This window comes from Bubalus kerabau, chromosome 17, assembly GCF_029407905.1.
Source record: "Bubalus kerabau isolate K-KA32 ecotype Philippines breed swamp buffalo chromosome 17, PCC_UOA_SB_1v2, whole genome shotgun sequence".
Taxonomy (NCBI): domain Eukaryota; kingdom Metazoa; phylum Chordata; class Mammalia; order Artiodactyla; family Bovidae; genus Bubalus; species Bubalus kerabau.
Window position 1 is genome coordinate 57,809,451 of NC_073640.1, and position 55,859 is coordinate 57,865,309.

At 53.0% G+C, this 55,859-nt stretch overlaps 2 protein-coding genes across 5 annotated transcripts; both read right to left on the bottom strand.

Annotated features, from left to right (window-relative positions):
* Positions 1-9,375: 9,375 nt before the first annotated feature.
* Positions 9,376-38,678, bottom strand: SLC8A2 (solute carrier family 8 member A2). Of its 3 annotated transcripts, XM_055551556.1 has the most exons (9): positions 38,001-38,678; positions 32,988-33,652; positions 26,073-26,495; positions 19,643-19,746; positions 19,480-19,497; positions 17,952-18,076; positions 17,547-17,646; positions 12,899-13,177; positions 9,376-10,501 (listed from the first exon to the last, which is right to left on the bottom strand). In XM_055551556.1, exons 1-9 carry the CDS (start codon positions 38,676-38,678, stop codon positions 10,125-10,127), a joined length of 2,769 nt encoding a protein of 922 aa, XP_055407531.1. In that variant the 3' UTR covers positions 9,376-10,124. The 3 variants fall into 3 exon arrangements, with proteins under 3 accessions (XP_055407531.1, XP_055407532.1, XP_055407533.1); XM_055551557.1 differs by lacking the exon at positions 19,480-19,497; XM_055551558.1 differs by lacking the exons at positions 26,073-26,495; positions 32,988-33,652; positions 38,001-38,678 and adding an exon at positions 20,958-21,162.
* Positions 38,679-46,170: 7,492 nt separating this feature from the next.
* KPTN (kaptin, actin binding protein) lies at positions 46,171-54,765 on the bottom strand. Of its 2 annotated transcripts, XM_055551546.1 has the most exons (12): positions 54,455-54,765; positions 53,995-54,077; positions 53,806-53,890; positions 53,660-53,714; positions 52,046-52,121; positions 51,837-51,910; positions 51,507-51,616; positions 51,229-51,306; positions 50,037-50,112; positions 48,952-49,087; positions 48,369-48,551; positions 46,171-46,573 (listed from the first exon to the last, which is right to left on the bottom strand). In XM_055551546.1, the coding sequence occupies exons 1-12, from the start codon at positions 54,678-54,680 to the stop codon at positions 46,445-46,447; spliced, it is 1,311 nt and encodes a 436-aa protein (XP_055407521.1). In that variant the 5' UTR covers positions 54,681-54,765; the 3' UTR covers positions 46,171-46,444. The 2 variants fall into 2 exon arrangements, with proteins under 2 accessions (XP_055407521.1, XP_055407522.1); XM_055551547.1 differs by lacking the exon at positions 48,369-48,551.
* Between the last annotated feature and the right edge of the window lie 1,094 nt (positions 54,766-55,859).

A 55,859-nucleotide genomic window follows, 5' to 3' on the forward strand; every position in this document is an offset into this window, starting at 1 on the left:
TCTCCCTCTGTCTGTATCTCTCCATTTCTCCCTTTCCCCGCCTTGCCCTGCTCAGGTCCTGTCTCTCCACCTCTCAGTCTCTGGTTTTCTCCTGTGCATCTCCAACTGGCGGTCTCTCTTTGGCTTTGTGCGCTGGGTGAGAGGCCGGAGGATTACTTTCAACCTGGGGCTGTCTCTGCCGGAATCCCTCAGCCTCTCCCCCACCTTCCTCAGCGCTGCGTGTTAGGGCTCTGGTTTCCCTCTCCTCCTTCTCTGTCTCCTCCCGTCTTTCTCTGTTGCCCTCCCCACACCCGATGATGTTTTGTTCTGGGCCCCCTCCCTCCCCTGCACCCTCCCCCCTGCCTCTTGTGTGTTCTCCTTCTCCTCCACCCTGTGGTCCCTCCTCTTCTGACCCCAGCTGCCCCCTTTCAATCCATCATCCTTGACATTTCCTTCCCTCCACCTTAGGGAGAGAAAATTGCAAGGAGAGGGCAAGGGGGGAGGAGCTAGTGGGCAGGCGCCCTGGGAGACCCTGGAGGCCTTCTCTCCCCCGCCCCCCTCCCCAGTCTTGTCTGAAAGTCCTCCTGAGAGTCTGACTTTAGTCCTCAGGGGGATGGGAGGACACAGAGGAGATGCTGGGAGCAAGCCCATCCCTGTTGCTGGGATTGCGGAAGCTGAGTGCTGAGAAGGGAGCTGGGGGTGTGGGGCCGGGGGTGGGGGGGGTGGGCGGGAGACCTGGGCACAATTGCACCCCCTCATTCCTTGGTGCCTAAGGAACTTCCCTGGTGGCTCAGATGGTAAAATATCTGCCTGCAGTGCGGGAAACACGGGTTCCATCCCTGGGTTGGGAAGATCCCCTGGAGAAGGGAATGGCAACCCACTCCAGTTTTCCTGCCTGGAGATTCCCATGGATAGAGGAACCTGGCAGGCAACAGTCCATAGGATTGCAGAGTTGGACACAACTGAGTAACTAATATGCATTTTCCTTGGGGAAGAGGGAAGTCCCATTCACACCCCTCTGACCCAACAGCAGCCGCCAACGCTGGCACCTGTAACTCCACACTGAATGAAGCAGCCCCCCCTTTAATCAGCCGGGAGTTAATAAAGACCCCAACTTCTTCACTCCAGGTTGGGCTCCCAAAGAGGGTTCTAGAGTCCTCAGTGGACCTCACTGCCCATAGGAAGTGGGTGACCTGTTCATCAACACACCCCTTAATGCTTTCCTCCCCTGTCTCTCCTCCAGTATTTCCTGGAATCACCTTACAAACAAGCCTGGGACAGTGGCCAGCCAGGGACATGGTGGATGAGCAGAAAGTGGGGTAAAAGGAGAAGGGAATCCTACCCCCTCGGCTATGATGGTTAATTGTATATGTTCATTCGACTAAGCTATCGTGCCCAGAGTTAAGGAGATTACCCTCCATAATGTGGGTGGGCCTCACCCAATCCGCTGAATGCCTTAAAGAAAAACAGACTGAGGTTCCCCAAGCAAAGGGGAATTCTGCTTCCAGACTGTCTTCAGATTTGAGCTGCAACCTCGGTGCCTCCCTGAGTTCCACTGATTTGGGACTTTTCAGCCTCTACAATCACATAAGCCAATTATTTAAAATAAATCTTTCATTATCTATTTATCCATGCATCCTATTGGTTCAGTTTCTCATGCTACCACGTGGATGGACCTTGAAAACGTTACTCATGCTGAGTGAAAGAAGTCAGTCACAAAAGACCATGTATTGGACTTCCCTGGTGGTTCAGTGGTTGGGAGTCTGCCTGCTAATGCAGGGAACGCAGGTTCGATCCCCAGTGCGGGAAGATCCCATGTGCGTTGGAGCAGCTAAGACAACTACTGAAGCCTGTGCTCTGCAGCAGGAGAAGTCACCGCCAGGAGAAGACTGTGCACCCCAACCAGAGGGTAGCCACCGCTTGCAGCAACGAAGACCCAGCACAGGCAAAAATACATACATGAATAAAATTCAAACATTAAAACAAAACCCCACATATAGCAGGATGCCATTTACATGAAATATCCAGAATAGGCAAATCCATGGCGATAGGAAGAAGATTAGTGGCTGCCTGAGGCAGGGGTGGAGGGGTGAATGGGGAGTGGCTGGGTGTGATGAGACGGGCCTGGAACTAGACAGTCATGGCTGCTCCACAACGTGCCCTGGAAAACGGCTAAAACAGTACATTTTATGTGAAGTGTTCTTGTTGTCATTTAGTCACCGAGTTGTATCCAACTCTTTGTAAACCCATGGACGAGAGCCCACCAGGCTCCTCTGTTGATGGGATTTTCCAGGCAAGAATACTGGAGTGGGTTGCCATTTCCTTCTCCAGGGGATCTTCCCAACCCAGGTCTCCTGCATTGCTGGCAGATTCTTTACCACCTGAGCCACCAGGGAAGCCTCAATTATAAGCGTGTGAGGTGTATTTTATCATAACTTTAAAAAAGAGTTCAAGACATAGAGATCTATAGAGACTCACGACAAGTGAGTGGTGAATTCACTCCAGACACGGTGTAGTAGCTGCTCTAACAAACCAGCCCAGCATCAATGGCTTAGAACAGCACAACTTTATTCTCTCACAGTTCCAGAAGATGAAAGTCCAAAATCAGTCCCCATGGCCAAAATCAAGCAGGGCTGCAACCCCTCCGGAGGTTCTAGGGGACAATCAGTTCCCTGCCTATTCCGGCTTCTGGGGGCTGCAGCATTCCCTGGCTTGTGGCCGCATTGCTCCAGTCTTCAAGACCAGCATCTTCAAATCTCTGCCCCATCTTCACACGGCCTCCTCCTCTGCGTGTGGCATTATCTCCTGTTTGCCTCCCCCCTTCTGAGGATCCACGCTGATCCAGGCTGATCCCAGATCATCTTCCCATCTCAAGATCCTTAACGTAATCACACCTGCAAAATCCTGTTTTGTCACATGAGTGAACACATTCACAGTCTCCAGAAATTAGGATGTGGATATCTTCTGGGCGGGGGGTCTATCATTCAGCCTACCATGGATGGTCTCCAACAACTCCTCCCCTTCTTCCAGGCACCCTCTCCACCCACTGAGAGGTGGTGTCTATTACCCTGCCCCTTGAATCCTGTGACTTGCTTTGACCCAGGGGATATGGCAGACATGGGCTTACAGCTTTCAAAGCAGCTCTCTTGGAATCCAGACACCAAGCCATAAAGAGTTCACTTAGCCAAGGGGGCTTCAGGGAGAGCTGAAGTGGCCCAGCCCACAGACAGCACCCACTGCCAGCCACAGATGAAGGCACCTTGCAACCCCAGCCAAGCTCCAAGATGGACGCAGCCACATGGTGACCTCAGCCACCACCACCAGCAACACACAGAATTGTGAGGATTGTTGCTTTAAGCCACCAAGTTTCAGGGTGGTTTGTTGCTCGGTCATAGATAACTGTTACACACAGAGAGACACAGACACAGGGGAGGTGGGGGGCGGCGGGAGGCTGACACTTGGAAAGAGAGAGAGAAAGAGGGAAGGCATGAAGACACAATTGAGAAAGCAAAGCGGGGAAATGAAGGAAATGGAGGAGACAGCATCAAAGAGAGACAGAGACCTCTGGAAAGAGACGGACAGGGTGGTGGGGAGGGAGACAGCAGTGTACAGGCAAGATACAGAAGAAAGGGAAACAGAAATTGTCAAGAAAGACACGGGCTCCTGTCAACAGCCCCAGCTCAGCTTTCAGCTGACAGTCAGCATCAACTGTCAGCCACGTGAAGAAGTTATCTTAGGAGTTAGTGACTTGCCTTCAGATAACTGGAGTCTCATCTGACAGCTGATCACAATCGTGAGAGACCCCAAGTCCACCCGGAGAGCCTAAGTGAACTGGGGCCAACCACAAGAGATAATAACTTGTCATTTTTAAGTCGCTAAGTTTGGGGTGGTTGTTAGGTAACCACACGTACCCAGAATGAGATGCTTGGAGTGTCACAGAAAGGTGGGTGAAGAAATTGAAGGATTAGGGGGAGGTTTTAGGCTGAAGATTTATTTGGATGAAATAGATTAAGGACTCGGGGAACTGTTAAGACAGATGAAGCAGAGGAAATGCGCATTTCAGAGTCTGGGAACGTTAGAGGATCAGGACTGGATCCAGATGAAGACCTTAATCTCAGAGCAGGTGATGCACAGACTTAGACAACAAACCGATGGGTGCCAGTTGGGGGGAAGGATCAGGGGAAGGGATAGGTAGAGAGTTTGGGATGGACATGTACACATGGCTAGATTTACAATGCCTAACCAACAAGGACCTACTGTATAGCATGTGGAACTCAGCTCAATGTTGTGTGGCAGCCTGGATGGGAGGGGAGTTTGGGGGAGAATGGATACATGTATATGTATGGCTGACTTCCTTCGCTGTTCCCCTGAAGCTGTCACCGCGTTGTTAATCGGCCATACTCCAATACAAAATGAAGGGTTTTGTTTTTTGTTTTTTAAAAGCAGGCGACACAAAGAATCTGGGGCTCTTTGGCATTAATTTCAGTGGTGATTTCATACCTATAGTCTGATTGCTTTTCAGAGCATCAACTCTGAGTTTCCGCAAAGCTTTCTGCAGAAGAGACTGTTCATTGCTCCTCAACATCCAATCTCTCATCTTTCTTTAAAAATCCTCTATGACTTTTAGCATGATGACTCAGAACTAAAACTATATTTTCCCTAGCTCCTCTTCCAGCTCAATGAAGCCAGATGGTTCCGATCTGGACACTAAGATGTAGAAGGAAACGATATGTGGAACTCCTGGGTCCAAGCCTTACAGAGGATGGTGGATCCGGGACCTCTCCTCCCCTCTCCCTCCTTCTGGTTGCATGATGACGTCATGGAGGTGCGCCATCTTGGACCAAATAGATGAGGGTCATAGTCCAGCTATGTCAGAGTGACTAGCAGAGCAGCTACTTTGCGTGCTTCCGTGGCAGCTCAGACAGTAAAGAATCTGCCTGCAATGCAGGAGACCTGGGTTCAATCCCTGGGTCAGGAAGATTCCCTGAAAAAGGGAATGGCAACCCACTCCAGTATTCTTGCCTGGGAAATCCCATGGACAGAAGAGCTACAGTCCCTGGGGTTGCAAAGTGTCGGACAGGACTGAGCGGCTAACACTTTCACTTTCCTGAAATAGAGCTGCCGTACCAGCTGTAACTGTTACACAAGAGAGAAATAAATTCTAATCTTATTTAAACCACTACTATTTTGGATCCCTGCTAGTCACATCTAGACTCATACCTAATTGCTATTAATAAAAATATGAATAGGAAGCTCTTATGGGGCTCCCCTGGTGGCTCAAAGAATCTGCCTGCAATGCGGCAGACCTAGGTTTGATCCCTGGGTCGGGAAGATCCTCTGGAGAAGGAAATGGTAACCCATTCCAGTATTCTTGCCTGGAGGATCCCATGGACAGAGGAACATGGTGGGCTATAGTCCATGGGGTCGCAGAGTCGGACATGACTGAGCGACTAACATTTTACACTTATGAGGGCTTACATAGAGCACCTCTCCAGGTTCCAGAAACCAGCCCGGTAGGATAGAAGTGGGAACATCTTATCTTCTAGCCCCAGACTGCCCACCATCCCTTGTCTGTTTCCCTATACCATGCACAGCCTTGTTAATAGCTCCTTTTTAACACTTGCCTAAGTCACCCAGTTCGGTGACATGGGCGTCCTGTGGTGTCTTACTACAGAGTCCTTGCCCTCACAAGTCCCAGCGAGACTACCACCTCTGGCATCCTGTTGGGCATCTGTCCCTCTGACCACAGTGTCAGCCCGGGAAGAACAGGGCCCAGCGACATTTTGGTCTCTGCAGTGTCTCATGCACAGTGCCAGACACAGGCAGGCACCCAATGGACAAGTGAATGAAAGAATCCCAGGGTCTGCAGGGAGAGGAAGGCATACTCCCCCTTGTCTATTTCTTGTCCCCTGGGCTTGATGATTGAACAACTGGGACTCAGGTGACAAAGCAGTTCACGGGAAGTCTTGCATTTCTCTGTCCTTTTGACGCTAGTTGTTCCTGGATGGGGTGCGTATGTGTAAATGAGCAAGTAAACTGGAAAGTATAACTATTCCCATCTACTAAGCTCTTACTTTGTTGTTCACTCACTAAGTCGTATCCGACTCTCTGGGACCCCATGAACTGCAGCACACCAGGCTTCCCTGTCCTTCACTATCTCCCAGAGTTTGCTCAAACTTAATGTCCATTGAGTCAGTGATGCCATCCAACCATCTCATCTTCTGTAGCCCCCTTACTCTCTTGCCTAAGCTCTTACTGTTGTTAGGTATTAGTCTAAAAAAATATATATGTATATTTAATACAATAATCATACAATTTAACACTATAATCATGTGAAACAGGGACTTCTTATTATTAGTTCCTATTATTATTAGGACTATTAGTTTCTATTATTATTGAAAGTGAAACTGTTAAAGTCACTCAGTTGTCTCCAACTCTGTGACCCCATGAGTTGTAGCCCACCAGGCTCCTCTGTCCATGGGAGCAGGCAAGAATACCAGAGTGGTTGGCCATTCCCTTCTTCAGATCTTCCTGACCCAGGGGTTGAATCCAAGTCTCCCCCATTGCATGCAGATTCTTTACCATCTGAGCCACCAGGGAAGCCCCCAGATGGTAAAGCATCTGCCTGCAATGTGGGAGACCCAGGTTCGATCCCCTGGGTCGGGAAGATCCCCTGGAGAAGGAAATGGCAACCCACGCCAGTACTCATGCCTGGAAAATCCCATGGACTGAGGAGCCTGGTAGGCTACAGTCCATGGGGTTGCAAAGAGTCAGACATGACCGAGCGACTTCACTTCACTTCACTTCATCCCCATTTTCCAGGTGAAGGAACTGAAGCACTGAGACAGTAAATCATTATGCTATGTCATTTCCTATGACAAATAATTCAAATTGCTCCCAAGCTGTCCCTTGGAAGACCTTGTATCCAGGTGAGGAACATGGTGTTGCTGGTGGGGTGAACCGGCATCTGTGATGCTTTTTTTGTGTCCAATCCCAAGCCCTGGAAACGCCCCTGTTTGAAGCAGAGACCTCACTCCTTTTCCTGTCCCCAGGCTCACACCTTTCCCTGCCTCTGTCCCCGTTGTCCTGGTTCATGTCTCGTAGAATTGGAGGTGTCTTGCTCCCGTTCTGCGCCCTGGATGTCATCTCTGCCCTTCCTCGCTGTGGGACTTTGGGCAAGTTGCTTCCTCTCTCTGAGCCTGTTTCCTCAGTAGAAGGAATTGACTCTGACGACTGATGGCAGACCGCATAAGGCTGAGCCCAGCACAGTGCAAGCATCATGGCCCTCCTTAACGCCCGCCGCTGTTGGCACTGTTCTCGCCAGCTTCAGATCCCTTGCCTTCAGTGCCCTCTTGCCCCACACCTCCTCCCACCTTGCAGGAAAAGCCCTCTCAGGCCCATAACTCCCTGTAGAAACTCTCTCTCAAGATTCTCCAAACTCTGATCTACATGCTCTGACTCAGTTTCCCCACCTTCTACCCACTCCTCACTCTTCTTCAGTCTGCTTCTGCTCCCATATTCTCCCCTCAACTGCTTACATCAAGATCTAAACCCAAGGGGAGCCTCTAAGCTCTCATTTTCCTCCACTTCTTCACGGCCTTGGGTCCTGCTGACCATGCCCTCATTCTAGAAACTTCTCTTGGCTTCAGTTGCCCCACTCTCCTGGTTTCCCACCAACTTCTCTGGCTTCTTCTCCTCGACAGGTCTCCCAGCTTCCATGTGGCCCTTAGATGTTAGGGGTCCTCAAGGCTCTGCTTTCTTCTCCTGCTACCCAGGCCCCAGGGCAGCCCCACCCCCTCCTGTGGCTTGGTGACACCTCCTTGCCAACAAATCCCAAATCTCTCTCAAGTGCAGCTCCCTGGGCTGAGCTCAAGGTGTCTCCCGGATGTCTCTTCACCCTCTAGATGGCTCACAGGCATCTCACGTTCGTCATGAATTCACCTGAATCCTCTAAGCCTGTCCTTGGTACTTATCCCCACTTGGCTCTCCAAGCCCTCACTCTCTGGGCTGGAAATTCTTCACACTGTCCAGTCCCTCCCTCCCAGATCCACTCCCCACGTGTCCACACTCCATTCTTGCCTGTAGGATTCAACCACTTGCAAGACGACCAGTCATTAACTCACAAGGCTGGACACTTTTAAACAGGCTGTGCCCTTTATCGGGACACACACACACACACACACAAATCCTCTGAGAAAGTTACCTGATTTCTTTAGGAAACCCCCATCAACCCCAGCTCTCTTCCTCAGGCAACGCAGGATCCTCCTCTTTTGTGTTCCCAGGATACCCTATGACGTAGAAGAGTTTGTGGTGGAGGGAGTGGGAGCGTGGCTAGGGAAAGTTCCTGGGTGGCATGGGGCCATGGCCAGGGAAGCGCTTGGGTGATGGGTGGGGGCGTGGCCAGGGAAACTCCTGTGTGGAGGGGGCGTGGCCAGGGAACCTCTTGGGTGAAGGATGGGGGCGTGGCTAGTAAAGCTCCCGGTAATAAGTGGGGGCGTGGCGAAGGGAAGCTCTGGGCGGACCTTCAGAGTGGTTGGTGCAAGCAGGCTTGTCCTGCAGAGGATGCTGGGAACATGGAAAAACCCAGGTTACTTGGTGTATTTTCCAGTTGCCCAAATCTTAAAGACTTCATTAGCTCTCTCGTCGTGAATTCCAACTTCCCACGGGGAGGCCGTTTTTCCAGGCATAATTTCAGTTTTATGGCAACTTTTACAGAAATCACAGAGACAGCGACTAGTGCTGATGAGCTGGGAGTAGAGAAGGGAGTACGCAACAGGTCTGGGATGTTGGGGGTGATGCACAACAGAAGGATAGGACGCTAAAAACCGGTGGGAAGCAGGTGTTATGGGGGTTGCAGGGGGGGTCCCAAGAAGTAGGCAGCACTCCTCACACCCCAAGTATGTCCTTTGGGCAGGAAACATCAACAGTAAGAAAATGTACATGGCCAGCCAACAGATAGGTGGCCTCCAAAGTTAAAAACACCCGCCCAGACCCCCGGACCCCCGTCCCACCCTCCCACCCACCCCTGCTCCCCTTCAGGCAGAGATGTGGCAGCATTTGCTGGCTTGTAGCATTGGTCCTCTGGGACCCTCGGTCTCCTCTTCGAGGGTCCTGCCCGAATTGGCTGGCACTGAGGGCAAATTGAGCCTTCTAGATTGTCGGGGGAGATTGGCTATATACTCCCGTGGATCCCCGGCCTCCTTCCCAAAGCCGCTTCTCACAGCTGGGGGTGTCTGCTGCCCTCTCAAAAGAAAAGTCTTTCACCCCCCCCTTTTCCCCAAGTCATGCACCCTCCCGCATCCCCCCTCCCCCAAACACACTATATACACACACACACAGGCCCCCTCCCCTCCAAGGCATGGCTGGGCTCTCAGAGGTAGTGGAGGCAAGTAGGGGCTCTGGAATGTGAGAAGTTACAGGTCCAAAGTGTGCCTCCTCCAGCTCTGAAACCCCAAACGTCTCCCCTTCCCTCCCTTCTCCAAGCCTCGAGAATTAGCGTCCTCCCAAGGGCCTGAGTGGAGAAATCGGAGGTGGGGGAGGAGGGCGGTGTGTCCCCTCCCCCATGCACGCACCCACCTGTCCCCCTATCCCCCAGGCCGACGGAGCCCCCGAGGGTTGGGGGGAGGCCTGAGATCCGTGACATCCTAGGATGGATCGGCCTCCTTCAAGGGCCCCTCAGGGAGGGCTAAGTTCTGAGGTCCTGGGGCACAGGTTCCTGGAAGGAGGCGGGGGTGTTCCTCTTGAGGACCGGGGACTTATGGGATAGAGCAAGGCTGGCAGTCTCAAGGGAGAGATCGAGAGGGTCACAGATGGGGTAGGGTTATGGCGGGGTGGGGGGCGCCTCGAGGTGGAAATTTCTCCAGGAACATAGCCAGTAACGAACAGGGATGGGGGCAGGAGCTGCAGGTAACTGCAGGAGCTGTTCTTTGCAGGAGGACCTGGGGAGGCTCCGGAGGGAAAGAGTGAAGGCTGTTAGTGGGGACGGAGGACGGGGTGGGGGCGGTGGGGAGGGGGCGATCACGTCCCTGGGGGAAGGGCGGCCGAGTCCCTGGAGAGGAGGTTGCATCTCCGGAGGACAGGGAGATGCAGTCCAGAACTGATGCAGCGGTCTCTCGAGGCTGGAGGCGGAGTCCCTGCGGAGGGCCCTAGAAGCCCCGGATGTGGCAGTAAGCCTCGAGGCTGGCGAAGAGGATGTAAAGGAACCAGAGGCCCAGGAAGAGCGCGGTGGTGGCGAGCTTGGGGCCGCGCGGGCCGCCCAGCTCGCCGCCGATGTGCGGCCGGCGGCGGTAGAGCAGCACGGCGATGCCCACGAAGGCGAAGACGGTGAAGAGCGTGACGGAGAAGGCCAGCGTGCCGGTGCGCACCTCGAAGGGGCGGCCCTGCACCGCCCAGTACACGGCGGCCACTGACCAGGCCACGCCCAGGCCCAGGAACACGTTCACGGCGTTGGAGCCCGTCACGTTGCCGATGGACGCGTCGGCGCACTGGTCCTGCAGCGCCGCCACCTTGCTGGCGAACGTGTCTGCGGGGCGGGGACATCGAGGGTCAGAGGGGGCTCAGCGGGTGACACCCTCCCCCCATCGCAAGCATCCGTCAGTCACCTGGTTCCCAGATAGACCCACCAGCACCCCGCTGACCCCGAGGATCCAGCGTGGTCAGAGCTCCAGCAGAGCGCCCCATGGATTCAATATGTCAACTGAATCCTCGCCCCCAAAGCCACCAATGGGATGTCCCATAGAACTAAAGTGGTGGGAAATGGTAGAAACCAGACGATTTCCCTCTTCTGGGGCTCTGGGCTCTTGATCCCTCCCACCCAGGGGGCAAAGTGAAAGTGTTAGTCACTCAGTCGTGTGGGACTGCCTCTTTGTGACCCCCATGGACTGTAGCCCACTAGGCTCCTCTTGCCCATGGGACTCTCCAGGTAAGAAAACTGGAGTAGGTTGCCATTTCCTTCTCCAGGGGATCTTCTCCACCCAGGGATCGAACGTGGGTCTCCCGCATTGAGGTCAGATTCTTTACCATCTGAGCCACCAGGGAAGCCCAAAGTCAGTTGCTAGACCTGTGCCTGCTGGCTATAGGCCCGGCTGCCTGCTTTGTTATGGAAGGTGTCTACATCCAATGGAATACACTACCTGCTCTCTGGAACTCATCACCTGTCTCTAGGGGATCCACTGCCTGCTTTCTAAGGGACTGGTCTGCAATATCTGCATGCAATGTCTGGATCCACTGCCCATTGTCTGGAACTCAGCGCTTCTATGGGCCCCGCTATGTGATTTCTGTCAAGTCCTCACCTTAGTCTATGAAACCCTCTCCCATCACCTGTCTCTCCAATGCCCTGCCACATTCTTTGTATGGAATCTATCATCTGGTTTTTACCATTTCCCACCGCCTGTATGGGACATCTCATTATTTGCCTCAGTTGACGCATTGAATCAATGGGGTCCCCTGCCTAGTTTCTGTTATTCCCCACCATAGTCTATATTGCTATGGGCTCTGCTGCTTGCTTTATATGGGACTTGCTGCCTGCTTTCTGTGGGATTTGTTGCCTGCCTTCTGTAGAACTCAGTCTACTTTGTGTGGGACACACTACTATATTGTTGTGGAAACCACTCTGTTCTGTGGGGCCCGCTGCCTACTTTCTCTGGGACTCGCTGCCTGCTTTCGATGGGAATCACTACCTGTTTCCCATGAACCTCCTCCTGCCTGTTTCCACAGGCCCGGTCACCCCATTACCACCTGCCTGGACAAATGTCAGGCCCCACCCACCCGGCACCACTTGCCCATCAGTTCCCTGCTTGGCTTCTGTCGAGCCTACAGCTTCGCTGCTCTGGCCTCCACCCATTTCTAGATAGCTTGCTAAGTTCGCAGGTCTCTTGAGTGGAGGGCAGGCCTCAGAACCGTTCACCGTGGTGGCTTTCTGCAGGCCCCACCACCTGCTTTCTGGGCCTACAGCGCCACCACCTGGCTGGTGAATGCATTTGATGATGAGGAAAAGAAAGCTGTGAGGCTCCGAGCTTAGTCTTCTCTCTCCTGTAGGAATTTGTCCGTGCGGCCTGGTTTCTCAGGGACCCTCCCTCAGACTTGGGGGAAAGAAGAGATTCCTGGCCATGGTGATTCAGTAGAATATATGCTGTCGTCTCTGAGTCTTCTTTCTATGGCATTTCCTCCCATATCTGGTTTCTGCTGGGCCCCTTATCTTAATTGAAGCTTTGATGGCTTTAACTGGCCTGGTTAAAGCCTGGTGGCCTGGTTCTGATCATGCCCAGGAACAGAGGTCCATGGACTCTCCCATCTGGTTCCTTGGCAGGGGGAGGGGAGGTGAATATTAATATCTTGTTTCTATGGAACTATGGAACTCATTGCATGGTTTCTACGAAGTCCCCACCTTCTTTCTATGCCCCTCCCCTTCCAACACTGTCTCTTCAATGTCCTGCCACTTTCTTCTGATAAAATCCATCATCTGGTTTCTACCATTTCCTACCACCTTACTTCTATGGGACATTCCACCTGGTTGCTTTCAGGGAGAATTCAAGTTACATGGCTCAGTGGTTTAAAAAAAATCCACCTGCCAGTGCATGAGATGTGGATCCAATGGGCCAGGAAGATCCCTTGGAGAAGGTAATGGCAACACACTCCAGTGTTCTTGCTTGGGAAATCCCATAGAGGAGCCTGGCAGGCTACAGTCCATGGGGTCACAAAAAGTCAGACTCAACTTAGTGACTAAATAACAACAGATTGAATCCATGGGCTCCCCCCACCTAGATTCTATTATACCCACCTTCCTATTTCTAAGGGACCCACCAGACTTGGTTCTGTGTGATTCTACCACCTTATTTCTGCAGGACCTTTCTCCTAGGCTCCTCCACCTGCCTGGCTTCTCTGAGACCCTCCCCCAACAAGTGGTCTCCCGAGAGGTTACCGGGGATGGAGGTGCCCAGGGCCACAAAGACAACAGCGTTGACAGAGTCCTTGAGGCCAACGGTGCAGCCGAAGTGGGAAGCGAGGTCCCCAATGAGGGCGGTGAGCAGCCCGATGACCAAGATGCAGACGCCGAAGCAGGCCCAGCCGTGGCAGTACTCGGTGGGGGGCACGCAGGCAAACAGAACCTTCCAGAACACCGTCAGGAAGTGCATGACGTAGTCAAAGCATGAAGGCAGCCGCTCCTCCCGGGACCCGTCTTCCTCCTCCTCCTCGTCCCCTGTGGGCATACGACCCAGCTGGGGCACACTCTCGTGCCTCCTTCCTCGCCTACAGAGCCCCCCTTCTGCTCAACTCCCAGACAGTCTCACTCCCAGACAAATTACTTTCCCAGAATCCCTTGAAGCTAGGAGACTGTCTGGGCCCAGGTAAAAATATTCACTTTCCCAGAATCATCTGAAGCTAGAGGCCGTGTGCCCAGCTAAAAATATCCAGTTTCCCAGGATCCCTTCTGCTAGGGGTGGCCAGATCCCTAGCTAAATATACGGCTTTTCCCAGAAGGTTTTATGGTCACTGGCAATCATGTCTGCACCTGGAAATATTCACTTCCTCTGATTCATCACAGCTGATGGTAGCCACATGCTCAGCTAAAGGTGCTCACTTTCCCAGAATCCTCTGCACCTAGAGCGAACCCTGTACCCAGCTAACATTAGTCAGTTCCCCAGAATCCCTTGAGGCTATCAACAGTGCTGTCCTCGGATATAAATATTCACGTTCCCAGAATTCCGTGCAGCCAGCGGCAGTCATGTCCTCAGCTAAACACTTGCTTCCCAGAATCCCTTGCAGCAAGGGCCATGTGACCCAGTCTGGCCAAGAGACATAAACAGAGGGTTCTGGAAAGCTCTCGCTTTCCCGATAGGGGCACTGTTATCATGGGCGTGTTTTCTGAGTTTTGTAAAAGGTGCCTCATCCTTAGAGTTGTTTGTGTCACCTATGGTGACCGAATTTAACCCGCTTTTGACCTGTGATTTGTGTAATGGGAAAGTGCAGATGAAATGTTTTCCTATGCTCACCCGAAACAGATAAGCGGAAAGCAATGAATGAGAAGCAATGAACCCACTTGAGTGTGCCAAGAATTACATCTGGAGGGGTACTGATAAGAAACACTGTAACCCCTGACCAGCAGCTCAGAGCAAGGGGATAAAAGACCAGCCACCAGGTTATGAAGCCACTTTCCATGGTCTCACCCACTGGCTCCTTGGAATGTCAAGGAGCAGAGGACAGCTGGTGGCCATGGAGGCAGAGAGAGACTGGTAGATTTGGATCATATATCCTTTTCCTACTTTTCTGGATCACAGAGCCACGTGGCTTAAATAAAATAAGTAAAATGGAATTGGAAGTTAAAACTGGAAACGCAAATGCAACAGGCACTCTGCTCCTTTCTATTTTCCTTGCCTTTTTTTTTTCCTGCCTGGAATATGGACTTGTTACCTGGAGGTACAGCAGCCATCTTGCAACCATGAGGGCAACAGCTGAGAATGGGAGAGAGAAAGAAAGAAGGAGCCTGGGCCTTTAACGAACATTACTAGGCTGCTGCTAACTTTTTATTGCCTCCTACAGATTTTTGTTGTTGTTGTTCCATGTGAGAGATAAACTAGTGTACTTAAGCCACTTATGGTTACGTTTTCTCTTGTCTGTCACTGAATGAATCCCTAACTCACCACATGGCTCAGGCTGGAGCAGGAAGGACACACTCTTAGGAAGGAGGGGGCTGCTATCATTGCATCTTTGGGGGCTTCCCTCTTCCCTGCTCCAAGTCCTGCCTTAGCTCCCCATTGCTCTCAGACCCAGGCCCACACTCCCACACTTCCAGTACCCACAGGCTCTGGTCTCTGCTTACTTCTCCAGCACCTCTCATCTAGAGGGAGCTTTATGAGTATGCTGTGGTTCTGGATCTGACGTTTTGGTATCAAATGCTGGATTCGCTGTGTGATCTTGAATCAGTGTCCTAACCTCCCTGAGCCTCCAAATAGCTATTTGAGAAATGGAAGCAATAATTGGACCTGCCTCAAGAAGGCTGTGATGATTGCATGAGTCAGGCCCTGTGATGTCTCCATGGGACCTGGCACATCTCCCCTGTGATTGTTATTGTCCTGGCCATTGCTGTTGAGGCCTTTTCCAGTGCCTGGGGGGATTCAAAGATGCTCAAAACCAAGTCCAGCCTGCAAAGAACATTCCACCGAGAATGGGAGGTAAAGGAAATACAAAAGCTCCTCTAAGCACAAGGTGGGACATGATTCATCTCCCAAGGAAGCGAGAACCAGAATGCTTTGTGTTCACATGAGGAACCAAAAGCCATTTGCGGAACAAAGTACAAAATGATCAAGCCCAAACCTGGATACTCTGGGGACACTCATTAAATGAGTTCCCACAGGAAATGGACTTCAAAGCTGCCTGACACTCAACCCATCTTCATCATTATCATCATCATAGTGATTATTGTTACTGTTATTATTATCGCTACTTCCTCTAATCACCTGCTTTCTATAGACCTGTGGCCTCCATGACCACCATCTCATGTCCACAGTTTCAGTTTTATGAGCCTTCTTATGTTCACTACGTCCCTAGAGACAGTGTTCTGGCTTCCCACTGTTCTTGAAGCTCAAATTGCTTGCCACATCCTCTGAAACCTTGCCTGACCCATCTCCTGCCAGTTTTATTTTATTTTATTTACTTATTTATTTGATCGTGTAGCATATGGGATCTTAGTTCCCCAACCAGGGATGGAACCCGTGCCCCCTGCATTGGGAGCCTGGAGTCTTAACCCCTGGACCACCAGGGAAGTCTCTCCTGCCAGTTTTGACAGCCTCAGCTCATACCCGCTCCCACCCTCTCCCACTTCCTTCCATAGGCTCTCTCTCTCCAGAAGCTTCCCTCATTTAAAACATTCCATGGCTCCCCATTGCATCTAAAATGACACCCAAGCCCCCTCATGTGGCCTCTAAGGCCTTTGGGGTCTGGACCCTGCTCACCTCCAACCTAATCCCAGTCCTCTTCTTCATGCCTGAAACCAGTCACCGTCCCCAAATGTGCCATAATCTCCCACATTTCCATACGCAACACTTCCCTCCACCTGGCACTCTCTTCCTGGCCAACTCCTATTCCTATTTGAAAACTCAGATCAGAAGTCTCCTCCTCCAGGAAGCCCTCCTTGACCTTCAAGCTGGGTCAGACACTTGGTCTGGGCTCCCCCAACCTAGGCCTGCCCACTCTGGCTCGTCATTCTCTTGTGACAGGTCTGTCTCTCCCATTGGACAGTGAGCTCTGTGAGAACAGGACCCAAGCTGCCAAGAGCATTTCTTTGTCTCCAGCAATGTCCCTACATCCGACAGGGGCCAGAGAATCCCTTCCCAGGTGGTGCTAGTAAAAAAACTTGCCTGCTGATGCAGGATACCTAAGAGACACAGGTTCAATCCCTGAGTCAGGAAGATCCCCTGGAGAAGGAAATGGCAACCCACTCCAGTATTCTTGCCTGGAAAACCCCATGGACAGAGGAGCCTGGTGGGCTACAGTCCATGGGGTTGCAAAGAGTTGGACACAACTTAGCAACTGAACAGAAACAACAAAAACAAGTGTACTATTTAGGTACTCAAAGCTGATTGATTCTAATGCAAATAAATGTATAATACAATAAACTCATGGATGATACATATACATAAAAGAAATAGATGCTGAAAGAAGAATGTGGCTTCAGGGGGGATGCCCCTTCCCTGCTATTAGGCTTCCAATCTGGTGTCTCTGGGACCACTATCTGGTACTTTTCCATCCCTGATCCCTGGCTTATTCTGATCCCACCAACCAGTTTCTTTCTGACCACAGTTCCTTGTGTGTGTTTATTTTCCACCAGGGTTGGCCTCCTTGGAGAAAACCTGATGCTGTGCAAGGGACAGAAGTCCTGAGTTCCACCCTGGCCCTTTCTGGATTCCCTGTGGGACTTCAGGCCAGTCCCTCCTATGTCTCTGGGCCTCAGTTTCCCCAATCTCTTTCACAAAGGGTTTCCAAGATAGCCTGTGAATCCATGTCATCATACATCTGGCCACAGGGAGGCAGTGTGGGCCTTTGGAGGCCTAAGAGGTGAGACCCACTGGGGTGGGAGAGTTGGGTGCCCTGGTGACCGTCTCCATGGTAACAGAGGAGCCCAGGCCCAGTAGGGGAGGCCACACCATTTAACCTGTTTCCACCCTCCAATTGCCTGAATGCCAGGAGAAAGCCCAGGCTGGGACTCCTCCTTCCCACAGCGCTCCACCTCTGATCCTGTCTGTGCAAACTTTCTGTCTCTCTCTCTGGCCTTCTGCCTCCTCATTCTCTACATCTTTCATGTATCTGGAAGATGTCTCTGCGTCTCTGTCCTTCCTCGGGATTCTCTGTGCTTTTCTATGTGTCTGTCTCTCCTATTTGTATTCATTCCCTATCTTTTCCTTTGTCTGTCTTTATCTTGGTCTTTTTCTTTGCGTTTCCCTGTGTCTCTCCTGTCTTCTCTCTGATCTTTTCCCCTTGTCCCTCTTCCCTTCTCCTTTTTATTTCTCTTTTTCTGTCGGTCTCTGTCTCTTCATCCCTCTCTTCTTCCTCTCTCCTCCCTCCCCACTTACCTGCGCTCACCGTAATTGCCTCTAAAAACTGCTCTCTCCACGAATGAGTCCCAATCACCAAAGCCAAGTTCGTTTTCTTGATGAGTTTATCCACCGTATTCTGGGGATGAGAGGGTGGGGAGAGACCATGGTCCATGACCACCTTAGGGCAGCTCCATGAGGGGTCCTGGGAATGGAGGCTCACACCCCATGCTCAGGGATCCTCAACTTTCCATAGCTGGGTTCTACTAGCAAGAAGGGACAAGGGAGGCGTGTGCTGTCCATGGTGCTAACAGAGGAACGTGGAGGGTGCCCTCAGACCTTGGGTGCCCCTCCCTGTGACCCTCATAGTTGATCCCCTCTTGGACTATCCCCAAGGAAATGATCCAGGCAAGACTCCAGGAAAGTGGGCCCCCAGAAAATCACCTTAAAATCATATGACTCCTCAATGATGACCTCCAGTCGACAGTTTTCCCCGAGAACCGGCTTGCCCATTTCTGCTATCCTCCGAGCCTCTTCCTCCTCAGCCGTCAGTTTCCTGTCCCCGTCCCCTGCAGCATGAGGGGTGGGAGTGAGACTCCAGGGCACCCTCGATGCCTTCACTACCTCTTCCCGTCCAAAAGAAAACACTGCTCTTCTCTGGGATGCCTCCTTGGTAAGGCTTCCTCAGCCTATCCCTACATCCCATCTGACCACCACTTTCCCCAACCAGAGGCCCAGCTTCCACACCCTGGTCCATGAAGTTCGGTTGGTGGACTCTGAGGTTCATATAGTAGAGGGGCTGTGTGACCATGGGCAGTGCCTTAGTCTCACTGTGCCTCAGTGTTCATATCTACAAAATAGGTACAATAACTACCGACCTCATAAGGTGGTTACGAGCATTAAAGAAGTTAATTCATGTGAAGGGCTTAGAACAGTGCCTGGTACACAATAATTAAAAAATGTTAGTTTATTATGATCACTGCCATTATCATTACCACCCTGTGGAAGAGGTTTTATATAATTATATATATATAATAGAAAATATATTATCTATTTATATAAATTTATATTGATATGTAAAATAGATTTATATTGATTAAATAGATTATATATATATAAATAGATTATACTGACCCTTTGCTCCAAGCCCAGCACTGACCCAATCCTAGGTCTCAAAAGAAAGCCACCCACCAACCAAGAACATTCTCAAAACTATGCTTGAGTGAGAAATGACTTTGATTGTGTTAAGCTATTGGGATTTGTGGGCTTACTTCTTACAGCAGCTTGTATTACTTATCCTAACTAATACAACCTTCAGCCTATCCCTAATCTTAACCCCCAACCTCAATTCTGATCTCAACTCCAAAACTACTCAGTCACTATCTCCAAGCCCCTGACCCTAGTCCCAACTCTCACCCCAAATTTCTCACCTTGGCCCCAGCTCTACCCTCAAATCCTTCAAACTCACCTCAAATTCCAAACTTAGCTTTGACCTCAATCTGGCCCCAGTTCTAATCAGATCCCATCACAAACCCAGAAGCCAATCTCCGTCTTAATTTTAGCTTTGCTGCTGCTGCTGCTAAGTTGCTTCAGTCGTGTCCGACTTTGTGTGACCCCATAGTCGGCGGCCCACCAGGCTCCCCCATCCCTGGGATTTGACCCAGTCCTAATACTGATCCCAGACCCCAACCCCAACCCAGTTCTATTCGACCCCAAACCTGATTCCCTCTGACGCCACCACAAACCCACATCAGATTCTATGACGTACTTTCTTCCCCATCTTAACTACAAACAAAACATGATCTTGGCCTTCAAGCCTCTGTCACCCCAATTTCACACTGGTCCCACCAAATTGATCGCACCTGCAATCTGCCTCAAACCTGATCTGGAGGGGAGTTTGAGGCCTGACCCGCTCCCAAGACCCTCCCTCCAGTGACCCCCTCTCCCAAAGACCAGAAGTAACTCCACTCACCTTGGTTGAGTAGCAGAGCTGGGGAGAGACAGAGACAGGGAGAAGGTGAGATCTTCTCTGGGAAGCTCAGATCCATGAACTTGAAGGGGCCACAACTGAACCTCCAAAGGTCCCCCCACCCTGGACCCTTTACCTCTCCCACAGCCCACCCATTACCCCTCACCTGAAATCCCTCGTTTAAGCCACTGTGGCTGGCCCAGCTCGATGAAGAAATTATCCTTTTTCTCATATTCCTCGTCATCAACTATCTTCACCTGAAGAGTTTTCCTGAAGGGAGAGGCAGAATCCCCAGCATAAGGCCCCCTGCCCATGACTCACCAATAACTCGCCCATTAGCCAATCAGTTTCTTGGGCTCAGGCTCTGTAATCTCATTTCATCCTCACACCACCCTGTGGGGAAGGTTCTCTGCTTATCCCCATTTGACAGAGACAAGCTCAGAAACATCTGAAGAAGCCGCTATTACTGTTCAGTTGCTCAGTCGGGTCCGACTCTGCGACCCACGGACTGCAGCATGCCAGGCTTCCCTGTCCTCCACTATCTCCCAGAGTTTGCTCAAATTCATGTCCATTGAGTCGATGATGCCATCCAATCATCTCACCCTCTGTCACCTCCTTCTCCTGTCCTCAATCTTTCCAGCAACAGGGTCTTTTCCAATGAGTTGGATCTTTGCCGAGTTTGTATTAAATATCGACCTGAGGACCTCCCTCGTGGTCCGGTGGTTAAGATTCTGCACTTCCAATGCAGCAGGCACAGGTTCGATCCCTGGTTGGGAACTAAGATCCCACATGTGGTATGGTGTGGCCAAAACAAAAAGAATAAATTAAAAAAACTCAAAATAAGTATCAACCTGACTGCTACTGCTGCTAAGTCACTTCAGTCGTGTCCGACTCTGTGTGACCCCATAGACGGCAGCCCACCAGGCTCCCCCATCCCTGGGATTCTCCAGGCAAGAACACGGGAGTGGGTTGCCATTTCCTTCTCCAATGCATGAAAGTAAAAAGTGAAAGTGAAGTCACTCAGTCGTGTCCAACTCTTAGCAACCCCATGGACTGCAGCCTACCAGGCTCCTCCATCCATGGGATTTTCCAGGCAAGAGTACTGGAGTGGGGTGCCATTGCCTTCTCCTATCAACCTGAGGGATCCTGATAAAACCAAAGTTAAACTGGGTGCTTCCTCTGCTCAAAACATTCACACAGACCTCCCTGTGTGAGTCCACCTGCCAATGCAGGAAACACGGGTTTGATCCCTGGCCTGGGAGGATTCCACACATGCCACGGGGAACTGAGCCTTGTGCAACAATGAAGACCTAGCACCACCAAAAAAAACAAACAACAACAAAACCCCCCTAAAGAAAAATTCACAGTTTCCATCTCACAAAGAATAAAAGCCAAAGTCCCGAGAATGGCTCACAAGGCCCCCTGAAATCTAGCCCTCATTCCCCTCCTGGCCTCCCATCCCTCTCCCCTCACACACCCACCCCAGCAACACTGGCCTCCTCAGTGTGTTGAGAACGTAATAACAAGCCTGCTTGTGCCTCAGGGTCTTTGCACTGGCTGTTCCTTCCACTGAGAACACTGTTCTCCCATGCTCGTTCCCTCAATTCCTCCAGTTCTCTGTTCAAACTTTACCTTCTTTCTCAATGAGACCCACTCCCTCCACCTTCTTTAATACTGAAATTCATGCCTGGACCTACCCCAGCACCCTTGGCCCCCTTCCCATGCTCCACATCTTTGTTGTTTCAAATCATCTTCTAACACACCACCAGCTGGGTTTTTCTTGTTTGTTGTTTGCCATTTGCCTCTCCACGTTAAGATATAAGTTCCTCCAAGGCAGCGATCTTTATTCATTTATGTTCTTTACTGTATCTCCAATGCCCAGAATAGTGCCTGGCATATAGTGTGACCTGCATAGACAGCTGTTAACTCAAATTCTTCAGCCTGGAAGACCCTCAACTTCCTGCCCCTTGTCTTCATTCGGAGGGGTAACTGAGCACTAACTGATTTTCTCAGCATCCCGGCTGCCATAGTAACCAGAGAATGGGAGGGGAGAAACAGCCAGAAGTCATCCATCCCCTTCAGGTACACAACAGACCCCCCCCTCAATTATGAAGACCCACAAGCCCACAATAACCCACAGCTCTGCCACCAGCAGCTATCTCAGCTGTAGAAACCACAAGGCCTGGCCCCAGAACCCAGAAACACAAACACCCAGCCCACACAGTCACCCAGCAGAGGAAGCAGAGCCAATCACACCGCCCACGCCCACACACCATCATACCCCGCAGCCATTCCCTATGCAGTGGCAAAATCGCACGGAACCAGATGCCAATTAGCACAACACCTCCACCACAGCCTGGGCAACAATGCCAACCTGTGAGACCCCTGCTGTGATTCCATGTAGAGTCTCCTTCCTTACCCCTCACTCTTTACGCCTCCTGGCGTCTCTGTTTATTCAGTCTCTCCCCGGCTCTCTGCCTTTCTCTCCATGTTCTCCTCTCCCCATCTCCATCTCTCAGTGTCGGAGAGACTGAATGGAACAGAATGGAACAGCCAAACTCGACACAATCTAAGCAAAAGGGTCTCAACCATGCAGACATATCTAAACACATGAACTCCCAGGACACAGTGACACGCAAAGATGGACACACAAGACAGTCACGAGGGGGCATACGTGCACTTCCACCTTCACCCACTCTCGGTTTCAAGACATTTTAAAGTTTCTGTTGGTTGAAAGAATGGCAGCCCCCACCCCCCCCAACTTAGGAGTGGGTTGGGAGCTGTCCGTGGTGCTGAAACACTGCAGCCAGGTGGAGTCGTCTCCTGACACATGCTCCTCACAGACACGTAGACAGCTGCTGACACGCTGACAAGGTGATACACACACATACACACACCTCTGCCACTCATTCGCTTGCAGACATGCCGTGGTCCCCTGACACCCAGTGACAACGCGCACCAGTTGGCACTCTGACAAGTGTGTCCGCTCGGGACCCAAAAGGAGGAGAAGCCCAACCGGCAGGGGACAGCAAGAGGAACGGGAGCTAAATGAGGGCGGGGCTTCCTGAGGTCAAAGGAAGCAGCTTTAGCAGTACGGGATTAACAGATACACACCATTATATAGAAAATAGATAAGCAACAAGAATTTACTGTATGGCACAGGGAACTATATTCAATATCTTGTTATAACCTATAATGGAAAATAATCTGAAAAAGAATATATATATGCTGCTGCTGCTAAGTCACTTCAGTCGTGTCCGACTCTGTGTGACCCCATAGACGGCAGCCCACCAGGCTCCCCTGTCCCAGGCAAGAACACTGGAGTGGGTTGCCATTTCCTTCTCCAATGCATGAAAGTGAAAAGTGAAAGTGAAGTCGCTCAGTCGTGTCCAACTCTTCGCGACCCCATGGACTGCAGCCCACCAGGCTCCTCCGTCCATGGGATTTCCAGGCAAGAGTACTGGAATGGGGTGCCACTGCCTTCTCCAATATATATATATGCCTGAACCACTTAGCTGTACATCTGAAATGATCACTATATTGTAACTCAACTATAATTCAGTTAAAATTGATCATTTTTTAAAAAGGAAACAGCCGTCCTCCCTAGCCTGACATTCTGTCATCCTCACGCCCTCGTTTCCTGGAAACTCCACTTTCCCACCCCTCACAGGCTCTGATTTCACACCCAGTCTCTTTCTCATCCTCTCTCCCATTCTCTCGTGCTGACCAGAACTCTTCTCTCTCTGTAGCATCAGCAGGACTTTCCCTTCCCTGAGTCCGCCTGGGTTCCTCTCAGAGAGAAGAATGTCTCTCGTTACCTCCCGCACTTCTATTCTCTTCAGTCTTCTTCCATCTCCGTCTCCAATCCCTATTTCCCTCTTTTTTCTGGCCTCACCAGGTGACAGGAGGGATCTTAGTTCCCCCACCAGGGATCGAACCTGTGGCCCCTGCACTGGGAGTGCAGAGTCTTAGCCACTGGACCACCAGGGAAATCCTTCTTTCCCCCTCTCCTGATGGGCCTCTGTCACTCAGTTTCCATCTCTCGTGGCATCTGTCTCTAAGCCTGTGTCTTTCTGTCTCGCTCCTGCCCTTTCTCTCGTTTCTCTTTCTGACTCTCCACTACTCTGGCTCTGGCTCTCTTTCACTAGGTCTCTTCTGTCTCCCTGTCTTTCACCCATCTGGTTGCCTCTCTGTCTCTCTCTTGCATCTCTCCCCTCTACCCCATATCTCTGGGCGTCTCTCTTCCATCTCCCTGTTGATCCTGCCTGGGGTCAGCCCTCCAGCCTGGCTGTTTCTCCAGGCATCTCTAATTAGTGCCTGCCCATCAGAGAAAGGATGTGTTTCCCTGAACTCTAATTAGCCTCCTGCTCTCTGTCTCCTGAAACCACAGCTGGAAGCCTGGGCGGGGGCGGAGGGCAGAGGGTGTCCCAACCTGGGGAAGCCGTAGGGGCGGGCGGAGGAGAAGCCCTGCGGAAGCCCGCGGCCGCAGGCGAAAAGTTGATTGGAAGCCGTAGACTACAAAGTCGGACTGGGACAAACAGAAAGACTACTCCCTCCACGCCCTCTGCCTCTTGGGTGTGAGAGATGGGGCCTGGAATGGTGCTCTGGGCCCTCAACCCAAGTCAGAACAGAGACAGATGGAAAGGTATGGAGAGTCTGTGACTGAAATATAACCCGAGTTAGAGAGCTGGATCCTGGGGACAGAGATCCAGAGATGGACACAAACTCTCCCGAGAACGAGAGACGCAGAGACGCAGAGGGAGAGGTGAAGAGGCAGGGTGAGCAGTGAGCAGCTGAGCTGGGAGGCCGAGCCGCAGAGGCTGGGAGGGGGAGAGGGAGGGGGCGCGGTGGGGGCTCTGCTCGGTGGGGGGAGCGTGGGCGGCGGGAAGAGGGAGACAGACGGGCGTGCGGGGGCGGAAGGGAGCGGGCGGGAGCGGGGATGTGAGGCTGCCGGCACGCGCACCGGGAGACTCGGGCATCTGCGCAAGGGGGTGGCCGGGTGTCTGGGCGTGAGAACAGTCCTGACTCTGCGTCCGTGACTTTGCATGTCTGTATGTGCCCGGTGCGCCTGCTGGTTCTGTCTGTCTGTCTACATACGTACGTAGCCAGCTCCTCTCCGGAGACTCGGTCTCCCACATCCCAGCCCTCCTTTCCCGTGTCTCTTCCTAGGCCCCCAGATTCCCACTCCGACTTTCCCCAAAGCCTCGCCCACATTCCCCCTACCCAAGAGCTCCCCTCCTTCCCCCCGCCCACCTCCTTTAGGGCACGCCCCATCTCCTTAGACCCCGCCCTCTTCCGCTGTCCTCAGCCTTTGCCTTGCGTCCTAGCCACGAAATTAAAAGACGCTTGCTCCTCAGAAGAAAAGCTATGACAAAGCTAGACAGCATATTAAAAACCAGAGACATTACTTTGGCTGACAAATGTCTGTATAGTTAAAGCTATGGTTTTTCCAATAGTCATGTACAGAATGCAAGATTTGGACCATAAAGAAGGCTGAGCGCTGAAGAACTGATGCTTTTGAACTGTGGCGTTGGAGAAGACGCTTGAGAATCTCCTGGACTGCAAGGAGATCCAACCAGTCAATCCTAAAGGAAATCAGTCCTGAATATTCATTGGAAGGACTGATGCTGAAGCTGAAACTCCAATACTCTGGCCACCTGATGCAAAGAGTCAACTTATTGGAAAAGATCCTGATGCTGGGAAAGATTAAGGGCAGGAGAAGAGGGTGACAGAGGATGAGATGGTTGGATGGCATCATCGAGTCAATGGACATGAGTTTGAGCAAACTCTGGGAGATAGTGAAGGACAGGTAAGCCTGGCAAGCTGCAGTTCATGGGGTCGCAGAGTCGGACACGACTGAGTGACTGAACAACAACCACTCAGACCCCACCTAGCTCCTTCTCTGTTCCACAGACTCGGCCTCTGCATCGAAAGGGACTTCAGGGCACACTCCTCCATTCTACCGGTTAAGCTCGCCACATCCCTCTCCCCAGGCCCCACCCTAATTCCTCTCCTCTCTCCTCACTTGGCCATTCTTCCTGGTGTCCCACTCTCTTCTCCCCAAACCAGCCCAGTTCGCGCAGGACCCGCCCACATCTCATCCCAACGTCTTGACTCCACTCCTCACTCCAGTCTCCTCCCTTCTCTCCTTCGTCCCGCCCCTTTTCTGGACCCTGTACCGCCTCCCCAGGCCTCCCCAGGCCTCCCCATTTCCAGGGCTCCATCAAAGCTCCACCCCTTTCTAAGACTGAGTGTGTTAGTCGCTCAGTCGTTTCCGACTCTTTGCGACCCCATGAACTCTAGCCCTCCAGGCTCCTCTCGCCACGGGATTCTCCAGGCAAGAATACTGGAGTGGGTTGCCATTCCCTTCTCCAGGGGATCTTCCTGACTCAGGGATCGAGCCCCGGTCTCCCGCATTGCGGGCAGATTCTTTACCATCTGAGCCACCAGGGAAGCCCTTTCCAAAACTACGCCTCTCCGAGATCCTCCCACTCGGAGGCCTCGCCCCCGTTCGGACCACGTCCCGCCCTGGCCCCGCCCCTCTCGCGGGCCCCTTGACGTCTCCCTGGCTCGGGCAGGCGGGCTCGCGCGCTCACATGGTCTCGTCGTCGCCGAACTCGAGCTCGCCGCACGCGTCCTCGTAGTGCACGCCGCCGCCGCGCGCCGTGCCGTCCACCGTGCGGTAGGGGAGGCGCACCGTGCCGCGCGCGCCCGAGCTGCGCACGACGCGCACGTCCACGGTGCCCATGCACTCGCTCACGTGCAGCAGGCGGTCCTGGAAGGAGAAGATGCCCGCGTGGTCGTCGTCCAGGATGGTGACGGTGGCCAGCAGCGGTGACACCAGCCGCCCCTTGGGCCGCCCGCCGCCGTCGGGCTCGAACATGCCCTGCGCGTCACCGACGCGCAGGTTCAGCAGCCGCACGAAGAAGTGCTCATCCTCCTCGAAGATGTCGTCGTCGATGATGCCGATCCGCAGCTCCTTCTGCGTCTCGCCCGGCTTGAACACCAGCGTGCCCTCGCTGCGGTGGAGAAGCGGGGAAAGAGAGGGGTGAAGTCGCTCTCAGGGCTGTGGGCCGGGGAGGTGGGGGGGGTAGGGTTCAGGGTGGGCTTCCTGGAGGAGGGGGCCGCACTACCGGAAGAACTTACAAGTGTAATGGTGGACAGACGTGAAACAAACAATACCGAGGGTGAATAAAGGTGGGCTTTTCCCGAGCAGGAGATGCAGAGGGAGAACAAGAACGATGGAGGGGTTCCCTCCCACCATGGAACTCATCAGGAGTAGTGGCATTAAACAGGTGATGAAGGTGAGATCGAGGCAGGCTTCACGGGAGAAGATTTAGTGGGCAGGAGACCTCCCGGCAGAGGGAACAGTACATGCAAAGTCTTAAGGTGCAGAGGGAGGTCGGAGTGTTTCACAGCCATGCTTCTTGAATCTCAGTGTCCACAGGAATTCCCTGGGACATCTTGTGAAAATGCAGATTGTGGTTCAGTAGCTCTGGGGTTTCAAGGCTCTGCATTTCTACTTAGCGCCCAAAGGACCCCAATGATTCTGCAACATGGACCATACTTGGAGTAACAGGGACATAGGGCCCACAATTGACATTGTCATACTTCCCATAAAAACCATTCTGTGCTCCCAGATATCTCCAGCAGACAATCCACAGTCTTTAACTTGACATCATTCAGTCATTCAACACATGCTTTCAGTGTGGGAACATGGGAACGGCAGTGCTGGGAACACGGGAAGAGCCCCATGGCACAGCCGTATCCTAGTGGCACTTCCACATCTCGGGATTTAATTACAGTCCATCCATAATGAGATAGGTAATGAGCATCTGCTGTGTGCCAGGCCCTGTTCTTAGTGTTGGGGAAACAGCAGCAAAACCAGACCAGAGAAGAATCTCTGCCCTGGTGGAGCTTCTGTTCCAGGGGAGGAGACAGGTAATAAAACATAAGGTAATAAAACAAAAAGTAAGGTAGTGATGATGCTATGTGGAGAAAATAAAGGAACAAGGGTAGAGAGTGCAGAGAAGGAGCTGTGTGAAAGTGGTCAGGGAAAGCTTGTCTGGGGGCGGGGGTGCCATCTGAGCAGAGACCTGAGGGAGGGAGCCACGTGGAGGAGATCTGAGAAAGACTGTTCCTGTAAAGGGAACAGCCAGTGCAAATGTCCTGAGGCACCAGTGGGCAGGAGTGCTTGAGGAAGATCAGGGATGCCAGTGTGGCCGCATCCAAGGGAGCAGGGAGGGAGAGGGTGGGAGATGGGGTGACCGAGGGAACAGGGGAAGATGTCATGGGGCCTTGGTGAGCCACGGTGAAGACTTTGGCTTTTACTCCAGTGAGAGGAGAGCCATGGAGGCCTCTGAGGAGAGGAAGGACATCAACTGACTTAGGTTTAAAAGAGTGTCGGCTGTGTAAGTTTCTAAAGCACAAGCAAGATGCTCTATAATGGGCTGGGGGAGGGAATGAGGCCAAGACATTCATCAGGGTGAAACTTGGGCGGGACAGTGATGACTCTGGGGTGTTAATGAAAGTCAAAAATCTGTCATTTACCCCTCCGTTCCTCTGTGGGGGAGGTAGAGAGACCCCAGGGTTCTGGCAGGGGCAGAACTGTATGACAAGACCTGGATGGAGGGAATAAGAGCTTCCCGTGGCTGCCGCCCGCAGCTCAGAGGGCACTGTCCATGGTGGCTAAGGCAGGCCAACCTGCTCCAAGCTGCCTGTGCCAGCTGTGTGGTCTTGGGCAGTTAGGACTCAGCAGCCCTCTGAGCCTCAGTTTCCTCATCTGTAAAATGGAGTTAATAACCCTGTCTTCCTCGTGGCAGTGTTACAAGGATTGGGTTAATACAGGGGAACTGGACATTGTCCGTAAAGGGACACGCGGGCATCATGTGCCTTCTGGCATGATGCCCTGAGGACAGCTGGATTCCTGCCGAAGTGCGTCATGTGAATCTAATCATGAGGAAACATCAGACGAAGCCACACTGAAGATTGTTCGAGTAAGTGGCCTATCGTTTCCCAAAGTGTCAGAGTGGGACTTCCCTGGCGGTCCAGGAGTTAAGACTCGATGCTTCCAGTGCAGGGGGCGTGGGTTTGGTCCCTGGTTGGGGAACTAAGATCCCACATGCCATGTGGCACAGCCAAAAGAGAAATTCAGACCAAAGTGTTGGCGTCACCAAAGTCACGGAAAGACCGAGGGAGTGATCCAGATTGAAGAAGGCGAAAGAGACACGACAACCAAATATGCCAAGCGGTTTCTGGATCAGATAGGAAGAGAGGGAGGGAGTGAAAACACAGCTATAAAGGGTGAGACAAGGGCGACTGGGGACAGGCAAGCGTGGACTGTAGATTGGGTCATCATACTGATGCAATCTTAAACGTCCTGTGTGTGATCACTGGGTTGGGATGATGTGGGAGTATGTCATCATTCTTAGGAGATGCATGCCTCTGTTGATGGGTGAATGGTCATGCTGTCTGACCCTCACTCTAATAAAGTGCCACCGTTGTTTTTTTTTTTTTTAAAAACAAATTTATGGTTACCAAAGGGGAAAGGTGGGGGGTGGGTGGAGGGATAAATTAGGAATTTGGGATCAACGTAGACACACTACTATATATAAAAGAGATAATCAACAAGGACCTACTGTATAGCCCAGGGAACTCAATATTCTGTAATCACTTACATGGGAAAAGAATCTGAAAGAGAATGGATATACACATATGTATAACTGAATCACTTTGCTGTACAGCCACAACTAACACAACACTGTAAATCAACTATACTCATATCTATAAACTAAAAATTTAAAAAGTAAAGTAGCACCTCAAAACATCTATTATATATTGAAGACCATGAATGCCCACAGGACAAAATAGGCACAACTGGTGAATATCTGTGTGGAGGTTATATGAAGGTTCGCCAGGCTATGTATTTGCAGCCCTTCTGTAGGTGTGAAACTTTTCAAAATAAAAAGCCGGGGAGAAAAAGAACATGGGGATTTTAGAAACCAGGTATCAGAATCATAGAAGGCTAGGTTCCCAGGACTCATATTCCAACACTGGATGCACAAAATCTGAGAAGATGAAAAATTTTAGAACCATCAGATCAGAGATGGGCTGGGGTACAGATTAGAATACTAAAACCTTGGAATTCTGGAATCTTAAAACCTTCGACCCTTAGTGTGTTAGGATTACAGAGGCTTAAATCTCAGAATCTTGGAAGAGCTGTGTCATTTGGGGGTCATAGAAGTCATTATTAATTTGGAGAAACTAAAACCCCACAGAACCACCCTTAGCCTAGTGATGCCTGTGGGCAAGTTAGAAAAAGGTATCCTTTCTTCAAGACACTCTTTCCATGAATCTGGAACTGTCATCATAGACACAGAACTCTACAATGTCCACTATGTGAATAGCACTTCCTTAGACATGTTGCTCTTGCGCAGTGTACAACCTCAACAACTGTACATGACAGCCCTACCTGCCCAGATTGAGGCAGGAACTTACCCAAGGAACAGGGGGCAGGGCTAAGCTGGGGCTGGAACTTCGGTGTCCTCCTCCCAGCCCTAGACCTAAGCTGCCTTGATAAGTGATGCCAGGCCTGTGAATATCAACTGGGTTGGGAGAGCAGAGACATATGGAAAGATGTCAACTCTTCCTAGCTCTGGCTCCACCACTGAGCAGCATTTACTCCTTCACTTCAAACATCTCCTTCCCAAGGTCATTTGCAGGTGAGAAGGCAGCCTCTGATCCCAGAAAGTGATACCTGAACTCACTTCCTTTTGCAAAGGCTTGGGGTTTTGATGAGGGCGATGTGGACCAGAAGTGCAGGAGGAGTGGAAGGATGAAGAGGTGGACTGACGGCAGGCCCTCACATGGTGAATGCCTGTTCTTGAGTTGAAGGAGGCTAGAGATGTGGGATGAGGGGAAGGATAGAGGGAGGAGGTTATGGGTGGTCAAAGGGGTCCCATGCTACGGGATGACAGAACAAAGATATGTGAACAGTTCTGTTGCAACTTAGTAAGTGAAACCTATGAGAAGATCAGCCATCAACACTCTCCTGTATCCTGCTGTATTTTTTCTTCACTCTTCTCACCACTCTCTGATATTTTAATACATTGAATGTACACTTTCTAATGACCTGTCTTTCCAAAGTGAGTGTCAGCTGTGTTAGAGCAGGCAGGGATTTCTACGTCTTTCATTTATTGATGGTCTCCATTGCCCAGGTTCGTTTCTGGCACAGAAAAGACACGTGGTACATGTTATTATTACAGGAAACCACGGGAGCTGGGCTGGAGGAAGCACAAGCTAGAATGAAGATTTCTGGGAGAAATATCAATAACCTCAGATATGCAGATGACACCAATTTTATGGCAGAAAATGAAGAAGAAATAAAGAGCCTCTTGATGAAAGTGGAAGAGAAGATTGAAAAAGTTGGCTTAAAACTCAACATTCAGAAAACTAAGATCATGGCATCTGGCCCCATCACTTTATGGCAAGTAGATGGGGAAACAATGGAAACAGTGAGAAACTTTATTTTTTTGGACTCCAAAATCACTGCAGATGGTGACTGCAGTCATGAAATTAAAAGATGCTTGCTCCCTGGAAAAAAAGTTATGACCAACCTAGACAGCATATTAAAAAGCAGAGAAATTACTTTGCCAACAAAGGTCCATCTAGTCAAAGGTATTGTTTTTCCAGTAGTCATGTATGGATGTGAGAGTTGGACTATAAAGAAAGCTGAGCACCAAAGAATTGATGCTTTTGAACTGTGGTGTTGGAGAAGACTCTTGAGAGTCCCTTGGACTGCAAGGAGATCAAACCAGTCAGTCTTAAAGGAAATGAACCCTGAATATTGACTGGAAGGACTGATGCTGAAGCTGAAGCTCCAATACTTTGGCCACCTGATGGGAAGAACCGACTCATTGGAAAAGACCCTGATGCTGGGAAAGATTGAGGGAGGAAGGAGAAGGGGATGACAGAGGATGAGATGGTTGGATGGCATCACGGAATCAATGGACATGAGTTTAAGTAAACTCCAGGGGTTGGTGATGGACAGCGAGGCCTGGCGTGCTACAGTCCATGGGGTCACAAAGAGTCGGACGTGACTGAGCAACTGAACTGAACTGAATGGGAGACTTGCACATCAGTTAACAAAACATACTGTAAACCTATAATTCTTGAAAGAGTGTGGTATAGACAGATCTATTGCACAAATACATAAAGAATTTTGTGGTCCCATGAGGACACAGAAGTTATCTACCTTGTTTACTCTTCTCTGTTGAACCCTTAAAAAATCTGGATGGCAGATGAATAAAAAACAAGGTCCTACTGTATAGCATAGGGAACTATATTCAGTGTCCTGTGATAACCATAATGGAAAAGCATATGAAAAGGAATTATATATGGATAACTCAGTCACTTTTCTATTCAGCAGAAATGAACACAATATTGTATATCTACATTTCAACAAAAAATTTTTAAAAACCTCTGGCACCTAGTAGGTGCACAGTAGGAATAGCTGGCTAAGGTCACAGTTCTGCTCAAAGAGGGGTGAGGAGAGGGACTGGCAGTGAGACACAGGAGGGTTCAGAAGGCGGGTGGCTTTACGGTGGAACCAAAGACGCAGAGGCAATGAGGACACCATCTCTCTCCTCTTGACCCCACTTCGTTTTCCCCCACAGCACTTGCCATCACCTGATATTTTTGCATGCTTCATAGTTTATAACTTTATCACAGCTTAAGGGTAGGGACCTTAGCCGTCTTGTTCACCGAGGTACACCCCTGGCACATGTAGTAGGTGATCGATAAACAGTTTTAGGACTTCCCTGGTGGTGCAGTGGGTAAGAATGCACCTGCCAAGGCCAGGGACATGAGTTTCATCCCTCCAAGAAGATTCCACACACCCCAGAGCAGCCAAGCCTATGCGCCACAACTATTGAGCCTTTGAACTGCAAGTACTGAACCCTGAGCGCCTAGAGCCGGTGCTCCACAAGAGAAGCCACCGCAATGAGAAGCCTGCGCACCGCAACCAAGAGTAGCTCCTGCGAGCCGCAACTAGAGAAAGTGCCTGGAAAAGCAACAAAGACCAAGCGCAGCCAAAAAAAAAAAAAAACATTAAAAAATATATTTTTTTACTTTAATAGTGGCGTGGCGGGTGGGGCACTGGTTCTACCAGGTCATGCTGGTAGAAACACATCATGGAGCTATACTAAGGAACACAGAGCAGCGTCAAGCCCAAGAAGGCACAGGTGTATCATGGACCTGGGAGCAGCAGCCTGCGGTCAGTGGACAGCCACGCTGTCCGTCTTGTCCAGCAGCCTGTGCCCAATGTCTAGAATAGTACCTGGTACAAAGTAGACTCTCAGGAATGAATGAATCCAGCAAGTCTGCCCATCGCAAAGTAAGGATGGGCACCAGACGCAGCCAGGAGACAGAGGAGCCTGGAGGCTGCTGGACGGCGGAGCCTGTGACCCGCGGACCGCCAGCCCTCCCTGCCCACCAGCCCCCAGGAGACCCACCTGTACTCGTAGTCCGAGCCGGCCTTGGCGGAGCCGTCTTCCGTGCGGTAGTCCACGTAGAAGGTGCTGTTGCCCTCGCCGCCCTGGCAGGTGACCGACAGCAGCACGGAGCCGCAGTTCTCCAGGCAGTGGTAAAGGCTGGGCTCGAAGAAGATGCGGCTGGCGCCGTCGTCCTCGTCCTCGCCGGGGCCGTCGGCCGGGGTGGCCCTGCGCGAGGCGTCCACCGCGTGTCGCCGCAGCACGTTGCCCGCGCCGGTCATCAGCCGCGTGGCCTGGATGCGGTAGAAGGCGCGGCTCTTCTGCTGGTGGAGCAGCGCGTAGTAGTTGGCGATGCCCACCAGTTGCTCCAGCTCCTTGTCCGGGTGCTTCTGCTTCAAGTCCTTGAGGATCTGGATGACCTCGCGGCGGCTGGCGTCCAGCTCGCGGGCCTCGGCGGGGCCCGGGCCCAGGCCGCCCACCTCGCCCGGAGCCTCGGCGCCCACGAACGTGCCGTCCAGCTCGATGCTCTTGGGGGGGTCGCCCTCGGCGCCGATGATGATGCCGCTGCGCGGGTCGGTGCGGTAGCGCTTGTACACGTACTTGTAGAAGAGCAGCCGCTTGTCGGCCATCCAGGCGAACACCACGCACACCGGGAAGAAGACGAGGGTCAGCAGCGCCTCCCACACCTGCGGGCGGCCGCGCGGGTCAGGACCGCCGCCCCGGCAGGGGGCGCGCTCGCGGCCCGCCCGCCGCCGCCCTCCCCAGCGCCGGGTCCCTGCCCTCACCCGAGTTCCCTCTTCTCAATCTCTCCCCATCCGGCCTTCTTGCTGTCTCTGACTCCTCCCTCTGTCTCGTTCCTGTCTCCCTTCATCTCAGCCTCTCCCCGTTTCTCTGTGTCTCTGTCTCTCCCTCCATCTATATCTCTCCCCTCTGTCTCTCCCTCTCTCTGGCTCTCGTCTCTGCTTCTCCCTGCCTTTCCCCATCTTTCTGGCTAGGTTGGTCCTTATCTCTTTTTCTCCCTGCCTCCAGTCTCATTCTCTATGTCGGCTGGCTTGTTGTTTGTTTAAGCTGTAAAGGTATTTATTTATTTATAACTAATATTTATTTCTTTATGTGGCTGCACTGGGTCTTAGCTGCAACATGCGGGATCTAGTTCCCTGACCAGGGATCAAACCCACGCCACCTGCACTGCAGACAAAGCCCCGCCCGCGTCTTAGCCATTGGACCGCTAGAGAAATCCTTAATGTCAGTTGGTTTTCTATCTTTCCTCCTCTCTTCCTTTCTGGTGGCCCCTGTCTCCTTGTCTCCATTGTCTTTTGTATCTTTTTTAGATACCTACCTCTCTTTCCTATGAGATTCTTCTCTGTCCCCCCTGCCTTCTCTCTTTATGTCTTTATGTCTCTCCTTCCCTCACCCTTTTTGTCTCTCCTTTGGTCGCATCCATCCATCCATCCACTGTTTGTCATGCTGCTCAAGTGCAAAGAACACAGACATCCTCAGCCACCACCAAGTCAGGGACACGCCCCACCCTGTGGTCCCAGCCCCTGTCTGGGGGCAGTGCTGGTCTCTCTCCATCTTTTTTCTCCCACCTCATTGTCCCTCCGCCCCTTCTCACCCGAGATGCCTCCACTTCTCCAAACTCCACCCATCACCCAGGGTCTGCTCTCTGCTCACGTCCCCAAACTCCCCTATTCCTTTCCTCCAACTCCTCCCCCGCCCCCCTCCACCAGTAAATACAGCCTTTGCCAGATTCTCCTTCCTTAGGATTTGTTTGGCCCTTAGGGATTGGACTCTGACTCTAAAAGAGGCACAAGTTTGGCTCATCGTCTGACAGCCTCATAAAGCAAGTTCTCATGTTTACATGCTACCTCCCCAGAGAGACAGGGCAAGGCTGAGTTTAGACCCCGGTTCTAGAAGAGGGATGCCTGGCCCAGGCTCTTATGTGTAAAATGAGCACATCCCAAGACTGAATGAGCTCATGCACTCCTAACACTAAGCCTTGTCAGTTACTGATACGCGGAAGATACAGAAAATGTGAAATCAATGGGATCGTTATTACTAGTGGGCTTCCCAGGTGACTCGGTGGTAAAGAATCCGCCTGCCAATGCAGGAGACCCGGGTTCGATCCCTAGCTCAGGAAGATCCCCTGGAGGAGGCCATGGCAACCTACCCCAGTATTCTTGCCTGGAGAATCCCATGGACAGTATGGATATAGGGTCACAAAGACGCAGACACGACTGAGCCCACGTGCACTATTACTGCGTTTATACCACTGTCACCATATCACTATTGTCTTGAGCTCTGCGCACTCTGGGGCTCAGTCTGCCCATGGTCTGGCAGAAGGCACATACAGGAAACATCCACCAATACCTGACAGCTCTCCTTGAGATATTCATGTAAAGATGCATATGCCACCTTTCTCATTAAAGATAAGGAAGAAAAGATTAAAGAGCATTTACAAATCGGATGGCCCCAGAGGTATCTTTAAAATGAGCCTGGTAGGGAAAATCTCTTTAAGCTCTCATTTCACAGCCCCTTGTCGCTGTGTTTACTGCTGGTTCAGAGAAAAAGTAGGACTTGGAAATAGTACAACCACACAAAGCCACCGGCAGCCTTGTGAAAAGAAACTGAATTTTCCACGCAAGCTGTAAAATGAACTCTTGCCTTGAACTCATTGAACTGGCCAGTGTCTACGCTGTGGGCGATTCTCTCTTAATCAGAAGCGAGATCTCCAACACCTGAGATCTGCTTTCTTCCCTGCAGGTAAACAAAAGGTGCTTCTAATAGATTCACATCTGCCTTCGAGGGCACCCACTGGTGGCTCAGGGGCTAAGAATGCACTCCCAATGCAGAGGGGTCTGGGTTCAATTCCAGTTCAAGGAACTAGAGCCCATATGCCACAACTAAGAGTTCGCATGCTGTGACTAAAGATCCCGAGTGCTGCAGTCAAATTAATTAATTAAAAAAAAAAGAGGACCTTGCTAAAATCAGAAATGAAAAAAGAGGACCTCATTTAAAGAAGAAGGGCTTCCCTGGTGGTAAAGAATCTGCCTGCCAATGCAGGAGACATGGGTTCGATCTCTGGTCCAAGAAGATCCCACATGCCTCGCGGCGACTAAGCCCATGCACCACAACTGTTGAATCTGTGCTCTAGAGCCTGTGCTCTGCAACAAGAAGCCACCGCATTGAGAAGCCCACCCACTGCAACTAGAGAGTAGCCCCCATTTCTGTGCAATTAAAGAAAAGCCCTTGCAGCAATGAAGACCCAGTGCAGCCATCACAGAAAACTATTTAAAAGAAGAAGAACCAATGGACTAGTCCAACCCCTTCTATAGTTCAGATGTGTAAACTGAGACCCAGAGGGTATGGGCTTTGCCTGAGGTCACACAGAACTTCCGGAGAAAACCCTGAGCCAGACCCATCTCCTCCCTGCCCCCGTTCAAAGCATCTAGGAGGGACTGGCATCATCTTGATCTCATGCCCATTCTTTCGGTTATTTCGTGAAAGCATTCCAAAAGCCTGGTCTCCATGTCACTCCAGAAGGGATTCTCCAGAACCACGTCTACACCCAGACCTGTGGCATTTCACGCTGTTTTCCCTGTGATGAGCCAGCTCCTTCTCAGGAGAAACCTCCCCCCTCCCGATCCCACCTCCTCCCCACAATGTCTAAAATCCATTTCACAGTTTTGGTGTAAATCCTTGTCATGGACCACTTGGACAACCCAAGTCAGGATAGCGTCCTTTTTAAAATAGTGCCTGAGACCGTGTGAAGCATCGTCTGTACTTTTCACCTTGGCAGCCAGGAAACTCAGCACTGCAGTCAGGAGTCAGTCATAGGAACTGTCTCCCTTCCTCCCTCATCCCTGTCTTCCGGTGCTCCACCTCCCTCTTTTCCTCACTGTGGTTTCTTCCTTCCTTCTGCCTAGATAACATCTGCAAAGAATTTTTTTACCTCTAACTTTAGATCTTTCCTGGAAAGAAACTATAGCTGGCAAAACTTGACAGATATGTCTAAGTAGATTATACACTTGTATAAAGGAATCCTGGGTAGCCTCAAATAAATTATGCATGTGTGTGAGAGAATTAAGCCAGGCCCATGAATAAATTATGCAAATGTAGGCGGCAATCGTGGGGCTGTGGGAAATAAATTAGGCGAACGTTTTAAAGGAGACTAAGCAATAGGCCCGTTAAGACACTGGATAAATGAGAGGCAAGTGACTATGTGAATGCGAGTGTAAATTATGCAGCTGTGGTTCTAAATTTTTTCCCACTATTGGAATAAATTATGCAAAGTGGTCTTTTCAGTGGGCTGGGTTTATGCCTAGGTTGGACTCGATATGGGTGTGAATTACAGCGAAGTGGTATAAATCATCTCAACGTCAGCAATCAATTATTAATAATGAATGAACTATGCAAACCACGACTACGGCAAATACAAAGCTAGATTATGCAGATGCAAAGTCCATGGGCAAACTATGCAAATTGCACCAAGTGACTCAAATCAGTTAGCACTGTCAGAAAACACGGGGCTGGATGCCGCAACTGTAAAATGAATTATGCAAATGGGGGATGTCTAATTGCAAAAGTGGAAATAAATTATGCAAAAGGCAGGGAGTATAGGGAAACACGTGACCATACCTGGCAAATACCTGACTAGACTGTCATATGCCTTTCACGGATCACTAGGACTCTATTAGCACACATGGCACCCTTGTGAGAGTTCAAAGATGCCATTTCCAGATGGGCATATTACAAAATGGCATCTGGTTCTGCATGGATGAGCTCTGTCCAGAGTTTGCAATGCCATCCAGACCTGGCTTGGGGAATACCCACCAGACTCCAGCCCCGATTTGCCCTCTCTGGCCCTATGCCTTTGTGCAGTGCACGACCTGGACAACCATACCCGGCGGCCCTCTCAGATGTGAGCATGCGTTTCTGCAAACACAGGCATTGACTCTCCGAGCTCAGGAGGCCGCCCCTCTGGATTGTGAAGACATACATGCACCCAGGAGATGTCCGTGCATCCTTGCTCACCTGGACCACACCTGGGGAAAAGACGGCCAGGATGAGATAAAGCCAGACGTAGGCAAAGATGCTCCAAGAGGCGGTGACAAAGAAGACCCTCAGGTGCTTGATCTTGCGGCTCTCGCCGGCCGGGATGACATAGATGCACACGGCAATGACCACAAACATGTTGAAGGCAGCGCTGCCCACGATGGTGCCCGGGCCCAGCTCGCCCGCCTGGAAGTTGTGGCCGCAGACCTCAATGACGGACAGCAGGATCTCCGGGGCTGAGGAGCCGAGGGCCATGAGGGTGAGGTTGGACACTGTCTCGTTCCAGATGCGGACGGTGCCCACGCTGGTCTCGCCGTTGGCCTTGGTGATGGTGATCTCTTTCTCCTTGGACGTGATGACCTCGATGGAGGCCATGAAGCGGTCGGCAATGATGGACACACCCAGGAACATGTAGACCATGGCCACAAAGTAGACCACGGCCCGGGCTGCTTTGTCCCCCAGCGACGGGTCATCAGGCTCCCAGACGGGCAGCAGGACCCCTGGCTGGCAGCGGTTGGAGCCCTGGCAGCCCCCTGTACTGCTGGCATCGCTGTCATTGGCTGGGGGAGGTGGCAGGGACGGGGTCGGGGTGGCCGCCCCTGAGCATGGCGGAGTCCCCAGGAGGAGTGCAAACCCCACCAAGGCCAGGGGAGCCATGGAGGGGGCACGGTCCTGTGGGGGAGGAGGAGGAAGTCTGGGTGAGGGGAGAAAACCCCTCCTCCGTCTAGCTCAGGAGTCAGGGCTTGTTGCAGGCAGAGAATGGGGGAGAAGCTGGGGACTAACAGAGGGAGGAGAGAGACCAGGAGAGACAGAGAGACAGAGATTCAGAGACAGGGACACAAAGAGGCACTCTCTGTGCTAGGCAGAGACCAAGAAAGGCATAGAAAGATAAAGGCATCATGCACTGCTGATGGACATGTAGCCTCTAAGAGAAACTACATCACATATCCCAGGACTCAGCAATTCGACTCCCAGGAATGTACCCAGGGAAATAAGTCAAGTGTTCAACAAAAGACCCATACACAAGTGTTTACAGCTGCTTCATTGATAATAAAGCTTGAAACAAGCTGGATGACTATTGGTAAGAACACAGAGAAGTACAGGGCAGAAGAGGCACGTGGTGGAATATTATACAGCACCAAAAAGGGAGTGGACAACTGATACACCCAACATCGCAGATGCATCTCACAGACATACCATGGAAGAGTGAAGCCAGGCACAGAAGGACGCAGAATGAATAAGTCTGTGGGTGAGGCAAGGTACTGGGGGGGGGCCCTCAACTCATTCGGTGATTCCTGTGTTTCCCAGTTTGGTGCTCAGAGGACTCCTGCTTGGGATTTGGGCTGTATAGGTGCTTCTTTGTTTTTCCTGTCTCAGGTAGGGCTGGGGAGGGGCTGCTGGCAAGTCTCGCACTCACATTCTGCCCTGCAATGCTAGCACGTGTCTCTCTGCAGTATACCTGGGCTTCTGGGAAGTGGGAGATTCCTCAGAAGCTGTGATGTTGTGGCCCCCAGGTTGGGTTTTTTGCCCCATTTGTGGGTGTGGGGTCAGTCCTTATCTTCCCACCTCTGGTCCTGGGCTTGAGTGGCTATGTCTGTGTGTCTCGGTGTCCTCTAAAAATGCAAATCATTTCACATCCTTCTATCTGATCAGAACCGCACCCCCTCCCTGCCCCCCATGGCTCTGGTCTCACTCCAAACACCGAAGTCCCTTCCCTGGTTCATAAGGTCTCGCACAATCTGGTCCCCTCATTCTCTTTCTGGTCTCATTTCTCTCCCTCTTTCTCTCCCTCACTTGGCCTCAGCCACTCTGCCTCTTCCCTGCTCTTTGGACAAGTTCTTGCCTCAGGGCCTTTGCACCTGCTGTTCCTCCTTCCTGGGACACTCTTCCCAGCATATCCTCTCCCTCTCCTCCTTCAGCTCTCCACTAAGAGGTCACCTTCCCTGACCACTCTGTTCGAAATGACACCCTCCCAACTTTGGGGAGTCCCCAGCCATCTCACGGATGAGCCGACCAAGGCTCAGATAGGCTTAGTAACTTGTCCAGTGACCGCCAGCAGCCATTCTGTGGCTCCCAGTTTCTCTCTCCAAGAGTGGTCCTGACTTCTAACTCCCCCGCCCGGCCCTTGTGTTGCCATGGTAACCCAGTAGCCTATAAAACAGGCCTCGGAAAGGAAGGGAGGGGTCCTCAGGGCCGCCTGCTCCCTGACCTCTCTCCTGGCCACCAGCCTCAGTTCTCCCATAACATCCATTTCTGTCTGAAAAAGTTCTCAGAGTCTAGCCCACAGCCTGCCCCCAACACACACCAGTGTCCTCACGACTGAGAACTGGGGGAGGGAGGCAGAATGTTGGCAGAACTTCCCTGAGAAGGAGTGAGTGTGTGTGTGTGTGTGTAGGCGGGGTAGAGGGGTGATTCTTAAAGGGCCACCTCACAATTACCCCCTCAGCAAGGCCCCTAATGATACGTCTAATTAGCAGCCCCCTAATTAGCAATGACTTAGGCATAATTACAAACCCACCAGGATCCAAAGCAAAGACTCACGCTCTCTCCTCCCTCCCTCCTCATCAGCTCCTAGCTTTCAGGAGAACCCAGGGCCACCTGGGAGTCAAGAATTCATCCATAGCCTCTCACCCCCTCTTTCAGGGAAGGGCCATGGCCTGGGAAGTTCTGCCTCGCATCCAACCACCTGTCCCTCCCGCCTCGGTCCTTAGGGGAAACCAGGGTCAGCCAATGGGTGTTCTGACACCCGCCCTCCTTGCCCTGAAGCTGGGCAAAGCAGCCTGGTACAGTGGCTTTTTCTCCTGCAACACCTGGCTTCCTCTCCCTGCAGCCTTTGGAGAGGAGCGGTCAGGGAGAGAAAGCACTGGATAAACACTTGTGTGATGAGCCACCAAGAGGTCGGAGCCCTGTCACTGGGGACAGCTGGGCTGCTTCTGCTTGAGACTCCTGCCTCTGCCTCTCGTTTCCCCAGCTGCCCTGAAACCTAAGCTGGGTATCCAGGGGCAAAAGGATCAGGTGGAGGCCAGGGTGGGACTCCGGAGGGCAGATGGCTGGCATCGTCTGTCCCTGGGGCCGTCCCTCCCCTCCCTCCTGGGCTGGTGGCCAGCTGGGTCAGTAGGGAGCGCCCCAGTTCTGCCTCGCCCCCATCTGGGGGCCTCAGAGACCTCATCTGTAGGATGGGGACTGCAAGCTTGAGCGGGGTGGGGAGGTCAGGCTGGCAGGCCAGGTAGGACCCCCTCTGGTTGGTAAGCAGCGGGTGGTGGTCCCAAACCGTGCTCAGGGCAGGGGCAGGGGGTGCCTGCTGCCTGCCCCTCGGTGGGGACACGGCCTTCTAAACACACCTGCTTCCCGCCCCTGAGCGAGCCAGGTCCCCCCACCCCGCCCCTGCATACGGTGTCCCTGCCGGGGGACCCCACGCAGACACACGCAGTCTTGGTGTTCAGGCTGTGTGATAGATACATCCATCGGTAAACTGACACCCGGAGGGGCAAAGGGCTTGGTCAAGTCGCGAAGCTTCAAGTCGTGGGCAGGACAGAGGCCCGGGGCTCCTAACCTGTGCTCGATTTAACCCACCCAGAGCCCCTCATGGGCACTCACTTGAGGGCCTCACCCCATCACAGTGTGGGCTACAGGCTCAGCCCCACACCTCTCATCTCCCCCACCTCCTCTGGGCCCCCCCCTTCCCAATAGGAAAGAAGAGGATGTATCCTCAAGACTCAGAAGGGCCCTTTCCAGAGCCCCCAAGGGGCAGCGGAGAAGCTTCTGAGCTCCACCCGCCCTGGAAGACAGGTCTGGGGCTGGCACACTAGGAGAGGGATGGAGGCAAGACTGCAGGAAGGACTGGCCTGGCCCGACCCAGGACCTATTATTGCTCTGCCTGGAGCAGTGAAAGGGGCTCAGTAATTGTCCAAAGAATGAATGAGTCACGAAATGGACAGACGGCAAGAGGTACGGAAGTGAAACGGCAGGAGGGACGGGGTCCAGTCAATATGAAGAGGAATGGGAGGGTAGACTGAAGACAGGACCAGTTCGGTCTCCACTACAGAGGCCACCGTTAGGCTGCGAGAATGCCTCAGGATGCCAGAAATCAGGCAGGGGCGAGCAGAGGAGCTCTGTGCTCAGGGGAGGGATGGGCGGGTGCCAGCGGGGAGGATGGGGCGGGGGAGCTCGGCTGAGGAAGGGAGCGGAGTTTGGGGGACTCCGTGCCTCCGGGCGAGCCCACTCTGAGGTGGTGGCGGGGGGGAGGTGGGGGATCTTCTTCCTCCAGGTCTCCCCTGGCCAGGGGCGGAGACAAAGGTGTGTAGGAGGCAGAGTTAGCCAGGGAGAGAAAGAGGGGAGGAAAGAGAGAGGAACAGGGAGCAGGTGCCTGGAGACAGAGATGGAGATGAGAGAGGAAGGGGAGAGACAGGAAGACCCACGCGGAGATGGAGAGAGACAGAGACCCAGGAAGGCTGAGAGCGTAGAGAGACAAGAGACCCAGGGAAACACACAGATGGCAAAAGAGGAAGGCAGGGAGAGAGACCCAGGACTGAAACAGAAAGCTGGACCAGACCCAGGCACGGAGAGAGTGAGACGGAGGGAGTCAGGGACTCAGAGAGACAGGCAGACTCGGCGGGACCGAGACCCCTGAGAGGTGTGGAGGCATAGGAAGGCGAGACCCAGACACAGGAGGGCGGGGGCGGAGGCGGAGAACGCGAGGGGCGGGGGGCTGCCCCAGACGGGGCGGGGGTGTTCGCACCCCCTCAGTGCCCAGGAGGCACCCCCTCCCCAGCCCGCCACGCTCTCCGAAGCGCAGGAGGGGCTGAGGATGTTGGCTGCTGGTGGTGGCCCCCGACTCCGCGTTCGGGCCCTGGTACCCGCAATCCAGGATATGCAGCCCCCTACTCTCCATAACGGAGCCCAGGGAAAAGCGGCTCCTCGAACGCCCCCCTCCACCCGCCTGGGGTAGCTCATCCTTCCCCCCAGCTCGCCCTCCCCTCACTGGGGGTCTCTTACCTGCTGCTACAGCCTAGAGCAGGTTCCCCCAGCACTGGATTGGCAGTGGTGGGCGACTCCGCCCGACAGAGAGAGAGAGGGAGAGTGAGAGGGAGAGAGAGAAGAGCTGGAGACTGAGAGGGAGAGCTAGGGAGGAGGGGAGAGCGAGGGGATAGAGGGAGGAGAGGCCAGGAGGAGGGGGGAGGGACGCGGGGGAGGGGGAGTCGGCTGGAGAGGGAGGAGGGGGGCCGGGGGAGCGCGCCGGGAGGGCGGAGGAGGAGCCGGGGAGAGAGGGGAGGAGGAGGAGGCGGGGAGAGGGAGGCCGGCGCGGGAGGCAGGGGAGGGGCCTGCAGAGAGGAGGGGCGGGGAAGGGGGGATGAGGCAGCCCAAGCCTCCCACCCACCCTCTGCGTTCAGCACCACAGGCCATGGACAGCGACGGAGGGCGTGTGTGTGTGTGTGTGTGTGTGTGTGTGTGTGTGTCTCTCTTGGGGGGGCGGGGTTCTGGGGGTCATTCAGCAGCATCGTCCACGATGCCCCCGCCCCCCACCAACACAGTCTCTGATCCATACAAGGACCAAAGAGGCGAAAGAGCTACAAATAGTTCCAGGCTCCCAGAACTGGAGGGGGAGGGCAAAAATGTTTTTAGCCAGAGTCAAGATCCAAATTCACATGCTGGGCCTGCAGACAGAGCCTCACAGAGCCAGCCAGAAACAACCACAAAGGCAGCCATTAATAATAATAACAATGCAGCACTTATCGCGTGCCAGACAGTTACAACATTTTTAGTAAGTGTTTGACACGTGTTGACATAATGGACCCGCCTGAAGACCCTGTGAAGGAAATGCTACTCGTCCCATTTTACAGATAGGGAAACTGAGGCACAAAATGGTAAAGTGTGCCTTCAGGTTTACCCTTCACTGCTACGCCACACGCGGCCCCAGACTCAGGGGCTGGCAAGAAGTCAGGAAGTGAGTTGCAAAGGATCCAGCAGCGTCGGGAACACAAACTCACAAATCCTGAAATGGAGAACAGACACACACACACACACACACGTGCACAGCCATGCACAGGCTTCACGAACCCACATCACTAGTTAAAAGCCCCCAATCCCACCTTAGGGTCCACTCCCGCCCAGGACAGGAGGTGATAGAAGATTGCTCTTCTGCAGACAGGAAGCAGGAGGCAGACCCTGCTCTGGCCAGTGGCCCATGCCCACCACCACCCGTCCTGGCTGGACACCCTCAGGCTTGCTGCCAGGAGGGAGAGAGACGACCCAGCTCCAGCTGCCTGCGATTTCCCACGCTTGGGCTCTGGGAGGTGAGGAGAAGTCTGGGGCAGCCAAGAATTGGTGGGCTCCAGCCTCCCGAAGACCCACCGAGGGGCACTGGTAGCCAGCCTGGTCTTCACTGGTGGTGCAGATGGTCAGACTGGCGTGTGGACTTCCACGGCAGGAGGTGGACAGATGGCCAGAATGACCGTAGTGCCTGCACCTCCCCACCAGGAAGCAGGTCTCCCCTCCCCCCCAACTGCCAGGGAGGAAGCAGTGCCCCATCCCCCAACCAGCCTGGACCCCCGTCTCCCCTCCCCTGTTCAGGAATGGGTCCCCAACCCTCTGGACAGGGTTCTATTCCTGACAGTATTTCTTCTGTTACCCCCGCCCTCCTCTGGTCCTTGTGATGGAGGCCTGGATTCTTCTCTGGTGCCATGGAAGTGGCCACAGGAGGGACAATTCCTACAGCCACGGGGTCCCCTAATTCCCTGGGCTTTTCTTTGTTATATGTTTTTGGCTATGCTGAGTCTTCATTGTGGTGCACAAACTCTCGTTGCCAAGCATGGGCTCTGGAGTGCATAAGCTCAGTAGTTGTGGCATCTTAGTTCCTGGACCAGGGATTGAACCCATGTCCCCTGGCAGGCAGATTCTTAGCCACTGGGCCACCAGGGGAGGTGCCCCCCTCCCATTCTTGGGCTTTTCAATTAGGACTACCCTTAGTCCTTTCCAGCACAGTATAGCCTGGGTCCTGTCTTCCTGGGGCTTGTCTCAGCACTCCCCTGTGGGGACCTAAATTCAATCACTTTCTGTAGGGTGTTAACTTTGACCCCTGGTGTAAGGTATGAAAGTAGTGAAAGTGTGAGTCACTCAGTCGTGTCTAACTCTTGTGACCTCATGGACTGTAACCCACCAGGCTCCTCTGCCCGTGGGATTCTCCAGGCAAGAATACTGGAGTGGGCAACCATTCCCTTCTCCAGAGGAATCTTCCTGACCCAGGGATTGAACCTGTTATCTCCTGCATTGCAGGCAGATTCCTACTGTCTGAGCCACCGGGGAAGGTGTGAGGTCTAGCCATAGTAACTTTTGCTAGTGTCCAACTCCAGCATTATTCACAGGGCGTCTGACCTCAGGCCCTCTGTTACAATCTGTGGCTTCCCCATGAGTCTTCTTTTTTTTAATATTTATTTATTCATTTGGCTGGGCTGTCTTAGTTGCAGCATACGAGATCTTTTTAGTTACAGCATGTGGGATCTAGTTCCCTGACCAGGGATTGAACCTGGGTTCCCTGGTGGCCCAGACAGTAAAGTGTCTGCCTACAATGCAGGAGACCCAGTTTCAATCCCTGGGTGGGGAAGATCCCCTGGAGAAGGAAATGGCAACCCACTCCAGTATTCTTGCCTGGAGAATTCCATAGAGGAGCTTGCTGGGCTACAGTCCACGGGGTTGCAAAGAGTCGGACACGACTGAGTGACTTCACTTTCACTTTCCCCCCTGCATCAGAAGCATGGAGTCTTAGCCACTGGACCACCAGGGAAGTCTCCCAGGACAGTCCTTTCCAGCCTTTCCTCTGAGGCTCAATCTCCTTATCATCCCACTGAGCCCTCACCCAAGATCCAGAGTTTCCCATTGGGGTCTAAACTGAGCTCATGTGCAAACGTCTAACCCCGAAGTCTTCCCATGGAGGATGAACTTCAGTCTTCCTCGGAGGGCCTAACTTCCTTCCTTTTCTCTGAAATCTACACTGCAGTTCCACTTCAGTCCCACTCCTGGGTCTGACTTTGGATCCCCAGTCCCCAGAGTCCCCTCCCTCAGTCCTTCCGGGGAAATCCAGCTCCTGACATTCAGCCTGGCACATTGTGGGCCCTCGTCAAACGCTTGCCGAACAAAATGATGGAGACGAGTGTGAGTTTGGTTCCTCTGGATATAGAAATCATCGTCACTGACCAATTCTCATGGAGGGTGAGATCATCCCATTTTCAGATGGGAACACAGAGGCACAGAGAGGGGAGTGCAGGTCACAGGGCACGCGGGGACAGGGTCAGAGCAGGACCCACGGCTTCATCACCCTGGGGGTGGGTCTGGGGGGACCAGCCCCTCCTTCAGGATGTTTCCACCCCCCATGAAGGTGAGCGCCCCAAGGCACTACTGCAGACCTGGGGTGGGCAGCGAGTGGGTCCTCAGGAAGCCAGGGTCTCGGCAGGCCCGGAACCCACCCTGTCCCCCATCTTCTGTGGCTGACGTCTCCTCTGCTCCACTTGACGCCGAAGCCGGGTCAGGACCAGCTCCGAGGCCTGGATCAGGCTGTGCTGTGGGGAACGAGAGGAGGAGGAAGGAGGCGGGAAGAGGTGGGATGGAGCTGGAGGGGTACGGGTTACACCGCCCCCCTCAAAGCTGGAAGCTTAGCCATGACCGGAGGTTGGAGAGAGGACCACCACGTAGGGGGTGGGAATGGGTCTCCGTGATGTGGTGAAGGTCAGACTCAGGCGCATGGCCTTCTGTGAACTTCCAGCAGGAGGAACAAAGCCCAGCCCCAGATGTGTGGGTCTGAGGTTAGAACTTGGGGCGGAGGGGAAGGGGAAGAATCAAAATGAAGGGGAGCTCAAGTTACATGGGACCAAGGGCTGACCACTGAACAGAGGCTGAGGTTAGACCATGGCAGATGAGGACAAAGGTGAGACCCTGGCATAAAAGGTTAGGCCCACAGGACCAAGAAGGAGCAGACCACAGTGGACAAGAGAGGGACGGAGCTAGACCCGGGTTGGAGGGTCTGAGGTTAGATCCTGAGACAGGGACAGAGTGGGGAGGTCACTGCGCAACGGCTTGAAACAGAACACGGCAAGAGGCTAGTGTGTGCGAGCGAGGCAGAGGGGAAGCCCCTTCCACTCTGGCCCAGCCTCAGATCCCTCCTCATCCTTCATTCCATGCACTGTGGTTCAACCTCACACCTTTCCCCTGGGGCCCGGCCTCTATCTCCATGTGGTCTAATCTGGACCATTCCCCTGATGGCAAGGCTGAAGGAAGAGGGCCCAGCAAAACCTTCAGAGGAGGCAGTAAGGTTAGACTCCAGCAGACAAGCGCTCAGGTGAGACCACGTGGGGAAGGAGCCTGGAGTCAGGCCAGAGGGAGGGGGAAGGCAAACAGCAGATAAGGAGACAGAGACACCTTGTAGCTGAAGGGTGGGTGTCAGGCCACAGGGAGAAGGTCAGAGGTTATATTACACTGTGCTTAGTAGCTCAGTTGTGTCCAACTCTTTGCGACCCCATGGACTGTAGCCTGCTAGGCTACTCTGTCCATGGGCTTTTTTAGGCAAAAATACTGGAGTGGGTAGCCACTTCCTCCTCCAGGGGATCTTCCCAGTCCAGGGATCAAACCTGTCTCCTGAGCTGTAGACGGATTCTTTACCTGCTGAGCCATTGGGGAAATGTCATCTACGTTAGTTGGAGGTTAAATAGAAAGGGATGGTTGTAGGCTGGACCTTGGACCATGGGAATGGGTTGGATGTTAAACCATAAGGGCAGTGAAGCTGATGTGGGAGGGTGAGAGGTCAAAGTACAGGAGAAGGCTGGCCATTTGAAAGCAGGTCAAGGGCATGACCACAGTGGAAAGTTCAGAGGTTAGACCAGAGTGGAAGGGCTTGAGGTTAGACTATGGCAGAAAGCTGGAGACAGGCTGGAAGTGAGATCCCGAGCACAGTGAAGCGGATCACACATGAGGAAGAGGGGGTGGCTGCAGGGGGAGGGCCGAGGTCAGGGGGCAGTGGGAGGGTGCAAATAGCTCATGGGATGGATCCAGGCTGGGGAAGGGACAGAGTCAGACAGAGCGGGGAGCAGAAGGACAGAAGTGCGGGGGGCTGAGGAAGGCCAGGGGGACGGGGGTGATGGATGCCGCAGCCAAGCCCCCTTCGCCCCTCGCTATGAGGCCCCAGCCCCCTTCTCCTGGACCAAAAGGAGTCACACCCCGCCCTCTACACCCAGGAGGAGGCCTGCAGCCAAGACTGCCCCCCTTGCCCAAAGGTGGCCTCAGGCCCCAGAGCTCCCTCTCCCCTGAGGACACGCCCTCACTAAGGCGGGTGAGAAGTTCCACCTCAGGGCCCCGGGCTACCTGCAGGATGTGCACGCCCTTCAGGGAGACCACGGCCAGCTCGCGCAGGCCGTCCCCGGTCAGGTCCACATGTGCCATGGCCAGCAGGGGGCTGGAGAAACCCCGCCGCCACAGCAAGCGGAAGCCACGCTGGTCCCCGGGGAGCCCATGCCCGGGGCCACAGTACTTGTAACAGAGCAGCTCCTGCAGGGGTCGGGGGTCAGGGTCACACTGTGGGCATCGGGGTCACGGTGGGGGGGAACCAGGGTCACACAGGGGGACTGGAGTCACATGGGGGGATCGGAGTCACACGGGGTTGAGGTCACATAGGGTGGTCAGGGTCACACAGTGGGCGTCGGGGTCACGAGGGGATCAGGGTCACACAGGGGGATGGGGTCACATGGGGGTCAAGGTCACATGGGGGTCAAGGTCACACAGGGGGATCAGGGTCACATGGGGGGATGGGGTCACACAGGGGATCAGGGTCACATAGGGCTCAAGGTCACATGGAGGGGTCGGGGTCACACGGGGGGGTTGGGGTCCCACAAGGGAAGGCAAGCGGCACAGGGCATGGGCCGTGACAGTCCCACCCCTTGGGCCCCACCTGTCCGTAGGTGGCCACCAGTACTTCCGGCCGCCCATCCAGATCGATGTCGGTGACCAGGCCACAGAGGATGCTGTCAAACTGGTCGCTGCCCGGCAGGAGAAGCTGGTCTTCGAGCCCCCGGCTCAGCAGGTCGCTGGGGGTCAGAACACAGCAGGAGGACTGGGTTCAAGTGCAGTGCCCGCCACCCTGAGCACCAGATCCTCACGTGTCAGGTCTGGAGGCTCTGTTCCTGCTGGAGCCTGGACACCCTCGTCTCCAAGCTGGCCATCCTCCTATCCACCTAGAGGTGCTCAAGGCATCTCCAATCCAGACACTCACATGGTCCCCTGAAGGTGGGATCATCTCACTCCCATGTGGAAACCCACACCATTCCTTCTGGTGACCCTGTCGCCTCCAGTCTGGACACCCGCATAGTCCTCTGGAGCCTGAGAGCTCGGACCCAATACTGGACACCTTCACGGCCCACCAGGTGTGCACAGCTGGCTTGCACTGGCTCACAGGAGCTGACTGGGACATTTTCAGAAACTCTGAGAGCGTGTTGGCATTGTGTCAGTGACTCGAAATCCCACCGTGGTGAGAGCACTGAAGTGGGCAGACACTACAAACCAGGGCTTTCTCCCACACAGAGCCGGTGGTTAAATACCTGCAACATGTTCTGTACCCCAGGGAGCTTTCCAGGTGGCGGCAGAGGTAAAAGAACCCACCTGCCAATGCAGGTTCGACCCCTGGGGTGGGAAGATCCCCTGAAAGAGGGCATGGCAACCCATTCCAATACTGTTGCCTGCAAAATCCCATGGACAGAGGAGTCTGGCAGGCTACAGTCCCTGGGGATCACAAAGAGTCGGACTGAATAACCGAGCACACACCCATCCCAGGGGGCTGGACATCTCAGTTCCCACCCCGAGGTCTCAGCACATCTCCTACTAGATTTAAACACTCGGTGCTTCTCTCCCTGGGACATGGACACCTTTACCCACCCAGCCCTGAACCGCCACACCCAAAGCTTTCCTTTCTGGGGAGAATGAACAGGTTAGGCCATGGTGCAAAGGCATGGGGCCCGGCCGCCCGCATGTGCCCCTCACCGGTATACCACTGCCGGCTCCAACATGCTGGCCACCAGCACGCTGTATTCCTCCCGCGGTGGCCTGCCCGCCGTCTCTGGAGAAGGGACAGAGGTGGGGGACGTGTGAGGGGACAGGTCCCAGATCCCTCCTCCCCACCCCTCCATACCTGAGAGGAACACAGGTTAGACTCCTGGTAGAAAGGCTTGACGATGGGTTGGTTACAGGTGGAGGGTTAGAGGTTAGACCACGAGAAGAGGATGGAGGTCAGAAGTCAGGAGGAGGAACAGGTGTTGGATAACAGTTTAAAAAGCCCAAGGTTAGGGGACTTCCCTGGTGGCCCAGGAATTAAGACTGTGCTTCCAGTGCAGCGGATGCAGGTTTGATCCCTGGTTGGGGAACTAAGATCCCATATGCCATGAAGCACAAAGTCAAGACAAAATTCAAGGTTAGACCAGGTTAGATGAGAACATGGTTAGATGAGAATGTGAAAGTCCTCAGATCACTGTAGGGGTATCAGGGGTAAACCACAGGAGGAGGGATGGAAGACAGACCACAGAGGTCAGACCAAGAGAAACACCAAGGCCTTCTCTGGTGGCCCTGTGGTTAGGAATGCGCCTTGCAGTGCAGGAGACGCAAGTTGGGGAACTGAGATCCCACACGCCACAGAACAACCAAGTCTGAGCGCCGCAACTAGAGAGTTTGTGCGTAGCAAGGAAAGATCCTGCATACCACAACTAAGACCCAACAGAGCCAAATAAAGAAAGAAAAAGAAAAACACGAGAGAAGGACAGACCAGAATAAGAGGAACAGATCAACACGTGGGGGGAAAGGAGAGACCGCGAGTCCGGGGACAGTGCTGAGTCCATGAGAAGAATTTGGGTCTTAATGGCAGCAAAACAAAGAATGCAAGTCCTGAGGCCCGAGACGGGGGTCAGGGGAAGTGACACAGTGAGGGGTAAAGGTTAGAGACACCAAGGGGAAGGTGGAAGTTCAACTCCAGAGTAAAAGGTCAGGTTAAAGGTTAGACCACCACCGGGCCAAGTAGCTGGGAGTGAAATTCAGGAGCGTGGGGGGAGGGAGGGGGCACAGTAACTCCTGGGCCGGAGTGGGGCACCCAGGAGGAAAGGAGGAAGGAACGGTGGGAGCCGGACGTTTAGGGAGAGGGGTACAAACGTGGGTGGGGGGAGCCGAGCCCAAGCCCGGAGCTCACCCTCGGGGGCCGAAAGGCTGAACACGATCACTCGGGAAATGGGGCCGTCCTGAAGGATGGTCCACGTCTGCAGGACCTCTGTGTGGAGAGCGAGGACTCAGGGCCCCGCCCTCAGCACTGAGTGCCCGCCCCCGCCCCGGGCCCCACGCCCAGCCCTGAGCGCCCCGGGCCCCGCCCAAGCCCGCCCCCAGTCCTGAGCGCCGGGCCCGCCCCCAAGGCCCCGGGCCCGCCCCCAAGGCCCCGCCCCCAAACTTGTCCGAGCCCCGCTCCGTTATCACCTCGACTCTGCTGGTCCACGTGGGCGACGCGGACGTAACCGCTCTGACAGCCCAGAGCTGAGAGTCGCCGGGATGTGCCGGGCAGATTGTGCACGTCAAGCCACAGGACGCTGGGGGTGGACAGGTGGACAGAGGGGCCCTCGGGTCGTCACCAGGTCCCAGCCCCCACCCTCCACCTCCGCCTCCCTACAAGCATCCACCCTCCCCCTCCCCCCAGAAGAGCCTTGGGCCTCCGCTGGGCTTGATTACCCTAGGGCTCAATTCCCACCACCCGGATTTCTCGGAGCCCGCCTGCCCCGGTCCCTGCTGGCCTGTCGAGGGCTCGCCTACCTACTGGTCAGGTTTGTGAGTTCTGGGAAGAGGTTTTCCACAGGCTGTTCTTCAAACTGATGCAGTCCCTCGTTCTGGGGGAACAGAGACCCGCCACCCGCTTGGAGTCAGTGGCTGGTCTCACACACAGCCCCCCCCCCCCCCCCCCCCCCCGACCCCAGCCCACGGTGGCTTCAGCAGGGCTGCCTACCACGCCTCCTCCACCTCACCTCCTTGTACAGATGAATGGCTGGGTCATTCCCACTCAGGAGAAACACGGTCTCCAGTTGATCCCCGACCTGGACCCTGAAAGCAAAAAACTCTAGAACCCCAGTATGGTGGACCTTGAGTGTGGTAGAGTTCGTCAGTTTTAAAACCCTCCTCTTGAAAAAACTCTTGCTTGCGAGAACCCTGTCATTCTAGGCTTCAGACACTGGATCCACAGCGAAGATGCAGAACTGTAGAAACTGACCCCTGAAGAATCACAGGATTGTAGAGCTTTCCAATCTCAGAAACTCAGCACGTTAGAACCTTCTGTTTCTAGAGCCCTCACCTGCTAGAATCTTCATTCTGGATGTGGGTTCAGGAATGAACATGGAGCTCTGAGAATGGGCTGCAGAACCTCAGAACACTAGCATCTCTTTACCCTAGAACCCCAGCGTTCTAGAAATTCTGTTTTCTGTCTCCTTCAAGACACTAGAACTTTTGGAAATTGCCATCATGATATTCCGACTCAGAATTGGTAGACTATCCAGATCATAGAACCCAGAATATTATGGGTTAGAAACTTCAGTTTCTCAAACTTTCATCTGATAGACCTGAGGTTGGCAAATTATGACCTGCAGGCTAAATCTAACTCACTGTTTTGTTTGGCCATGCCACATGGCTCGCACGGTCTTAGCTCCCTGACCAGGGATCGAACCCATGCCCCCTGCTGTAGGAGTGCAGTCTTAACCAAGGGACCACCAGGGGAGTCTCTCCCTTGTTTTTGTAAATAAAGTTTTATTGGAACACAGCCACACACACTCATTTATACAGTGTCCATGGCTGCCTCCTTGTTACAGTGGCCAACCTGAGTAGCTGTGAGACAGACTAAATAGAAAATGTTTGGCAACTCCCATGCTAGAACACTGGTGTTCCAGAATGGAATTCTTATATTTTGGGATCCTAGAACATCAGTACTCTACATGGTCTGTATTCTGTCTCCTTGAGATATGATAATGTTAGGACCTTAATATTACAGAATCTCAGAACCATCAACTGTACATCTTTCAGATCTTGGAATCTCAGAGCTAATAACTCAAGAAAAAAAAAAAAAAGCATTTCTGGATCTTGGAATGCCTTAATCTAGAATATCAAAACTTGAGAGTTCTACGTGTCTGGAAATGAGGCACTCAATTAACTCTCAAATTATCTAGTTCAGGGGCTTCCCTGGTGGCTCAGACAGTAAAGAATCTGCTTGCAATGCAGGAGATGCAGGTGCGATCCCTGTCAGGAAGGTCCCCTGGAGAAGAGAATGGCTACCTACTCCAGTATTCTTGTCTGGAGAATTCCATGGACAGAGGAGCCCGGTGGGCTACAGTCCATGGGGTCGCAAAGAGTCAGACATGACTGAGTGACTAACACCATCTAGTTCAGGGATTGCAAAATGGTAGCCCATCAGCTGAGTATGGTCCACGGCTACCTTAAATGCATGATGCTCTAAAAAACAAAACGAGTCTGATTGTTTATAGGTGGATTTGTGGTCTTCAGTATGCTACAGCCTCTGCTCTCTCAACACGTGTGCACACACACACACACACGCACATACACTCCCTAATGTATCAAGCCTGTGATTTACTTACTCTGCATGGCATAGCTGGAAAGGCGTGAACTGGAGCTCCAGGTTCAGGCAGCTCTCTGCAGGGGGAGCGGAGGCAGTTAGGTACCGGGGATGGGACTGCATCCCCCACCCTTTCCCCATCCCTCCTTCCCTCAGGGCCACACTTACGGGCAATGGAGTCGAGGTTGTACTCAGAGCCAGGCTCGTAGTCACAGTAAATGTTAAGGAAAGGGCTGCCCTTGTCCCCAGAATCCTGGGAGAGGAGACTGGCCTCAGGGGAAGGCAGAGGCAGCAAGAGGGATTTGGGGAAGACTCAGTAAGGAGGAGAAAACGGATAGATGGATGGGCTCCAGGTACCTTAATGAACGTGATCCCCACAACCAGGCCCCGCTTTGGGGGTGACTTGTTGAAGGTGTCAATGGAGACAATCTCTGCATCCACTGGGAGAGGAGAGTTCAAAGTTCACATTTCGGGCAGGCTCGTGACCCCAATATTTCCAACCACGGTGACCCCTGACCTCTACGGCTCAGTCATCTCTGACCACCACAAATTATGACTGTTGGGTCCCAATGGGTCCTGCTCACCATCACCAGGGTAGGAGTAATCCTGGTTTCTGAGTCATCCTGAACCCGAACTACTTCAGGCCCCTATTATCCCTGTCTTCTGACCCCAGTGCCTCCAGATCACCAGCTTTGACCCCCTTCAATCACCATCACCCTGATCCCATTCGCCCATCATGGTGACCTGGCTCAAGAGAGAGCCTCAGAAACCTTCTCAACACTACTTTCCGAGCCCCCAGCCCGACGGCGCCACGCACCGGGAATGTAATTGAACTGCAGCTCCTTGGCCACGGGCCGGATTTTCTGTCGGAGGTCTTGGTAGCGGAAGCCTAGCACCTTGCCTTTAAGGGTGGCGGCCAGCAGCTCCCCGCGCCCGCCCGCGCCGCCTGCCAGCCCATACACATTGCTCTGCGACGAGAAGCGTGTGAAGCTGTCCTCGCGCAGCGGGCAAGGCCCTGCGGCCATGGCCGCCTCCCCCATCATGTCCCTCAACCACTCATTCCCAGAGCCCCCACAGCGGCCCGCTCTACCCGTGGATCGCCGGACACCCGCGGGGCGCGCAGACCGATTACGTAAAGAAGCTGCCGTCGCTGCCCTTTACAAAGATGGCCGCCAGCCGGGCTTCCCTCCAGACTTTGCTTTAACGCGCTTGCGCGCTCCTGCTTGGTCCTTTTCAGGGCCGAGGCGACTGCGATTTGCAGATTATGACCTAAAGGCTGGACGTGGTAGCCCTTGCTCTGGGATATGCTGAAAGCAGAATAAGAAACACAAAACTAAGTATAACCTTTACATGCCAGGAACTAAGTGCTTATTTATCAATTTACTTAAAACTCACAAGTAGGCAGAGGCAGATACTATGTTTGACCGATCAAGAAATTGAGGCACAAAATAATTTGTCTAAGATCGGTTAGAAGCCGCAGTCAGTATTGGAACCCAAACAAGATAGCGCCATAGTTTATTGTTTTAATCACATCACTTGCAACTTTTTTTTTTTTTTTTGCCTCATAGTGCTGCATACGGGATTTTAGTTCCCCCATCAGGCATTGAACCAGACCCTAGGCAGTGAAAGCGCTAGTCCTAACCACTGGACCACCAGGGGATTCTCTCCCATCACCTTGAAAGTGGTGAAGTGCATTCTGCTTACCCCAAGGAAACAGTTCTAGCTATCTGACCTGGCAAATAACCTTCACCTTATTTACTGAAAAAGGCTTAGTGGCTCAGATGTTAAAGAATTTGTCTACAATGCCAGAGACGGGTTCGACCTCTTGGTCAAGAAGATCCCCTGGAGAAAGGAATGGCTACCCACTCCAGTATTCTTGCCTGGAGAATTCCATGGACAGAGGAGCCTGGTGGGCTACAGTTCATTGGGTCCCAGAGTCAGACAGGACTGAGCAACTAACATTTCACTTTTTCTTTCTTTACTGAAAGCTGACTTTATGCCAGTCATGTTGGCTGATGATCTCATTGAATCCTCACAGCTACCCTATTCTTGTTTCCCTGCCTTCATTTATTCAACATGTATTGAGCACTTACTCTGTGTCAAGATATCCTTTATGAATTTATCTCAATAAACTCTTGCAACAACCCTGGAAAGAAGTTTATTACCCCAATTTATAGAAAACGTAACAGAGGCTGGGGAAGAATAAATTCCTTGACTGATGT

What these genes read in the sequence shown, in the direction of transcription:
- SLC8A2 (XM_055551556.1), bottom strand. Translation starts at nt 38,678, where the DNA reads ATGGCTCCCCTGGCCTTGGTGGGGTTTGCACTCCTCCTGGGGACTCCG. An exon ending in TTTCCCCAGGTGTGGTCCAG is followed by an intron (nt 33,653 to 38,000) that starts GTGAGCAAGGAT and finishes GGCCGCCCGCAG; the next exon opens with GTGTGGGAGGCGCTGCTGAC. An exon ending in GGCTCGGACTACGAGTACAG is followed by an intron (nt 26,496 to 32,987) that starts GTGGGTCTCCTG and finishes TCTCCACCGCAG; the next exon opens with CGAGGGCACGCTGGTGTTCA.
- KPTN (XM_055551546.1), bottom strand. Translation starts at nt 54,680, where the DNA reads ATGATGGGGGAGGCGGCCATGGCCGCAGGGCCTTGCCCGCTGCGCGAG. An exon ending in CCATTCATCTGTACAAGGAG is followed by an intron (nt 51,911 to 52,045) that starts GTGAGGTGGAGG and finishes CTGTTCCCCCAG; the next exon opens with AACGAGGGACTGCATCAGTT. An exon ending in GAGCCGGCAGTGGTATACCG is followed by an intron (nt 49,088 to 50,036) that starts GTGAGGGGCACA and finishes TCTGACCCCCAG; the next exon opens with CGACCTGCTGAGCCGGGGGC.